General features: G+C 37.2%; 4 protein-coding genes across 4 annotated transcripts in view; 3 read left to right on the top strand and 1 right to left on the bottom strand.

The window, feature by feature from the left end:
- The first annotated feature begins 4907 nt into the window (after positions 1-4907).
- Positions 4908-9293, top strand: LOC106169590 (uncharacterized). The gene is made up of 4 exons (XM_087016557.1): positions 4908-5062; positions 7556-7667; positions 8736-8846; positions 9081-9293. The coding sequence occupies exons 1-4, from the start codon at positions 4997-4999 to the stop codon at positions 9176-9178; spliced, it is 387 nt and encodes a 128-aa protein (XP_086872683.1). The 5' UTR covers positions 4908-4996; the 3' UTR covers positions 9179-9293.
- Positions 9294-15407: 6114 nt separating this feature from the next.
- LOC106154020 (proprotein convertase subtilisin/kexin type 7-like) lies at positions 15408-56331 on the top strand. The gene is made up of 16 exons (XM_087017128.1): positions 15408-15593; positions 18832-21260; positions 22783-22879; positions 23864-23965; positions 24182-24277; positions 26510-26600; positions 45809-46002; positions 46599-46699; positions 47257-47424; positions 48669-48776; positions 49161-49263; positions 50047-50203; positions 50668-50762; positions 52964-53057; positions 53546-53660; positions 53886-56331. The coding sequence occupies exons 2-16, from the start codon at positions 20307-20309 to the stop codon at positions 54486-54488; spliced, it is 3078 nt and encodes a 1025-aa protein (XP_086873254.1). The 5' UTR covers positions 15408-15593; positions 18832-20306; the 3' UTR covers positions 54489-56331.
- Positions 30079-43061, bottom strand: LOC147760724 (uncharacterized). The gene is made up of 2 exons (XM_087017129.1): positions 42445-43061; positions 30079-33789 (listed from the first exon to the last, which is right to left on the bottom strand). Exons 1-2 carry the CDS (start codon positions 42511-42513, stop codon positions 31177-31179), a joined length of 2682 nt encoding a protein of 893 aa, XP_086873255.1. The 5' UTR covers positions 42514-43061; the 3' UTR covers positions 30079-31176.
- An 11561-nt stretch (positions 56332-67892) lies between the features above and the next one.
- The window catches only part of LOC106169566 (uncharacterized), a 15602-nt gene continuing 11405 nt past the window's right edge, over positions 67893-72089 (top strand). The window contains exon 1 of the mRNA XM_013549056.3: positions 67893-68709. Coding sequence (XP_013404510.2) covers positions 68634-68709 — 76 coding nt within the window. The 5' untranslated portion in view covers positions 67893-68633. The remainder of the gene's footprint in view (positions 68710-72089) is intronic.

Raw genomic sequence — 72089 nt, 5'->3', positions numbered from 1 at the left:
AATACTTAGAAAAGTATAAGAGGAGTATTGTTACTCTCCAGCAATGTGTATTTTAACGCTTATTGATTTACCGAAAAGCTTCTGTTTTGTAACTACCAAAAAAAAAAAAAAACAAACTGATATTTCATAATTAATGTCATGGGGTCGCAAGTAGGAAAATGCTGCAGAATATGCTGGTATGATGAGGGATATGTAACTGTGCTGAGATTTGGAAGACTGTTAGACCCACCCCAGAAATCAATAGTAATAAAAGGGACATAATACAGGGTATGCAAATATTACACAAATTCTCCGGACTTGACCCTCCCCCAGATTTTTTCTGTGGAGGTATCTCAAGGATAAAGTGTACCAGAACAACCCTCCCCAGCAAAAATCAGGGAAATCTCTAAGGAGGTATGTGTTTGAGAAATTGACAATTTTCACGAAGTGTGCATCCAATGTCTCGGAGGCCATTTGGAGCATATTTTTAAAAAGAACATAACCTTTATGCTAAGTGACTAAGAAAAGTGAAACTTTGGGGAATGATTATGCACGTACGGATTTTAAGTCCAGCAAATTTCTTGAAATTTGATGGATCTTTGTAGGATTTATTAAATTTTTTATGGGTTCTGTGTTTTTGGGTCACCATTTATTATCGTCAACATTCGGAGGACTGTTTCGTTAAAGGAGTAAAATGAGCCATCTTTGCCAAAGAACTTTAAAAAAAAAATCAATTATCAATATGTGTAAAGATACAAAACCAGCACCTGTGTTTATCTTCAACAACGTGTGCAACGATACCAGACATTTAAAAACTGTGGACATTCACAGCAAAATCTGAGCTTAGGTATGTTCGCCGTGTCATATCTTATTAATATATCACAACAGAGAAAATCATAGCTATTATTCCATAAGCGACCAAGGGATCCCTAGCTCCGGAAAGCGATGATATCAGAATTCACTGATGGCATTACAGTTATATTTTCCCAAGAAGAGTTTACTTGATTGCGGTGGAAAAGTATACAGTACTGACATTAAGTTAACGGAATATGTTTGAGATCCTGTTTGTCTTTGAAACCTTCAGGGTTCTGCTTAAAACCCATGTGTCTGTCGCTTGCAAACGATCCTCCACCTCCATCTGTTTGCTGATTATCCAGCTCTGACATGAATAGAGCAGTGAGAAACAAACATCGTATTTCAGTAATCGCAGATGAATATCCACCAACATACTTGTTGATGTAAGAACCGTTTCCATGTCCTTGTATATGTATGGTTACATCGATTTACATATATTTATCGATCTTCATGTCTGACCCGGCGTTACATATACCTGTTGCCCGTACCATGTCGCTAAGGTACACAAATTAATCAATCTTCTTTAAAACATTGCCTTTCACCGAGATTTGCAAGATAGTTCTGATATATGCATCTTTTTCTAGGAAGCCATAGGAGTAATTTTTATATCGATATCAAGCCCTAACAATTCACTCTCTTCCGCGACTACTAGTACATTTTCCAGCATTTGAAGCTTATCGTTGTCGTCTGATATCAACGCCTTGTCATCTGCACACCCAAACATTTTTAGGTTATCTTTCAACTTTAACTCCGTCCAACACTTTGTTGTTAAGCAAGGTCATCTTTTTGTATAGAGAAAATAAACCAGTACAAAGAATGCAACGTTGTGTTATCATCTCTCGCAATTTGTCCGGTGCAACCCGACCAGGTGGTTCCAATAGATGGTGTTAAGTACTCAATATTATTGTGTCATACGGGCTAAATTTAAAGCGCTGTTTTAAAATTTCTTTGTATGGCCTTGTTTTTTAACTACTCCGAGTATCGAAACTGGTCTTTTTAAGCCGCTTTCAGATGTCTGATGATAAATAAATGTACCTTGTCAACACATTTCAATGAAAGCAGTAGTTTACAGTAACTGTGCAAAAATTGCACCTTCCTCTTTACATAGCAGAATTATCGTAAATTCGATAATCACGACAGTAACACAAAGAAGACAAATGTTAAGATGTGAAGGCAATAAATGACACTTAAATATCAGGTGTATTTTGGTTTCTCCCTTAATCACACAGTTTAGATATCCTGGCAGATAAATTATACACTTCCATTGATTAACACTGCACGATTGTCATCCCGCCTTAATATGTCCCAACACCTTGACCTACCCATTAATTGCTGCGTCTCTACCAATACTAGGATCACCGATTGATTTTCCACTGGATATTCACAGATATGCCTCTGGCTATTCTCTGCTGAAAAAAAATGCATATAATTAACCTGCGGCCCTGGTAGAGGGTATACTGCGGCTCTATTAGGAGGCTATCTTAATCAGTCAATAGACAAATTAGATGTCATTTGCTTGCCTTCCGGTTTAATATTAATCTTCTCATTAAACCAATTTAGAAAATAATTTATCCCACAATATGACAGAAGAAGACGTTTCCGAAATTAAATATTTTGACAAAACTTTCAAAAATTGTCTCGATGCTTTTCGCCGTAGTTTGTCACTGTAGAAAAGGGTGGTTATAGGCTTATCAAATGCAGAAGACTAGATGTGAGTCTTTTAGAAATTCAAAGGGTGAATTCTCTGGTATCTGTAACAGGGAAGTTCGCCACCAGAAAAAAACAATAACATTTAAGAAAATGATCCTATCAAGCTGGTTTTCCAACTCGACCTGTATCTAAATCAAATTCATCTATCTTGTAAGTTCGAAGACAACAGGCCAAACAGTTTTCCATGAAATGTGTTATATATATTGCATACAGTCTAATATATACTCGGCCCAAAAGTTCGGAAACATTTTTCTTGAATAATTATAAAATAACCACATTTTAAATATTTTAACCAAATATTGATGGGAAATGCACGCACCATTCGTTACTTTTTGAAATTTTACCGGGAAAAGAATGAATTTTGTGGGAATTACAGCGACATTTCTAAATGTGGGGTCAAATTTCATTTTCACAAATCATGCAAATGGAGTGACGAAGTTTGAAGGTTCAGCAAGTCTTGACAAAAAAGTTAAAAATCTTTATTTTTGGCACACAGTATGTAGGCTGCAGTTTTAAAAAATACATTTAGTCTTGAGGTTGCTCAGCATCAGTATCGTGTGAACTTGCTCAAACCAAGAAGTTATAAAGAGAAGGCCTTCTCTTTATAACTTCTTGCTCAAACTTTGTCACTTCATTTGCATTTCAATGACAAAGTTTAGCTAGCCATTGCCTGTTTTCTCGTCCATCAAAAGTTTCTTAGTTTTCTGTCAGCGTTTAAATACATATCAAAAGTGGTACAAATAACCCACATGTACCGGTGTACGCAGGCCTAATAAACAAAATTGCCCTTTCTGACGTGAAGCCGCGGATTTGTGATTACAATCGAAAATGAAAATGTAAAGAGGATCATTTCTTCACCAAACAGATAGTATGATGGTCTAATCTATATTTGAAAATGTTTTAAGGTCAAATAACGGTTTCCAGTCCGAATTGCTAAAATGATAAAACAAGCACACTGCTTAAATCATATAGTTGCATGACTACACAAAGTCGACACTGCAACATTGTCCTTTATACATTAAAATTATTGGCCAACAACAAACGTATAAGAATACATAAGTGGGATCCTGTCACCACTGCAGGTACCGGGGTAGGTCTCATTTTTACCCCCCCCTCCCCCCCCAAAAAAAAATTAATAAAATAAAAAGAAAAGAAAAGAAGAAAAACTGTATACACTTTGGTACATGGCCGAGTTTCCATCTTTCAACAGGGCTTTGCGGACTTTTTACCACCGGGATATACAGCGTATAAGAGATTTCCAAGTATTTACATCCTTGGTGGCCATTTTTCTGTCTGCATCTATAATTATAAACCAGCTTGAGTCTCAGAGGTTACCAGAAACCAGTAACTTTCTGGACCCAGCAGAGTCAGTATGCTTCCATTCACCTGTGAAACTCCGGGTGGACTTCATCGCCGCTAAAACCCACTGAAGCACAAGGTAATTTTCGTTATTGTCGGAAAATTGTCGGGAAATTGGTTGTAGTTATGCCTCGGTAGGGAATATTACAAAATTATTTGTGCATGCTTCATTGCATGAAGGAAATTGTGGTTATTTCCATGTTTTTAGGACTATTGTTATTTGTGCTACACACACTGGACAATAGAAGTGTCACCCCTACTTAACCAATACTTTGGGGGAGATAATTGACTGTGGAATGATATGCTCCTGGTATCATTTTATTAACATCAAATTTCACAAAAAAACCAACAATACAATTCCATGGTGAAGCGGTTTTATACTCATTAGTCACTTTATAAGTAAACCAGGCATTATAACTTTGATTACTCAGATTCAGGGGGTAACACTTCTATTGTCCAGTGTGTGTATGTAGCGATTGTGATGCAGTTACCTATCACTAAGCCATATAGATAAGCGTTACACCATGAGCCAAAATTGTTAAAAACTAACAAAAACGAGAGCCTTCTATTCTGTATAGGTTCGTATAAAGGTCCGTCTGTGCACGTATATAAGCATTGCCTAAAACTTTTGCTAGCAGTTCTTCCCTTGTAATTCTAGCAGTAAATGTATAGTCCGATCTGTAGGTTTTATTATGAATATTTCCACATTCAGACACTAGGAATATAATCTAGTATTACTTGATTTTGTTATTTATCGTTATAATTAGCCAAATTTCAGATGTGCACAAAATTATGCGTCATCTATCATTATATTCATGGTAAAAATTAGAACACGTTTATTTTATAATTAGGCTTTTGTTATATTAAGGATAATTATAAAAACATTAACCCCATTTGAACTATTACCAATGGTGTTGAGATAATTGAAATTAACTCATCATAGCTATTATTCCATAAGCGACCAGGGAGTTTATTCATCATTTATTTCATTATTACAAGACTATTATTTGGCCGAAGTCTATATATATAATATACGGAGTTTTCTTGCAAAGATCAGTTTCAGTTCACTCTTATGCTGATCATATAAGTTGTTATGGCCGGAAAGATCATTTCTGTATTTGTTCTGGTTGGTGCAGTTGCTGTTATACAGGCAAGAGAGGTATGCCACACATGATTTTCTTTTTATGCATTCAGGTCATCAATTTTTACTGTACAGAAAAGACAAAATAATGAAGCATTCCAATCTTATTAGACCAACGAAATTAGGTGTTCATTTTTGGAAATCATGATAGAGATCAGAATAGAAATAGGAAAGCCTAAACTGTCTACGATGCTTAACGTCATAAGAGACTGGAAAACGTGTGAGAATCCGCGTGAGGTAGGTCGAGTCTTGTTCTTTGTCGATAAGGGAGAAACTCTATGCGCCGGGAATGCCATCTTAAAAACTGACCCCACTCTCTTTCAAATCCAAATTTAGCTTCACTTTACGGCAAGTCTCGCGACTTTTGGCTATCAGTTTCTGAAATTGTGCACTTGACTTTTTTGAGTGATTTCCAAGTATTCGAATAAACTACAAAACATTTTAGTATCCATTCTATTTAATATTTTTCATTCAACCATCACACTAGGCACATCAAAATGTTTGGCATTGTACGCCATTGTTTCGCGAAATGTTTGTTGATATAGTTGAAAGACTGCAAATGTACTTCATTATATTCGGAACTAACGATATTGCTCTGACATCCACGGAGCGTAATTATTACGGTATCATTCTGTAAAAGTAATCCATGTAAAATTTTTCATCAATCTGAAAATGAAAAGGACTGCTGGGATTGCAGGAACAGCTGAAGAATCTTTTCTAGTGACTTATTATAGTTTGGACTTCGCATATCGCTCATATTGCTTGTATCGATGGGAATTATTTGTATGGGATTCTTGTCGTTTAAGGTTTCTGAAGGCGCCTAAACGGCAAACTTAAACTCCGCAGGTAAGAGCTTAATGACAGGCGGCAAATTAATCAAATAATTAAATCCCCTTCCTTCACAAATTATTATGATGTTCATAATATTGGCATGTATTCGTGTCACACCTTTCGCACAATAAGGTGTAGATTAATTGCAGTCGTTTTGCGGTATTTGCGGCTTTGCGGTATTTGTTGAATATTTCATGGCACTTCCACGCCTGGTCATTAGTATTTAATGAGGAACCCCATACAGAGGCATATTTTGTTGTGGTGTAAATAGTTGGATGCAAAGGCACTTCTACCCAAATATACACACAGGAAAGCGCCTGTGTGAAAATAGATGTTAAAAACATGTAACTGTAAAAAAAAAAAATGGACTCGGGACACAGCCCTTTAGGTAGTTCTAAATTTACAATTTTATAGTCCTCGAAATCTATCATGGTTTTGTTAGGTCTAATGTGTTTTCAGCCACGGTCACAACCGCACAGATTTTAGGATCGTAGGTCCCCTGGGAATTTTGCGTGCAGTAGAAGCCGTGGAGGTCGTAGAGGTAGACGAAAGTCTGCCTTGCGAGTTGCAAGGGCCAAATGAGATGTCCTTTCAAGCAGGAACGTTAATTGCAAGGTGCAGGGGCCGTGGAAATTGTACTCATTTCTTGAGTTTGTCTTGCTACCTGCGTACGTGACCGGGGGGGGGGGGGGGGGGGGAGAGAGAGACTAGGACCCCATTTCCAGAGATTAGATCGATCTACTTTAGATCGACCTAACTCCCTGGGGGTTCACGCTAAATAGCTGTCAGCCGGGCGGACACGAAAGTTAATTACCCTCTTACAGCTTGTAGTAGGCGGGACGGACATTTAAGTCGGCTTATCTGAAAGTAATCTAGTGAGACTCCCCGCGGGGATAGATCGATCTAAAATCTATGGGAATAGAGTCTAGGGGAAGTGAACACCTAGGGAGACTGGGCGATGTTAACAACTTTGGAGACTGAGAGAAGAAGGGAGACTGGAGGAAGTTAATACCTAGGGAGACTGGGAGATGTTACAGTCTACCTAGATGTTACAGTTTGTAACATCTAGGTAGACTGGGAGAAGAAGGGAGACTGGAGGAAGATAATACCTAGGGAGACTGGGAGATGTTACAGTTTGTAACATCTAGGGAGACTGGGAGAAGAAGGGAGGCTTGGGGAAATTAACTCCTAGATACAGTTGGAGATAGAAAACTTAAGAAGACTGAGGGATATTAACACCTGGGTGACTGGGAGATGTTAACACTTTGGGAGATTGGTAGATGTTTGCGTCCTTAATAGATAGATAAAATAAAGATATGTAGGCATCACAGCTGCTGACAAACGTGTTTTTACCAAGGGTGTATCTTGACAGCATATACGTTGTGTTGTATTGGCGTTAACCTCGAGGTAACAAGCGTATTCCATATGCACATAAAGTAACAAAATTTTGTCGAAATATGGGTATATATTGATCTACACATCCATATGTGGTCGCTTAAATCCCCAGGTTTATATTTCAATAGCTCAAAAGTGATTGGTTGACATTCAATGAAATTTGAAATAAAGCTTGCCATACCTGTAACATAGGTACATGTAAATTAACGCCAATTGGTAAAATAACCGTTCATAAACAGAATGTGAGATGAAGATATGGATAGATACATAATGTATTTTTTTCAGAGTTGCAGAACTTCAATGGACTGTAGAGACCACAGTGGCCGCACTGTGTGCTGGAGTAAGATGTGCTACAAGAATATCCCTTGTAACAAAGATAACGACTGCTATTTTTACGGTAAGAAAATGTTTTCATATTTTCATCCACTCTCTGTTGATAATATTGAGGTATCTCTTTAGATAATATCTGATTTGATAATATCTGCTTAGTTAAGCAATAAATGTTTTGTTCATCAGTCGTATATTCGTAAAAATAAAGAAGGGAAAATCGAGTCACATGAGAGATTCCATTAGAGAACTCTTTTCGATGAACTAAATAAGACAATCAAGTCACTACTCAGTAGGTATGAGCACTCGAGGCATGCATCTCACGCATGTCTCACATGTCTCACGCACCCCCAAACAATCAGATATGGTTATTAGCAAAAATAGCTGTGGATAATGGCTTGCCTTTCTGCGATGTACAAGTATAAAATGACATTGCTTGCGTCAACATGATGCCTGTCTTTGGGGGAAGCGTGATATTATAAAGCAGAGGATCGTATGTTAGATGATGGCAATGCATACACCATTTTCTAGGAGACCGTTGATTGGATAACAGTGATATGTAAAAGACGGGGTTTTCTTTACTGATGTCTCTATAACTATCTGCTGTTCTCTCTCTGGTGACACAGCCCTGAACTGTTCATGTCGTAACTGGGTCGTGCAGAAAGTGTATTCCACGCTCAGTCATCACCTTGATTGGTCAATGAACATAAATACCACATAGAACAAATTCAGAATACCAATAAAGCTTACATGTGAAAAACGATCAAAATCGATTTAGTATTTTTAACGAATTTTATGAAATCGCCCCATACCGTAGATATAGAGTCCACACGAACTAAATAATGTCCTTGTGTTGTCGACTGTACGGGGAATACATTCATTAAAAACTTAAAAGTCAATTTGAATGGTGTTTTTTTTAATGGTAGACTAGTTTGGTAAATCCTTTTATGTATTTCATGTCGTTTTATTTGGTTTTTAGGTTCATGCAGCAATGGTGACAGCCGTGTCGTATGCCTACATCTCTCTCTCTCTCTCTCTCTCTCTCTCTCTGTGTGTGTGTGTGTGTGTGTATGTTTGTGTGTGTTCGAGTACACAGAATACAGTAATTATAAGATATATGCTTAAATGTCGTTTGTAGCTGCCGCTGACGTAGCGGAGGGGCACCCACACCCTCTCTGTTTTGACGACACAGACTCCGTTCGGAAACTGCCCAGCGGCTACGGCACGTGCATGATGGCAGAAATTGTTGGTAGGCGGATACGTCTTTAGTATTTAAATTCATCTTAAGATCTGTATAAGACATGTATAATGAGAACCCCCCCCCCCAACTTAGGCTGTTTGAAAATTCTGCGACTCCCACGAATAAATAATTATGGGTTTCATTATTCTTATCAAATTAATAATCAATTGAACTTCAATCTATTGGGAAAGTTTGGAGAAATATTTTAGAATTTAACCAATTTATTGATTCTGATTTTTTCAGGAAACAAGTACGAGCTTCTTAAAGGAGCTCGCCCTAACGCGGCACTTTCCAAACAGCATAAGCCGGACGTAGGGCCGCTAGCTTTCCAGGGGGAATAAGTGGTCTAGTGGACCAATACCTATATTACATCATACAACAAGTTTGGCCCTCTTTATTGGAGATTTTTCAGTACAAAATTTAATATGATGAAAATAAACAATGATGCAAACCCTTTGTGCTGCTTCTTTTTATATTTTGAGAAAATTATTAGAAAATGCTTTATTATATCGGTTCGATTTGTAGTGATACAAGTGTGTGGCACCCATGACGCAAATACCAGGGGATGTTAATCGATGGCAAGGTAGAGATAAAACTTACATATTATATATTTAGAGATATAATTTATGAATTTTGGACTTAAATGATCCCCGTAAAGACCTAGGATCCATAATTACATTGGTGACCAACGGCCTGAAGTTGCATTTTAACAGGGAATTACAGCGTAGTCGTCGATATAATTCCCTGGTTGTATTAACGCGGAGGTCGCTAGTCATGGGGACACGGCTCTTAGTAGGCAAGAGAGATGGCAAAACAGTTTTAAAAATTCTGAAAACAAAATCAAAAATTTTCATCTCAACAATAGGTATGGCCAGTTTAGAAGTAGCAAAAGTTTTCACTGCCCCTTATGTCTTTTGGTTTTCTGTTCAACCATCAATACACAATATCAAACGAACACAACAGTTCATTGAATGCTGAAAAGATTCTGTATAAGTAAACCATGAACAAACTTTTATAAAACTGATAAAGCTTGTAAATAACTTATTTAGTGAGAGAAAGAGATAATCTACCTATACTTTTAGACAAGCAATTATAACTGAATTATTAAAATAATAATAACGGCCTGGAAAGAAAGAATGCATATATGTATATGTAATTATAAATCACAATTCCCGTCATAAACGATCTCTAAAATTAGTTGTAGATAAAAACATCTATGAATAGTCAATCAGTGAAAAGGATATATTTCACGAAATAATACTGCTAGGATGAGCATGATAATTCAAGCCCCTGACAAATCAAAATATCAATACAAAAATATACACAGAGCAATGCTCTCACCGACGGATGCTTCATAATATTGTTAATTTTCTCTTTCTTTAACCGTCTCAATGGACTCCTCTATTGACCACTCTGGACGAACCTGTTGGTGATCTTTTTATTGTACTCTTCTTCTTCCCCCTTTCTCTTAGGACAAATCAATTGTACAGATGAATTATGTTTTATCTAATTGTTTTCATATGAAGTTGTGTGGTTCTTCATAATGATCACGTTGGTGCTAAATTAATAAAACTATAATAATGAACGCTCAGTTTCTACAACGTGTCAATCAGCAAAGAAGCTGCACGAAGGGTGTACGGTAATTGCACCGAGTCTGAAGGGGCTACGTATGACCACTGTGTAATCAACAGACCGATTCTCCTGACCTGATCCAATATTTAAATAATATTTTAATAATGTTGCCTAGGCTTTAGTAAAACAGATTGCTGCACCTGATATTTTCATTTTCCGCCGATTTCATTTATTTTCAAAAATGGAATCTTGAATTTAAAAAAATTGATTTGTGCTTCTAACAATGATTATAAAAATTTCTGCAATAAATGATCTCCGAAGTAAGTCTTAGAATTACATAAAGATTAAATTTGTGTGTAATACAATCGACTGTCAATCTGTTCCCTATGTTGATTAAATTAATGTTTTTTTTTTTACAAAGTTTCGGCCAAACCTATTTCACTCTTATTGTTCTTTAACTCTTTTTCTTCCTACCTTTTTCTCTCTTGTGCACGTTATTTTTATGCCCCAACATATGTTCTCTGCCTCTTTCGAATGAACAATCTCTGTTAATAAGGGAAATGTGTCATATAGGCTGCGGTGTTTTGATTTTGATGCTGTCTCAACCTTGATTGTGACGGCCTCCACAAATATCACCGTATTGTGTTAGTGAAGACAGAAGGTCAGACGGGAGCTGGGGGATGGGGGCGGGGGATAAATATTTTCTTAAAGAAATGACCTTATAAGTGCTGGTAAATGATAATATGTTTAACTTAAAATCAAATATCGTCAAGGCAACCTATAATCCTCAGCTACCATCTCAATGGACTCCTCTATTGACCACTCTGGGCGAACCTGTTGTTGATCTTTTTATTGTCCTTTATATCTTCCCCTTTCTCTTAGGAGACACATTAATTGTTAAAATGTTTAGACTTTAGTCTTATCCAATTGTTTATATATGAGGTTGTGTGTTTCTTCTTAATGATCACATGGGTACTAAAATAATAAAGATATAAAAATGAACGCTCAGTTTCTACAACGTGTCAATCAGCAAAGAAGCTGCACGAAGGGTGTACGGTAATTGCACTGAGTCTGAAGGGGCTCCGTATGACCACTGTGTAATCAACAGACCGATTCTCCTGACCTGATCCAAATATAGCCAGTATATATCCAGTATATTAAAAAATTAAATAATGTTACCTAGGCCTAAGAAAAACAGATTTCTGCACCTGATAATTTCATTTTCCGCCGTTTTCATATATTTTTACAAGTGAAAGCTTGATTTTTTTCAAAATGTATCAATACTTCTAACAGTGATTCTAATAAATTTGCCATAAACGATCTCCGAATTAGTTCTAGAATTATATAGATATGATATCTGTGTGTAATACAATCGTCTGTGAGGCTGTTCCCGATGATGATTGAATAAACGCCAAATGTTTTTATCAAAATTTCGGATAAATCTATTTCACTCTTATTGTTCTTTAACTCTTTTTCTCCCTATCTTTCTCTCGCGTGTGCGCAAGTTTTTTTCTTTTATTATTATTATTTTTAATGACCCAACATAGGTTGTCTGTGTCATACAAACGTACTAACTATGAGCACATTCAGAACAGCGGACTACCAGAACTGCGGATCAAATATGGCCGACCCATTAAAATGTCACTGCGTAATCCCCGCGAGGAACTTATTCAGTGCCTGATCGGGAATTAAGCGCGGCAAGCTTTTTAGTAGGTCGCCATATTTGATCCGCGGATCTGTTAGTCCGCTGTCCTGAATGCGCTCTATGTGAGTAAAACCTCGGTCACAACCGCAGGGCCGTAGCCTCCGGGGGGGGAGGGGGGGGGCAGGGGGGGCAGCTGCCCCCCTGGAAATTGGGGTGCAAAAAAAAAAAAAATCGCCAAGGTAAAAAAAATAATTGCAAAGTTGGTATCAATTCTGTGAGAAAAGGCACTCATGGCCACTAGACAATCATTCAACAATCTGTTTTCAAAGGTGCACTGTTTTTAGCCAACTCAGTTCATGCCAAAAAGCTCACCCTCCCTGGGGGAGCTATCCCCCAGGCCACTTGGCGTGTTGTGTTGAAAAAATGACTGTAGGGCTACTTATGGCAAAATGAACCCACAATTTCTGACTTCTGATTGACCAATAAAATACAGTTAAAATGCACCAGAATGCAGTAGGGGAGACCGGGGCTAGTTGGCCCAGTAAGACACTTTTGGCCTTGTAGAGCCAACTAGGAATGGGTTAGAGTCACAAAACCGGTTTCAAAGTAAGCCCCGTGGACTAAGCTACGTATGCAACGCCATTATTTTTCAAATATAATGCCAGACGGCTCACAATTTGACAAAAAACGCAGTTGACGTCAAGGGGGCCAACTTGCCCCGCCAGGGGGCAAGTTGGCCCCAGGGTCGGGGCAAGTTGGCCCCCCTATACGAAAATGAAATATATATCCCATGTAAACTCCTTGAAATACATTTTTATACATTTTTAATTTATTAAATTGATTTTTGAGAGTCTTTGATGAATAAATAGTTCAAATGAGGCAGATTTATTGTGGTTTCCGTACGTCACGTTGTGTGTGTATGTGTGTGTGTGTGGGGGGGGGTATGTGTTGCAAGAACCAAAAAAATCTATCAATAAAATTTGTTTTGTTTTAATTAAGAATAAATTAATAATGTTATAAAGCAGGTTTTTAATGAATGAAAACGAATTATGAACTTACGTTTTAAAAGAAAGTAACAGATTCAGTTTTAAACCATCGAGTTTGTTTCAACAATGGTCTCTATCTAGGGAGGGGTGGAAAATCCCCTTGGGGCCACATATAACACTATAAATACAATAAAATCACCTTACAATGAATTAAGGTAAAATAAATGTTTTTTCCAAGGAATGTCCAATGGATTTGCTTTCTAATACATACAATCAACAGAACATTTCTACTATAAATTTTCGAAAAGACACCAGAGAGCAAATTTAAAAAAATCAATCAGACGGTAAACACCGGCAAGCTTTGTCAATTTCACCAACTTGTTTATTTCAAGAAGTTACAACTTCTTGTTTATTTCAAACAGCGTTGCGCGCAAAGGATTGTGGGTAATATGAGGGTCCAACTTGCCCCGAGTCAAGGGGGCCAACTAGCCCCGGGTGCACATTATTTATTTTAAGGGATGGCAGCCATTTATGGTGCTAGAATGATCAAAGATGATACATTTCTGTGAAACTTGAAACAATGAGCTTCAGTTTGATCCCCTATACTTATATAATATTTGATCAAAAGCCTATGAAAATAGATTTTTAAATCTCTTCAACAAAATTACTTTTAGGTGCAAAAATCGTTTATTTGGACTCACCGCTTAATTAAAACTTTTTAACGGCCGACACTTCCTTAGCATTGTAGGCTACGGTCACTTTACAACAGTATGTGGCCAATTATTTACCTAGTAGTTACTTTTTCAGAAAATGACGGGGGGCCAACTTACCCCGGGGTCCAACTAGCCCCGGTCTCCCCTATTATACATACAGTTTTTAAAAATTTTCCACACCGTGCGAGGGGGACACCCCCTCCCACACCCTCCCCCCTCGGGACCCTCCCCCCTCGGGGGCTTCGCCCCCTCGTGTCCGCTTACTGCCCCCCCCCCTGGCATTTTGCTCAGGCTACGGCCCTGCAACAGGACGAACGAATTTTAGGATCGCACGTCCGCTACGAATTTCAGTGGAAAGGCGCAAGTCTGTCTTGCTAGTCGCGATGCCACGTAAGAATTATTTTTAAAAGGGACGCTATTTGCAGGGCGCGATGGCCGTGGAAATTGTACTCACTCATTGAGTTTGTTTTGCGGTCGCGTATGTGGCACGCACTCACCACTTAGGAAGAGAATGCAACGCACGGCGAAAGTAGTTCCCTTTTCCGTCAGTTTTGCTTCACACTTGCCTCACACCGTCACACGTTTGTGATGACATAGTGGCGGCGTACGTCAATTTCAAATTATTTTGCATCCTGTTCTTCCCTTCTTTCTTCTTTATTATCCTTTCTTTTCCGCTCTCTAAGTTTCTTTCTCTTGCCGTTTGAAGGCATATTAAAAGCTGAACTGAGAAAACTTTCAAATTGCTGAAATTTATTGTACACGTTGCTCAGTCGACGTTCATTGTCCAGTCACGAGCGTGCGTCGTGAGCACACCTTTTATACCCCAGGCGTGGGGGTGACGCACGTGCGACGCAACCCAGGTGTACTTTCGACTTTTTGTTCGTTAGTTGTGAGAGCGTGCGCCGTACTCAACACAAGAAAGGCACTTGCTCCTTCTTTGTTTGCAACGTGAGTCTTGGCCCACGCGCGTCTCACTTGCGAACTCCTTGTATACTCCTTGCGAGGTGAGCAAGTCACGCTTGCGGCCTAGCTGTTCGCAGATTATTCGTAAAATCATTTGGACATGTCCAATATTCTTCATATGTGCTTACGGGCTGTCTGCGAACTCGAAATTGTGAAAGAAGGACTTGCGTGGGACGTGAGATGCTGCGGCAAATTTGGACGCGAACAGCCCGTAAGAGCCCGTACGGCCGGTTGTGACAGAGGCTTTGGGATAGGTGCCATAGGCCACAGCGATTTGGTTTTGATGGCGTCTCAACCATGATTGTGACGGCCTCCACAGATATCACCTTGTTGTGTTAGTGAAGACAGGGCGTGCTGCGAAGAGAGGGGGGGGGGGGGGGGGGGGGGGTAAAATGTTCTTAAAGAAATGTCCTAATAAGTACTGGTTAGTAATAATATGTTTAACCAAGAAGTTGGAGTCGCTTTTTTCTTCTTCTTCGCCTTTTTTCTTAGTGTGGTACATCACATAGACTAGTGCTGCTTTTATCAAGTTCTTGGTTCATTGAGCGAAAAAGAGTTTGTTGGAACTCCTTTATTCTATCAACTGAATAACTAGATATATATAATGTCCAAGATGCAATCTTTCTGCTGCACTTTTGCACTAGTCTATTTTTATCTTTTGTGCTGTGAATTTCTAGATATTTTCAAGGAAAATGACTTAATCAACGTACAGTCTCCTCGCGAAGGAAATAAACAAATGCACGTGACCTTATCAAACCGGAAGTGGAGGATGGTGTTAGCAAATGGGTCAAATCGGACTTGGAGAGCAACTAAATCGACTCATGAAACATGTTGGTCTTTGTCCATATGTTAATATTGAGAAAACAAAAAGACGAAGGTAAACAATAAATTTCTCTAAGTCTTTCATTTGAGACATAGTGCTGACTTTGAGTATGCCTGTGCATACGAGGAAGGCGAAGGGAGCCGGTGGTAGTGCTCCATTATAAATTGATGCAAAATCGTTTAAGCTGGGGGCCACACGTTTTTATTTCTAGAGTTTTTTAATTTGGACCACAGATAGTCACTTGTTGAGAATTATATGCTTATTACATGATACTTCGAGGGAAGCAGTTGAGAGGAAATGGTTGACATCTTGGGTATATTAATAAGATAATAGGATCATTAAAGGTGTGGAAAAACTCAGGTACTGCAGCTAGGGAAAATATCAGTTAGGTATGGAAAATTCAGGAAAAAAAAAAAAAAACAGGTAAAGGAAAGTGGTTGTGATCTCAGCCATAAATAAGATAACTGATCAGTCAATTGTGTAATTACTTGTTTGTCAAATCCTACCTGTCACCAGTTTTCCATTGATGCTAAAATGCTGTTATTAAATCTTTTTTGTTTACTGTCAAATATGGGGTATTAACTAAACCATGACTGCCGAAATAAGGATTTCTGGCCCTGGTTGATTGAAGATCACAAACATTTTTCCAGAACTAATTTACCTGAATTTTCCACACCTAACTGATCCGTTATCATACACAGTATCAAAACCCTTTTAATAGCACATAAGATCACAATTATTTTGCCTTAACTGTTATACCTGATTGTTCATGTATGTAAAGAAACACAAAATTGTCCACTCTATATAACACAATATATCTATGTAGCCCTTTTAGGGAGTTCGTGTAGTTTGCTCGGGAGGGGTACGTACATGTATTACATCTACAGAGAGGCTCTTCCAAGGGTGGCTTGCTCTGTATTGGTCTTCACTGGTACCCAGTTCTCACCTATGGGTCCTAGAAGCTGCCAGTATGTGGCAGTGCCCACCCCGGGCAATCGTTTTTAGAGGGTGGCTAAACTAGGTGAGGGAAGCAGATGGATGTCAAGTCCTTGGTAAACTTCTTAGTGTTTGCCGACTCAATCATGTGAAAACTGAATCTGGCAGACTGGAAGAAACTGTCGTGATTCAATGGAGAAGAAGGTGGTTGCAACAGAGCACTGGAGTGCTGAGAGCAGAATGAGGCATATAGTACATCCTGGTCATCCACTGCACATGTTTTTTGTCTCTAGACCTCTTGACCTCATCTTGCTACTGGAAACAGATGGTCTTGAACAAGAATGTGAGGTTGACGCTGCACAACTCTTTTTTTACAATTTACAAAGTCTTTGCGCAAGTCATCAGTAATCTTACATCCTATCATCACCTTTCTGCAAGTCCTGTGGTGACAGGTGAGCAACAAGTGTGGGTACACTGGAAGTTGTAGGAGCAGATCTGCACACGGTTGATTTCTCATTCACTGGAGTCTGGTGGAGTCTGGTATCCCCCTGAGTGACTAAGCAGTCCTTTTCAGGACATCACTGCTCATCTCCCATGGCAGGATGAAGGAGCTAGACAAGATACCCTCAACACTGCCTGCTCCACACCACCGTAGTTAGCAAATAAAAAAACAAGTAACAAGGATCACCCCATTGACTATGAGCAAATGGAATGTGCATATACCGTATGCTTCTGGACATAGATGACTCAGACAGAACTGAGACACTCATTGGGAGTGTATTCACCAGATACAACATTGACATTGCTGCCTTATGTGAGACCAGATAGGCAGGGTAAGGCTAGCTTAGTAAGTAAGATGCAGGTTATATGTTCTTTTGGAGGAGTTGCAGCCCTGAGGCAAGACAGGAGGCTCGAGTTGGATTTGCTGTGTAAAACCCTCATTGGCAAGCAGGCTGGCACACCAAAGGAGAAAATGATCACCTGATGACCCTGAAACTCCCCTTACGTGCATGTCCACCATGACAAACCCAAATGAGATCAAGGATAAGTTCTGTGAGGACCTAATTGCTATCATCACAATTGTTCCCAACAGAGACAAGCTCATCATTCTTGGTGACTTAAATATGAGAGTTGCCTGAGATGGCACAGTATGAGAAAAAGTGATTGGGAAGCATGGGATAGGTAACAGTAACAGCATGGGTCTACTGCTTCTCCAGATGTGCTGAACACAACCTTCTGATCACAAGTACCATCTTCTGACTCGGCACCAACAACAGGAAGTCATAGAAGCACTTTGCTCAGAGCATTGGTTTCTCATAAATTTTCTCATCTTCAGGAAGAGGGACGGCAGGACGTACGAGGCACGAGGGATGTGTGCCGTGCTGAATGCTGGACAAACCACGACCCTGTCATCTTTAAACTTTCCTAAAAGGCGGACTTGAGGCTTATATATTAGGATAATGAATATTTTGATCACATAATTATGAGATCTTTGAAATCAAAATTAAACTGTTTTGACATACTTTTGAATGAATGTCATTGATTCTATGACTGTCTTTGTTTAATGCCTGCATACTAGTACGTGTATTATGTGTTGTCTTGGATATCTTTGTATTAGGGCTGTGTACCTAAACGTAACATCAGGTACAGGTACCGGTACAGAGGTTTAGATATAGGTCCGGACCTGTACCTGAACCAGTGTTCGGGTGTCCCATGGAGGACCGAAGGCCTGATCTTCCTGGGGGGTCTGGGAAATTTTGAAATTTTTGACCGTGCATTTCCTGCATTTTGAGAGGCAAATAATTTTTGATAAAGGTAAGTTTAATACGACGTGAACAATTTAACAAATTAACTCTGCGCAGCCCAGGGCCTTACGTGGCAAAAATGGAAAAGTGACTGACCTCTTACCTGCTTTTGAGTTTGTTGACCAAGCACATACTTGGTGTAAATTTATATCGGTACAGTACCGGTACTTCATGATCCAGTATTTTGGACCTGTACCTAATCGATTTTTATGGTACTGTACTGGTACAGAGTACCTTCTATGTATAGTTCAGTATCAAAATATCATACATTAAACACTACTGGTATAAATTGTGATTTGCCTTGTGCAAGCACAATGGTAAAATATATCAATCAAATTATAGTTACTTGTAAATGATATTAAAAAAAACATCAAAGAATGTGCCTCTGAAAAATTATGATTTTGACTGTCTTCAAGTAAATGTGTGCATGGTGTTTAGCATCATAGACAGTGTGTTATTTTCACTTATTAAGCAGTTGTAAAATTCTGTTTTGTACTTGGGATTTGAGCATCCACTCGATGTGTGACAAAATTTATTTTGTATCCTTTCAGATTTGCCCTTCAGAACATATAGTTCAGGAATACAAGCCAAATGACCTCCAAGGATGCTCCAGGACAGAGAGAACAAAATGACTTCTGTTATTGTCCATGAAACACGATTGGTTCATGTCCCATACTTGTTCACTTAGGAAGAAGAGATATATGACATATTTTCTGAAGGCTCATTCTTGTAACGTCAGTAAATTATATATGAGGAAATTGGTGCTTTGTCTATTTGATGAAGTCACTTGCAGTTACATCTGTTGCCTACCAATGAATTATTTATTTAAATGGTGGAATCATAAGGTTGAGGATTCGGTGCAGCTGAAGCATGTTGAGTTGGAGATGCAGCTATGTGCTGTCTATTTAACATTACAGCATTTCTTTTTTGTTAGTTCAATCAGTGCCAAAAAGTTTAAACCTTGTAACCGTGTGAGACCCAAAGCAGAACCTGTGGACAGTGAGTAATGTAACAGATTATAATCCTGTCTTCATTTTTCCTGGCAATTGATGTGGGCCCAGTGTTGATGACGCGGACTAATAGTTGCATACAAATCCTGCAGGATCAAGCTGTTGTAAATAGCAACAATTGCAGAGAAAGGTGGTATAACACTAGCTTTCAGACATCTATATCTATGGGAATATTGGACAGTGATGTACTTTCATCATTGGGTAGGCAATACTGAAGTTGACCTATCCAAGCTTTGCCAATAGTGTCATAATTGTATTTGACAGATTTTGTGTCATTAAGTAACTTACTCTGCTGCACAATCATTGGGCATCTTTATTACCCTAGATAGATGTGGCACTTTTAACCTGATTCATAAGATATTGTTGTGATGTGATACTTCGCATGCTGACGCTGACCTACAAATCTGGCTCTACGTTTGGCAAGAACACTTGTTGAATTCAATAATATTTCATCAATAATGTTTTAACTTTTCTACAATTCCCTCTATTAACAGACATGAAGGACTATTCAACGGGTCTTGAAGATCTCTTGGCAAGAATTGTGCAATAAAATAGCAGCAACTGTGATTTCAGGAGATAAGTTATGATAATATTCATGGATTGATTTTAAAGATTAAAAGTAAATATTTTGGATCATAGGTCAGAAACATTGAAGCATGTGAAAAGGACTCTGTAATATTGGGTTTAGTAATCTAGTCATTCATGAACTCTCAATCAGGGACACTGAAATATTTATGCATTGGATTTTTTGCTGTTATTTATAAACATGTTACCACATCTGCAACTTTATGAAACTTGACAGGATCCACAATATATGTTAACTGTGAAAACAAAAGATAAGATCTTTATTATATTTTTACATGTATATGGTATATTATATCTGCAGCTTATTCTACTGTTGACAGTATTTATTAAAGTGTCTTTATTTATTTGCTATCTTTATATGCCAATACAAATTGTCAGTTGTAAAAACCAAAGAACTGAATCTTTTTTGAAGTGGTTGCTGACCTTAGTTCATGGATTGTGAACTTCAAGGGATAAAGGCAATTATGAAAATGCTTATTATAAAGTCAAATAATATGCAAGTCAGGTCAAAGGGTGCTTTGTATGCGTGGCTATGTATTTTCACATTGCTTCAGCATACCATGAATGCAGATGCTATGGAAAAGCATGTTAAACACCACATTGATACCAAGTATCACAGTGCCAAGATACATAGTTGGGCAGTCAAATTACAAGACACTGAGCACTTTTACTACTATTCTAGTCGGTGTGAACACATCAAAAACATTGCCAGTTCAGTATCCAGAGCTATTGCTGATAGGTTAAATGGTGGGTTGTTATCTAATTCTAAGATTAGGGCTTCCGTTATGTTTTATCCAATGGAATATTTACAACATTTTGATATTTATATGTTGGAACTCAGGTTAAACAACATTCCAGTCTCTAATGTGAAGGAAACAAGAGGTGCTTCTGATGCAGAAACCAAGCCAAGATTAGGAAAAATATCCAGGTCTCAAAATGCCAAAGTCAGTCAATTCGATTCAAGTCAAAACCCACTTCAAACAGAGACTTTTTTGTACCCCAAATCTGTGATAAAATTGACCAAACATGATAGTCAAGGTGTGTTTCCAGAAAGTAGCCAAAAATCTTATATTGAAAACACTTTTCTGTTCTTTCATTCCAAGACATTCAAGAAACAAACTATGGATATGGATTCTAAGTCTCACAAAACCCAGTTAACTGGTGATAATATAAGAACTGAAAACGAAGACATTTTGAATAAACCTGGATGCAGAGATGGTTTGTACTTGAATTCTTCAACATATATGAGAGAAGTTATACAAACTGTTCACCATATAATGGATGTCTCTCCAGAAGTATTGTGGTATAGTCAGCAGGTTATTCGACCTAGAGTGAAACGCAGTTGGAACTTCAAGGACCCTGCCTATCCCAGACAGTGGCATTTGGTATGTGAACTATATATCTACTAAGACCGCATTCACAACGATTTGAGCCAGGCTTTACAAATCCTGAGACTAAATATGGCGGACGTACATGAAAAGAAAACCGCCTAATCTTTTAATAGTCTCTCCGCCTCTCACACGCCTCCCCACACGTCGTACCTGCGGGGTACAGTCATTAAATCTCGGCTCCGTTCGCCATGTGGAAGCTACCTGAGAAAAAGAAATGAATTGGCCCGTAGAGCAGCTATGAATCGGGATCAAAATAGTGAACCCCCCCCCTTCCAGTTCGATCAGGCATAGGGAACAAGCCAAACATTTGCATCAGAACGAACTGCGCCCTCTGACGAGAGACTGCATATGCAAAAATTCTGCCCTCCTCATCCTCCGTCTACTGGGGCTGGGTATCTCCGTGAATATCTCTGGTGACATTATATCCGTAGATAGCCGATTCATTGCTGCTCTACGGGCCAATTCATTTCTTTTTCGTCTCTGTTTTGAGAGATAATAGAACAGAAAAGCTTTTTTTCCTTCGATCGCCTCCAGCCGCCATGCTTTCTTCACCTTGAGTTTTTGTGCAATTAATATTTCTCAGGTAGCTTCCGCATGGCGAACGGAGCCGAGATTTAATGACTGTACCCCGCAGGGACGACATGTGGGGAGGCGTGTGAGAGGCGGAGAGACTATTAAAAGATTAGGCGGTTTTCCTTTCATGTACGTCCGCCATATTTAGTCTCAGGATTTGTAAAGCCTGGCTTAATTCATTGAGAATGCAGCCTAAGAGTGCATTGAGAACAGGTGATCTGCGGACTAACTGAACCGCCATCTAAATATGGCTAACATCACTTCAAAACTGATGCTGCAAATCCCTGATGGTCTCCCTGCCTCCACAGTGCCATTAAACGGATTAAATGTCGGTTTCGAGATTTAATTGCTTGGCCCTAGGCCTGCAGCGATGGTGCGTGCGGGGAGACTACTAGGAATATTAGCTGCATCGCTTTTGAAGTGGGGTTGGCCACATTCAGTCAGCAGATCAGTTAGTCCATGGATCATCTGTTCTGAATGCACATTAAGTAAAAGCTTTCTACATGTGTGCAATTACATGCCCACACACACAGACAAATACAGTGAACAGAGTTCTTGGCTGTTGTCGTCCAAAATTACCATGTGTGCACATATATAGTGTGATACGTTAAGAACCAACATGTAAACACAAATGTTTTACTTACTGTAATCGTACTGGATAATATTTTATGTGTTTATAATGCCCAAAACAAGTGCAACTTGCTCAGTTTTGTTTTGGTACAGGTTTTTGAAGAACCTTTGTCTTGGGTCCAGATTTTCTTAGGAAATGCAGGCCTTGCCTTTTACAACTATATTGTGTGTGCTTACTGTTGCTTGAGTCATTTGAGCTCTCTAAGTGTGTTAAATAATAGATAATGCATACATTTATCAATCTTTTAACTGTTCTGCAGTGCCATTTGCGTACATATAATTGTCTGAACATGTTTGCCTTCTCTATTCCTAGCACAATGAGGTTAACCCCCAGATGGATATCAATGTCCAGGAGGTGTGGTCCAGGAACATCTCTGGACGAGGAGTGACAGTCGTGGTGGTTGATGATGGTAAGGTCAAGGTCATCTTGTGGTTACCAAGAGCTTTAAACCAGATATGTACTAATACTTATTTAAAGGCACTCTGCTCCCATTTGAAAATTTTCCCACAGGCATATTTATTCTGCAAAGCAGGGATTGATTTAAATTGTGAGTAGTAGAAAATTGCTCCCCCCTCCCAAAAAGAAAGCTATTTTAGCTGGTAAATCCTTTATAGAGAGCCATTAAAATATTTATGTATGCTTTGTTTAATTGCTGGACCATACCTGTCTACTCTCTACCCTAAAAAACATTCATATGATAAAATATCTGTTTGAAATATATGTTTATCTGTTTACCCACCTTTACTCAGAGGATAGTTGAATATACCTTTATCAGATTTTAATAAGATTTTATATACTTGTACTTCACAAAGATGACATTGGGATAAAATAATTTGGTTACTGATGTTAATGTTCCATATCCACAATTAAAAATATTTATAAAATGGATGAAAAGATTTGAATTTTGCAATCTTTACTTCATATTTGTATGTTTATGTATATATTCTTTGGAGGGAATTGTTTAGGGAGGGGGTTGGGTTGTCTAGGGGAAGGGAATTGTTGGGGGGGGGGGGTTGTTCTAGAATCCCAGGGTATTACATACAATCAAGTAATTGCTCAGACAATGAACTGTGAGCATATCAGGTTAGATACAATCATTGCTGTAAATGTAGGTTCTCATTTAATGAGAACCCTTTAAAATGTTCCTAGATTAATTCAGAAATTGACTCTCTCTCTGAGAACTGATTTGAACAGAGCTTGAAGATATATATACGTATTATAAAACAGGTGACAGATGCTATATTGTTTTGAATATATCATAAAATATACATGATATCTATAAAATGATTAATTAAAAAAATTTGGGTTAAGGCCAAAGGAGTATGTGACTTGGAAAATAAATGTGAAAGCACTGCTACTGTTATGTTTGTTACTTGTACAATTGTTGTTGTAGGTCTAGAGTGGACAAACCCAGACATTCAAGACAATTACAGTCCTCAAGGAAGTTGGGATCTGAATTCTCATGACAGTGATCCTATGCCTGCAATTAATAAAGGTAACTTCCTGCTAACCAATATTTCACTAAAGGATTAAATACTATGACCCAAGATGTTATTTGTCCCAAAATAAATAAAAAAATAGTCAAGTTAAATTAGAACACTACACTTAAATGTCAGAAAGGGCCTTTTACTTTACTGCCTTGCATTTTAACTGCTATTGGAATAGTATCATTAAAAGAAGTTATTTTGTGTATAAGTTGATTTTCCTCCAGATAAAAATCATCATGGCACACGCTGTGCAGGGGAGATAGGGGCAGTTGCTAACTCCGTATGTGCAGTGGGAGTGGCATTTCAAGCCAAGGTTGCTGGTGAGTGAAACAATTAAACCTGAAGTTTCATAGACTAGGTTCCCATGCCTAGATCGATCCATCTGGATCGGTCTAACTTCCTGGAGAGTCTCACTAAATTGCTATCAACTTAACCAGCTTAAATGTCTGTCACGCCTACCGAATCAGCTAGGGGGTGAAGATAATTACCCCTTAACGGCATGACAGAAATTTAAGCCGGTTAAGTTAGTGAGACTCCCCAGGGAGATAGATCGATCTAAATATCTGTGGGAATAGTTCCATATAGTTAAAGTTACACACATTTGAAAATCCTCTGCAGTCATATTTATATCCTGCAAAACTTCTTGAATTTCTCTGTTCAGACAGTAAAGATAATACATGCTACACCCTGAATAAATGTTTATATGAAGCATACCTGATGTTGTAGTTACATGCATCTTCCCAGGATCTATGGAAGCTTGCGTACAGAAATTGCACTTTACCTCGGGAAAATTCATTTTGGCAGGTAGATTCTGTAGAAAATCACTTTAACCTTTAGTAAGAGAGCTTATACAATTGAAATTATGTGCCCTGTAGTTTGAGCATCAGTCCCATCAAATGTCCACAATTATAGTAGTCTGTAGTACATTATGACAATTTGCTATTTATCATGATGTTATTTTGAAGAACTATACTTTGTGCACTGGCACTGTTAATGTGCACTAGTTAAGGAAACTCTGTAACTCAAAATCCCTTTTTGGGAATTTCAAAGTGTGTTCCTGTTTGTTTATTTGCATGATTTTATATGACTGTCTATTAGCACTTTCTGGCTCACAGTTCGGGAGGTATTGTTCTGATTCTTTTTGTGAGATACTGTACTTTATGCGGACCTGACCACCAAATTTTGGTGATGGCACAGATTACCACTTGTACCTATTTATACCAGTAAAATGCAGTAAATGGCAAGCCCTGTGCAGCATGCACCATGACCTCAGCTCTTGACCTTTTTTAATGCTAATGGTACATGTTTTGAAGTACTGGATTAGTACCTGGGTGCCACAGCTCAACAGGTAGCATATAGCATCTTTGTGTGCAGGTGTTTTGAGTTCTACTAGCACGAGAGTTTTTTGTCATTTTTGATGATTATTAAGAGCAAAACCTTTTCTTGATTCTATTTCTATGATTTGATTAATAAAAAAATTAATATTTGAATTTATAGTTAATTTTTGAAAAGCAGCACTTAGAACTATGGAATTCTTTCTTTCAGAACATTAAGAATGAAAAGGTATAAGTTAAGTTCTCTTTTTACTACCAGATTTTACAGAAAGTTATGATATAGCAACCAATCCAAATTTTTACTGAGTGCCATAAATTAAGACTGAAAGATTCTAAAACACTTTTATCCCATTTTCTTTAACTAGCTTTTAGAGGTCTGTGTTTATTTTGAACTTAATATGATCTTAATATTAATCTTCTGTTTTCAATTTTTATTTGAACTCATATTTGTTAACAACTTCAACCTTTTGGTTGCTATGATTTTAAATAAACTAATCATTGTTATTATATTAATTATTATTATATCTATTTTTTGCAATATGTTTTTATATATGTTAAAAATATTGTTATGTAGCCCACAAGTTTTTGGGCTATTGAGCAATTTTATTCTCTGATTGGTAGGTGTGGTCCACGAACTTAAATAGTGCTCAAGTTTTTCACAAATTGGCAAATAGCTGTGGTTTAAAGTCCAGTGCTTACTACATTTTCTAAATGTCTACAGTAATTAATGTGAGTAGATTATTAAAAACTGATCATGATGATTAAAAATGTTGGTCATGCTGCTATAAAGCATTAGTTTACATCTATTGCATCTGCATTGACACAAAACATTCCGTGCACTTTTGTTAGACTGTTTCATCATTTTTAGAAGTTTTCATCTCAGTGCTTCCATCACATGTGTTATTTATGTCTGCTGCCTAGTTGATATTTTAGCCTTAAATTTAGCAAAATGTGATTAATATTTATAAGTGATTCAAATATAGATATACAAGTTCAATTTAAATTTTCATCTTTTTCTCTGTCATGTCTTCAAATTATTTTATGAAGAAAAAGATGGTGGTGCCTCTGATCCTATAGATAAAGTGTTTTAGATATATAAAAGACTGATTATGGCATTGATATTACAAGAAAAATATGTAAATATTATATTAAATAACAGTCTGTATTTAAAGTGCATAGTATTATCTTCTACATGTCACAACACAGTAATTGTTTCAGGTATCAGAGTATTGGATGGTCCCATGACAGACAGCTTAGAAGCAACAGCATTCAACAAGAACATGGAAGTCAATGACATCTACAGTTGCAGGTGAGCAGACCTTTTTTATTATGTAGTTCATGGAGTTTTATTGCCATAAAATTTCCTATTTTTTATATTGGCTTTAGTGTTGCAAGATTTGTGTGATTGTGCTTTGATTGATGGAATCCTCCTGAAAATTACATTAATTTTTCTTGAATCACACACACACATGTAAAGCCTCTCTTCTGGTCCTCAAATCAAGTTCGGTCCCTTGGTTCTAAACTGTTTACCAGAGGCTCTGTTATGGTCCTACACCTGTTGATGTCCATCATGACGTGTTCTAACGTGTTCCCCAAACGTGTCCTTGGCTGACTCTCTTTTGGGCCCCAAACTTTTTCTGCGGTATAGTCTTCATTTGGAAACCTGCCAGTATGACGTTCGGGGGAGGGGAGGGGATTGATTACTTGCACTTAAGCAACTCAACTAACGGTCATTTGGTTGATTCGCGAGATCAACGGACTACCTGGCTATTATTTCACAGCATAAATGGAAAGATATAAATTGCAGAGTAACCTTGTGTCGCAAGGATACTACTTATAATTATTTATTCCCTTCATGCTCCCTCTTCCCCCCCCCCCTCCCCGGGCACTTGTAATTGATACTCCGTATCTTGATTAATGTGGAAGAATTGAAAGATGAAAAGAGCGCCCAGACGTGCTTTTGACAGGTCAGGTCACGAAGTAACGGATACAGCATCTCAGGCCACAAAATATGGCTTCACAGGGCAGTGAACAAACTCGAGAAATTTCCCTCTCCGACAAAATTCCGGGCATATATTGACGAAATGAAATTATAACTACCAGGTTCATTAATAGATGTAACATCTGCTGTGATACTGGAGCTACTGTCATTGCCGCTGGGTGTGCTAAAATTTAATGCCTGAAGTGAAATATAGTGGTGTTCTGCGAGATGTCCTAGAATAATCATGTTCGGTTGACTGACATCACCATTTTCAGTCGTGGAATGCAAAAACTGAGTTGCTTCTTCGCCTAAGCTAGACACCACCATTATATCTACACCGTACAATGTCGAAGCTGCCTGCAGCACAATATGGTCACCTTCCTACATGTCATTATACTGAATTCTATTACTGTTCTATAACTAATGTTGTATTCAACCATTTAATAAAATTTAATATTTGAAGAATATCACTATTTTGCACCATTGCTATTATATGGCCCAGAGTACAGGTTCCAAACAGGTATACCTGCAAACAGTAAAATTGTTTGATATTAATAAAAATATAAACAATAATGTTTATCATAATAAGTAAACCAATCAGCAGTCTTACTGGCTACGGGTTATTGCCAAGATGTGTTTAGTTTATAACACTCTCCCCTAGTTGGGGACATTTACTGAATGTCTTGACCTCTCTCTCCCTCGTCATAAATCTGACATTTAAAATTAGTATTTCAATTCAGGATATTTACAGAAATGTGTGAACATCATATTAATTTGAGAAAGGGTATTTTACAGTGTTCGTAAATGTTACAAAGGAAATTACCAAAAATATATAGATTTCCATATTGAGAAGACATGTTCCTCTATTCCCCCTCTCCGAGGAGCAATATGTTTGTCCTAAGCTCTGAAGCTCTGAACGCGCTAGATAGAAACCAGATGTGGAGATAGTAAGATTTTATTGCCCGAGCCAGACTACCGACATTCCAGTCTTACAGGTTGAAATAAGTGTGGGCAGGGGGGGGGGGGGTATATATCTTCTTAACCGAACCATGATAAAGTATATGAGTAGAAAGGTTCAACTTGACCTTTTTTAAATTTCAAATCGTTATTTCATAACATAATTTAGTTGCTATGCCCTTATGCCCCCCTCCCACCCTGAACTCTTGTAATAAATATTCATTTTTTTTTTCATATGAAAAATGAGAGCGTAAATTAACTTATCCCAACTGCTCACGTTTTGCATAAAGTTTTTATGAATGTGTCACATTACTTTAAATAACTGCTGACGGCTTTCCCTATTAGAGGGTACAGTGACATAAACCAGTGAAAATTAATGGAACGTGTCATATTTTTATTCCGATATTTATCTTAATATATGTGGCTCACATTATCCCTTTTTGTTGAAAGTTTTCTCACATCGAACTTAATTGGGTTGGGGTGTCTACATCTGTAGCGGTGTTTTAAAGGGTCATAAAGTGACCAAATTTTTTAGATAGCGTTATGCGGGACTTAGGTAACTTTTGTATAAACTGAAAATAATATACTGTAGATTGATTCACAACTCTGCCTCCGGTCGAATGCAAGCCCGTAAGGGCCAACCAAAATTAAATGCCCGTGTCTGGTGCGAGTGCTCTGTTTTCGTGGTTCTCATACATAATCTGGCAACTAATGTCGCTACAGATGAGATGCAAATAAAACCGTATAATGATCGACTCGAAAATGCCTTTTAGTCTGTTTTGATGCTTTCCATGTACGCAGATTTACTATAATGTATAGGATTCGAAATTATCAACATCGGATTATTTAAAATAACCATCCAAAGATCATGCTCATTACGGCGCGTACACACAATTCGTTTGATTTGTGGTTTTTAATGAACTTAAATATAGATGCTGCGATAAAGACCATTCAACTGAATAAGATTTATAGGGCGAAAAGGAAATTGAGGCGTCCCTGTAGTCGAGACAAAAAATCTATGTTAAAGAATCCCGATTCTGTAGTAACAGCCAGGTTTGTCTCTTTTAAATTTATTTGAATTGTGCTCTATAACAAGAGAGGCAGTCAATGTGAGGGTCGGTGGCACTTTTAATGGTGGGGATCGAGTATTTAAAGCAATAATAACTCTTCGTTTCGGCCAAAAAATGAATTTTTCTGGAGTAAACAACAATTTTCCCATACTTACCAATGGTTAATGAATCCATTTTTACATTCAAAGTTAGTCCCTGGTTTTTTTCTAAAAAGTTTGTTTTTTTGTTAAAATCTCTTAAGAGATTTTAACAGAGTATAGACATCAATGGAGGTCACGTGGTCTAAAGACAAGTTCAAATATCAGAATAAAAGCTATAACTGCTGTTTTTGTGGTAAAACAGAATATATTATATTTCTATGAGTTATTCACAAGGTTTTTATTGTGAAATATAGGTCTCATACGAAGAGTTATTATCCCTTTAAATTCACAGATTTTGGGCATGAAAGAAAATTTTGTGGTTTCCAGGGGTCAGTTTGTAAGTTTGATCAAAATTCAGGCCAGGGACTCATATCATTTAGCAAGTTAGTCAATTTCTCTTGGCTAATCGTTTTGTTTCATACTCGCATATTTTCATTTTACTGACTCCGCAGCGTTGACAACTAGTATTAAGTTTGACACAAAGATAGCAACGGGAAAAAAACGTGCAAAAACTTACTGTAGTTGAACCCACAGTGCGGAAAACGATATATTGGGTTGGGGCGATGTAAAAAGTTTTTTTTTTTTACTACTGTATAACATTAAAAGTGCTTTAAATTAATTCAGATGAGCAGTGCTAGTAGAAAAATATATTACTAAAGTGGAAAGAGAAGGGATTTATTCATTATCATGTTCAGTTGAAGACAACATTTGGAAGAAACGAAAACATCATCAAATCTTATAAGACGAAAACAGACATAGCGGCATATCGTTTATTCTATATTCCTACAGTACTACATACATGTATCATGTACAGCACAGGTGTATGACGCGAATTAATAACTCTGGGGGTTTTAGTAGCAATTCTTATATTCTTGCGTATTCATGTTCACCTTATATATTCTTGACATAAAACTGGTCTGGTCCCAGGTCTGAATTACAATGCAATTCGTTATGATAACGGATAGGTGCACTTGAGGGTCCTTGAGGCAAAGTGATGTCATTGAACAATACAATATACATGTAGCAATAGACAAGTGAACTATGTAATATAAATAACATGCCTTATACACGTTTATGAAAACACCACAATCCTACTTCTAATAACACTAATTCATGTCATTAAAGACTAACACCCTCAACTCACAAAGATTAAATTGAAAGTATAATAAAAGATTACACAAGTACTCTTGAGAAAATGTCGTTACCGTTTCTACTTCTACTAATCACGATGTAGCGCATGTCGTAAAATCAGTAAGGATATGATCCCAAATGTACAATAACCATGTGTAAAATAAAATGTTATGCATTCATCTGACGCAAATGTCAACTTTCTAAATATGATGTAATCGACATTAATACTGTTCAAAGTAAAAGTGAACTAAAGGCGTACTGGTGACATTGCTATGAAAATTAATGATTTCTAACTTTAACAAACACTTAAAATTAAGAACAATATTCTAATTATATACTTCTAGTTATATAATTACATAGCCTAAGTTTCTTTATCGTAAAAAATTACATTCTACGTAAAACTATACATCCAAAAACTGATCTCTCAGTGGAACGTTGTTGCTGCAGTTTTCGCGAACATTGCATGTTGTATAACAAGAAAGCATTTAAAGACATTCTCTGACATCCACATAGACATCCACATACAGACACTTCATACAACGATATTATCAAAAATTGCATGGGTTATGTGTAAAAATACACTTAAATGACTTAAATTATAAGCAATTAAATGGATTTAAAACCATATTCATAGCAAACTTCTCCCTTCACTGAAGTTAACCATTCGTCATATTCAGAAGCTTGCATTTGAGTCATACTGACTGTACCATCATCGTCTATTCTAATTCCTTGTCTGTCACCTTTGTATACATAATACAACCAGTACTGAAAGCATACATCATTTAACCTTGTGCTAATAGAGGAGTCCATATATAGAGATGTATCGTCAAAAATAAGCATATCTTCGTCCGGTACGAGCAAAAACTCACTTCCACCACCTGACGCACCCAAAATCATCTGTCGCTTGAATGTTTTACCCCTTTTCTCCATGTACTTCACGAATTTGACAACACGAGCATTATTTCTATGAAGGGGTACCCCATTCTCTCCAACATTTTCATCCGGGCTGTGACTGTTAGCATTATTGAAAGGCATATCTATTTCGTTTTTTGATTCTAATTCTAAACACAAATATTCCTTGACATCGTTATAACTAACATCAAATTCAGTTTTTGACGAAGTGAAATTATAACTACCAGGTTCATTAATAGATGTAACATCTGCTGTGATACTGGAGCTACTGTCATTGCCGCTGGGTGTGCTAAAATTTAATGCCTGAAGTGAAATATAGTGGTGTTCTGCGAGATGTCCGAGAATAATTATGTTCGGTTGACTGACATCACCATTTTCAGTCGTGGAATGCAAAAACTGAGTTGCTTCTTCGCCTAAGCTAGACACCACCATTATATCTACACCGTACAATGTCGAAGCTGCCTGCAGCACAATATGGTCACCCCAGGATGTACCTGCCATACCCTGGAGGTAACCATCCCAATCATTACCGGGAACGAAATTACTGTAATGCACCCCGTGTGCATTAGTGGGATATTTGACTAAAAAATTAACAATTTGTTCCCTCACATCCCTGTGGGTGTATTTTGTCTTTTTCATTAAATTGAGTTGGTGGGCTAAACAATGGAAAAGACAATTACCATCTTTAGGAGTTTCAGTTACTTCAACTAACCCCATACTCAGAGCATTCCGTATTAGACAGTCATATATACTTTGCGATACGGCGTCTTCGTGTTGTTCTAAAGCCCTCAGTTGACCCCAAATGTCTTTGGTGTGGTAGTGACATTTATCAAGTCCATGTTTTGGACAGCATCTATCGCACATTTTATTTTTACAATTTCGGTTTTTTTGAGCACGGCAGTTTCTGTATAGACACACGAGAGATCCTAGCTTGGCTTTTTTCTGTCGCTGTTGCTCGACATCCCTACTTAATGATGTTATCCGGTCCACTCGGTACCAAATTGGTTTTTCGTTTTCTACTTTAATTTTGTAACGGTGTGTTTCATAGTCGGTGATAATTACAGTACCTTGTGCCACCCTCGGTTTACAGATGCCATGCCCTCCTCTCTGCACCCTTTTGTCTTTCCGATCAACAGAAACAAGAACATTATCCCCTATGTGGTATTTAGAAGGCGGGTTTTTTCTTAGGTTTCTTTTTATCATCTGTTCTGCTGCTTTTTCGGTACTTTTTTGGGCTTGGCTTCTTATCTTTTGGACAGCATCCTCATGAGTTACAAGGTCGTCCACACTAGAATGGAAATCCTCCTTCTCCTCACATTTACAGTATTCTTCAGCGTCTTTGTTAGAAACCCGATTACTGGTTCTGCCGTAAAAAACCTCAAATGGGGATCTGCCACCGAGAGCCAAATGGGGACCTTCATTATAAAGGCGTTCGTACTCTTGATATTCTCTGGCCCAGTTTACCCCCGTCTCACCATATATCAGATCATATCGAAGTTTTTCTTTCCATGTGCGGTGTGATCTTTCAATCTGTCCTTGCGACTGTGGATAATACGCCGAAGAGTGGATAATTTTGACATCTAGTGATTTGCAAAGTTTTGTTACAGCTCCTTTGAACTCCCCACCTTGGTCAGACTGTAATATTCTCGGGGGCCCAAATATATTATATATATCCCTTAAGGTGTCAGCAACTTCATCAGATGATTTGGACCTTAAGGGCCGAAGCCAAATATATCTACTAAAAATGTCCATTAAGGAAAGAATCCACTTGTATGTTTCCTCGCCATCTTTTACTTCAATGGACGACAAGTCTACCAAATCCACCTGGTGGCGATCCATAACCATATTTGATTTGATTGGTCGAAGAGGTGCCTTATTCATAAATTTAGGATTCCTTTGCTGCTGCCGGTTGTCAGCATTAAGGACTTCTTGGATTTTTCTCTTTCCCACCCCTGTCACCACGGAGCCAATCCTAAACTTCAGCTTTCTAGCCCCTTCGCCTTTGGAGAGCGCAGATGCTTTCTGCACAACTGCTTTCACCTCTGATGCCCTGAGGACAATGGTGCCATTTTTTTCCAGTAGTATCCGCTGCTCCTCACGAGATGTGATGGGATCGGGCACACTTCCAAGCTTGAACTTTTTGCTGGCTAGTTGTCTGTATGCCTTCCTGTCATTACTTGAACGAGTAGCTTTGGGTATATTCGCAAAGGACAATTTTCCTTGCAATACTTTCAACATGATTTCATACACTGTGTCATCAATTGGTCTTTGTCCAACCTTTCTTGGTCTCTTTCTCCAGTCATTTTCCTACAAAAAATTAAATGTTGAAATTAATTTTCTTTTCATTTTTTTCAACCAAATTTTATAATTATAATTATAATTACTTAGACCCTCCTGTCCGGTCGGTATAGTCCTTTCAGATATTTCAGATATATTTCTATGGACTAAAAATGGTCTTTGTCATTGATATATAAACTCATAATTAGGGATGTGCACGGGTCCATCATTTTACTATTTAAAAAAAAAAAATTAAACTTTTGGTATGGCCGTCCTGGGGATGGTTGATTCGATATTTTACATCGTAATTTCTGCTTCATACCCTGGAAAACATCCAGGATTCATAAACCTATCGTTACAGATGTGCTTGTATCCAAACATGTTTCAGTTCTGGTTGGATGTGGAAATTAGGCGTAAAGCTCGATATGATGTTTCATTCTAGACCATGATTTCGAGAGTGACGCGTGTATTTGCAATGGAGTGGGGGGGTGGGGGTGGAGTAACATTACTCACTCACATGATAGTGTGTATTTTATCTCGTTGGAGTTTAATGAAGCTGTTATTTGCAGATGTTCTCGAAGATACCCGTGAGATTAACTTCTATAAATATCTCAAGAGCTCCGTGACGGAAAGCAAACAGCTTTTATTTTTTATTTATTTATTTTTTATTATTATTATTATTTTTTTTTTTTTGCTACCCATTTTGTTTTGAGATTTTTCAGATTTCAGGACGATTAAAAACTGACAATATTTGGGCGTTGAATCATGGCGGGTCTAAGGCACTACATGTATAAGACAAACGAAGTCTATAAATAAACACATCGCCTGCCTTTAAACTAGGACATAAAGCTGACCATTTGTGATTTGATTGACGGCGCAGGTTTATAGATGTGGCTAGTACACAGTAGTATGTCTTTCCACGAGAACTCTACTAGGCAGAGAGGTTTTAATTTCGCTGCACATTAGGTGTACATTACTTTAACAAACAGTCTATTCCATTATTCGTGATATAGAAGTATTTATTATGTAACTATGACATAAATGTCATGACTTGCAATAACAGCTGTCGAAATAAGCTATTGCTTGATATGCAACATAATATTTCGAGAATATCTCGGTCGTTTAAAAATGTAGACCCGCTGTCCTATATATTGAAAAAGTTTAAGGTTTAAAGTTTAAGTTAAAGGTTTAAGGTTTAAGGAAAGTCTGAAATCTGAATGATTTGAAACGGTCAACTGTTCAGATAGATGTCGGGGAGAATGAAATACTGGGGATTCATAAAACTGGTGAAGAGCCGGTTGTACAGGCTTACAAATAGGGCCGGATTTTTGCAGATGAACGCATTTTGCAACCAGAATTTTTTCTTGGTCAATAATTAACAATTAAAATACATGCATAATCTATTTCACATTGTTACTTCCTAAACCATCATAGTTAGGAACTTATGCTAGGAACATGAAACGTGGCTACATACCATTTTGGATGTGGAAGGGCACTTCGAATTTTTTTTGGAGGGGGGGGGGGGGGCGGTTGAGTCTAATTGACATTGTAATTCCTGCTATCCATCCTTAGATCAATGAAGTTTGGAACGTAATGCTATGGGGATTGAAAAAACAGTCTTTGGGGATGTGTATGGGTCCTTCTGGATTTTTGTGACATTGGGTATGGCCGTCCCTGGGGAGGTTGATTTTAAATTTTACATCGTTATTCGTGCTTCTACCCTTAAGCCATTACAGTTAGGAACATGAAACCTCCCGGGCTCATAAGCCTACCGTTGAGCATATGCATAGGTTTCCGGGAATGTTTATGATATGTCAGGTGTGGCTATCCCGGGGGGTGAATGATTCACATCGTTATTTCTGCCATCTATACCCTTAAAAATTAAGGAACATGAAACGGATATTGATGAACCAGTCATTTTTAATGAATGTGCATGGGTCCTTAAGAAATGTAGAGAACAGCAGATGCACATACAGAACTAATTGGACTTCCAGCCATATGCGTAAATATAGGTCAGGGAATCCAATTAAAAATTAATTCAAGGCCCCACACACTAGATCAGAAATCCTAGCGTTGAACTGCTGTTGTGTCTTAACACAAAACACACATGTTTATTACCTAAGAGCAGTAATTAACATGTGTGTTTTATGTTAAAGAATAACGGGACTTGGACTCTAGGATTCCTGCGAGTATGGTGTCTTGAATGGGTTTTAATTAACTTGGCCTATATTGAAGAATACGACTTATATTAAGGTCTGTAAAATTATTAAGTACTATCTGCTGCTTTCTCTGCATTTCCCCTTCCTTCCTAACTAACGCCTTCAGATTCACACATCGTACTGGCTGGCTCGGTCCAACTCTGAAAGGAATCTGACTTAAGTGCAATCCATGGAAACAGCTTCATTGTTTTACTAACCATTAATCACCCCACCCCCTAGGGACAGTCACACTAAAATTCCCATGTAGCCCACTCATGCACCAAAGACTCATGTTCCTAATTCGAATGGTCTAGGAGGAGATGAAATAAATTACGGTAATATATTAGTCAACCATCCCCAGGGATAGCCACACCCCAGGTCACAATAAAAAAAATTGCCGATGCACACCCAGACATTTTAGTTTCCTCAACCCAAATATCTATATGGGTATATAGCAGAAAATAATAAAGATAATAATCAACCACCCCTAGGGAAGGCAACACCCATAGTCACCAAAAATCCGAAGGACACGTGCATATCCCTAATGGCAAGTTTAAATATCCCCGGCGCCTCATGTTCCTCACTATAATGGATAGAGGATAACAGTAATAAATATTTAAAAAAAAATACCCCCCAAAGGTCGTCACGGTACTACAGCTCTACGGGTACATAGCAGAAATTACGATGTAAAAATTTCAACCAACCACCCTATGGGACAACCACGCCCCGTACTTCAAACTGTTTAAGGTGCCTACAAAATATCCTGGTTGCAAAATGCATTGCAGTTCCAAAACTCATTTTTACGACTTTCCTTGGGTGCAAAATGCGTTGCATTTAAAAGATGCGGCTCTACAACTGTCATTATGATTGTGAATGGACTCTTAAGTAATTTGAAAAAGAAAAGGACACCACACAGCACTGGACAGCTGAGTGCCTGAATGTAGGTTAAGGGATCCAATAAAAAACTGATTGTTGTGTGCTTGGGGAAGATGACAGAAATTGTGATATGAATAAAATATAAATCATCCACCCCGGGGGCAGGCACCATATTCAGCCCATGGTGTCAAGGTAACCCCGTTCACATCCCGATTCTATCTCTAAATTATTTCAAATAGTTCCAGTTACTTTAAAGAAATTGGTTGCTAAATGCGTTACAGTTGCAGATTGCGTTTTCACGTACTTCCTTGGTTGCAAAATGCGGCTTTACAACTATGTTAAGGAATGACCCCCAGGCTGTAGTGTACTGTAGTTAATTTACGCTCTTATCTTTCACATTAAAACCAAGTAACAGGGTATCAATTACAAGTGCTCGGGTGAGGTGTAAGCACAAAAGAAATAAGCAATCCTAAGCAATATACTTGAGACACAAGGTTACTTAGCAGCTTAACTTTTCAATTCAGTTCATCAATTTATTATGAATAAATATCAATCTACAAGGCTGTTGATCTCACAGAACAACTGCTTTAATTAGGCTGCTAAACAACAAGTAGGCCTACCCCCCCCCCCTCCGAACCCCTTATTAACAGGTTTCCAAATGCAGACTGTGCCGCAAATAATACTTTCGGGTCAAATGAGTGCCAGCCAAGGGCACATTTGGGGAACACGTTTGATCACGTCATGATGGACATTCACAGGTGTAGGACCAGAACAGATCCTCTCGGAAACCAAAGGGACATAACTAAAGCATTACACCTGCGTGTCTTTCCTCATGGAAAAAAGAAGTCTTTTCAGAGTGGGACGCGATTTGAACAAGACGATTGTAGTGCACAATTATATTTATGTACCTTCTCTGCTTCTTTTTCAACACTATTATCTATTTATATATCTTTAATAATTGATTCCAATTTGTTTATTAATCAATCTTATAATCCAGTAAGCTACGCGTAAATTATGTTTTCATAGCCTGGTTTACCTGATCCATTAGTTTTATGTATCAAGCGGATCTGGGAAGTGAGGGCCCAGGGCCAAGGGGTCTGAACCTCCTTTTCTTCAAAGCTGACCATAATCTCCCATAATGTACTGATTTTTATAAATACTGGATCCTCACCTACATATGCCTGTGTATTTTAAAATTGCTCAAAACATGCATCCAATACCACTAAAGAAACCATATTCAGTCATGCAAGTAAATTAAAACGTACATTTTACCTATTTTGGATAATATTTACAGTACATGTAAAAATACCTTATTTTTCAAAAACGTTCTCTCTCATAACGTGGACCAACAACATGTACTTTTTCACCATTATCCCATGTAGGCGCACGCGCACGCAGGTGATATCTTATGTGAAGATGAAGTCGCATTTTATCCTATAAAGTCGATTTGACAGTAAAATCAGAGCATTTATCCCATGAAGTGGTAATATACCATGAAGTATGTTGAAACACACGTACCCGAAAAAAGCTTTTCACACAAATGCGAATAAGTGATCAAGATCTAGAATTTGAAAGAGGGCGACATAAAAACAACAAAACACAACTATCCGACCGAAATTGCCCCTACTGTGACAAGGCAGAGGATAAAATTAATTTCTTCTTAGAATGCAATCATCACGAAATCGAAAAAAATCACTAGGTTAACTTGCAGGGTCTAACACACAACGTCAGAACAGCCTAAACCCACCCTCTGCGCAGGGTGCAACTGCAGTAGGGAAATTTATAAGTAAGGTTATGAAAAAACGCAAATGATTAATTAGACATACACAAAGTCGCTCATCCATCGAACTTGTATATTCTTTATAATGTATATTGTATAAAGTTATATCTTCGGTTATATTTTCGGTTTGTAATATCTATCATACATATCTTTTTGAACTTCCCAAATAAAACCTCCCAAAATACCAAGTTTTTGATCCCACATTATTACAGACACCCCACTTATTGTACCACCAGCGTTAGCGCTGGCGGTACACATGGTTTTAGTCCAGTCCGGTCCGTTCCGCCGGCTCCTGCGGCTCCGCCGGCTCCGCCGGCTCCGCCGCCATGTTACCGTTACCGCTTCTCCTCCTAGACGGTAAGGGCCCCCATACCCATCTCTTGGATTTAGGTCACCTATAATCTCAACTCGTTCCACGTAAAATTTGGGCTTTGTCGGTATTGGGGTCTAGGTGTGGCACTCATTGCAATGCACCCTTGTCCAAAAATGGCAAAATTAAATGCTAATTATCTACCCTACGGAAGGAATTATGGGAAAAATTTCTACAGACGGCTTTCCAAAAGTCATATGTGTAGATTTCAAATATGCCCTTGGATTTGACCTTTGACCTTTATTTCAAGGTCAAACGGGCAAAAATTTTCAAAAAAATGAATTTTTTTTCGAAAAAAAATTTATTTGCGCTGTTATTCAGACACCACACAGACTTAACCAATAATATTATTGGAAAATGTTACCCTTCAGGTCATCTTTCACCTTTGTGAATTTGGGGTCAATCGGTGCATTTTCACGGGTGAAGCGGCCATAAGATACCGAAACTGAAAACTGTCTCTAATTCGGGAACCGTTAATGCTAGAGACCCATTCTTTTTTGCATTTTGTAGAGCATGTAAAGCCCAACACTGGAGGTGGTCTCGGTTTTTTTGTATTCCATACGGTTTTCGAGTTACGCTGTATCAAAAAGTACATATTGGTGGTGAAAGCAAAATGTGCAGTACGGTAATGGATAATAAATTTTGAACTCCGGAAAAATAAAACATAAGACTTGGCAAAGCAGACAACTTGTGGTCAAAAATGACATTATTTCATCAAATTTGAACTTCTGGAACTTCAGAGCACCTCCCATTTCAAGAATTTTGACCAAAATGACCTTTTCTTTATTTTAATTAATTTTTTCTGTAGGAAATTTATGGCACATTAAGGTAACTCCGAAATTATAACATTTAGTCCCTTATATCTCCAAAACTGGCAGAGATAGGTCCATAGTTACTATTGAAGTTGAATAGGAAGTCATATACTGGCAATCTTACTGTGACCTTGAAATTGACCTTTGACCTACTTTTCACCATAAATTGAACTTTGCAAATTTTGGTTCCCTTTTATCTCCAAACCTGGCAGAGATAGGTCTATAGTTACTATTGAACTTGAATAGGAAGTCATATACTGGCAATCTAAATGTGACCTTTAAATTGACCTTTGACCTACTTTTCACCATGAACTGAACTCTGCTAATTTCTTTCTCTTTTAACTCCAAACCTGGCAGAGATAGGTCCATAGTTACTATTGAAGTTGAATAGGAAGTCATATACTGGCAATCTTACTGTGACCTTGAAATTGACCTTTGACCTACTTTACACCATGAATTGAACTTTGCAAATTTTGCTTTCCTTTTATCTCCAAACCTGGCAGAGATAGGTCCATAGTTACTATTGAACTTGAATAGGAAGTCATATACTGGCAATCTAAATGTGACCTTGAAATTGACCTTTGACCTACTCTTTATCATGAATTGAACTTTGCAAATTTTGGTTCCCTTTTATTTCCAAAACTAGCGAGATAGGTCCATAGTTACTATTGAACTTGAATAGGAAGTCATATACTGGCAATCTAAATGTGACCTTGAAATTGGCCTTTGACCTACTTATAATCATGAACTGAACTCTGCTAATTTCTTTCTCTTTTAACTCCAAACCTGGCAGAGATAGGTCCATAGTTACTATTGAAGTTGAATAGGAAGTCATATACTGGAAATTTACTGTGACCTTGAAATTGACCTTTGACCTACCTTACAATGAACTTAACTTTGATTGTACCATTTTAAGTTTTATATATTTTTTGCGTATTTTGAAAATTCTTGTTGATTGCATTTTTACAGCTTGTCAAGCATAAGACTGGTGGCTGTGTCCCTTATTTTGCGTATGTGGGGGTCTATACGAATGCGCTTGCTCCAGCTGGTGGTACAATATTCGGAGGCGGTATCGCCTCTCTGATCCTCTAGTTATGTATGTGTTTTCAATCACTCAGCAGATGTCATACAGTTTTTACAATATATTTTTCATGACACAACCGTTGTTAATTGTGTAAGAGAACTTCAGAGGCCGATTGCATCCCGAGATCTTAATCTTATTTTCTATGTTTTAATTAGCAAATTATACAGGTCTCTCCGTCGCCTCAATAATCCTCAGTCACAGCCGTTTGAACACGAAGCTGATGCACATGTCGAATGTTTTTCATTAGCTTGCAAGCGCGTGTTGGAACGTGATATTTTTCGCAATTCAAGCGAGCGTTTTTTTTCCTGGAATTAGTGTATAAGAGAGTCTTCATCTTCATTGAGCAACAAACGTGTGATGATAAGATGTACGCATCGTTGCAGCAATTTATCGATATTAATCTGGCAATAAATTAAATAGGCTAGTATTGGTTTTCGGTCTGTATTTTTTTTTTTTTTTTGTGTGTGTGTGGCCGTAGTCTAACTAAAATGTTGCGGCTTTTTGACAAGTTCTTCAAAAATATTAACATCTGTCAGGATGGTCTTTGTTTTAATAATTGGTAATTCTTAAGCCGTTCTTATTCTAAGCTGAAAGCTTTTAACCATAAACTTTGTCTGAATTATTCATAAAAGTCAAACCGACTTTTTAAGACATCCACTTACTAAAACGTGATGCCCGTGTTTTCACATCACATTGCAGGCGTCTCATATAATGTTTACATGATACAAGTACATCAGAGTACATCACTTATAAATTTCCCTCTAGAATCAGCCTATTTTGTTGGGTATGACCCTGTTTACTTGTGACTGGACTCGTTTTTTCAAAATGTATTGTGCTGTGTTGCGCTGAATTGCTGTAAATTATCAAAAACCAGGGCGGGGTTAAATAATTTCCATTTGCACTGATTACGAGTGATTGAATTTTATGCTAGAGGATATTCCCAATTTTTAATGCTGTGGTACTTTTGGAACCACAGTTATTTTAGAATTGGGCGTGTTAAGGATATTTCTCGTGTCTGTAATGGTCCTTTAAATATGAATACAATTACACCAATTTGCTCCAAATACATGTATCAATAACAGCAAACTCATATCCAACTAACTAAATTGTTAAGGAAATTATTCTCTCTCGTTAATAACTGCATTCATTCCTTAACAAGTATAACACAGCGTAGGTACACTCCATGTCTTTGAAAATTCCCCAAAAACGCTTAATTTTGCCATCCATAGTTTCTAACAAATCTTACACACAGTGATTTAATCTCTTTTGTTTTTCTCTTGACCCGTACCTGATGTTGACATTTCTCTTGGAAATGGGGAAGTGGGCGCTGCTTTAATGACTGGCCATTCCTTTAAAGGTGAAAACCAATCCTTATAAATTTGATCAAATCGAATCCAAGTGCAGAGAAGGAAAGATTAATAATTCGGGAGTACGAGCAAATCGTTTATTTTCCTGGAAATCCCCTTTGTCGGTTAAATGTCATGGAGTGTACCTTTTACATTTGAATCAATTTTTTTTCATTTGTCAAAACTTACAGTGTAGGTAAGTCACGAAAAGAAACTTACCTCGTCTGCTGACTCAACAGCTATGCATAGGATACAAAGAAATGTCAACAGTCCTAGAACTGCATTCATCTTGGCGTTTGTAATTCGTAGTACCAGCTTTTTCTTTCTCCGTCTATCGTTTCCTGCACTGTTATTCTTTCTGAAGACTGGCTCACGTCAGAAGAATTTTTGCTGCGTTGGTTATAAATCAAATCGCTATCAGATCATATATATGGTGTGGTCAGTGTTTGCCACATATGTCCAGTCCATTTGCAAGTCGTGTAAATAATTACAGTTGACAGAGCTACTGCATTTATTTGTATGTCCATTTTGTTAAATCCAAACTGGTATAACGAGATTCGGTTTAGTTCTACTTTTACGTCAAGCCAATTTGCACCATAGATTTTTATAATAAAAACAATAAGTTTATTGAGCACTGAATGATATGAATACATTTGTAGGCTCACTAGACGACATTATTTACACAATTATTTATTGTTGCATCACACATTCATTTATATTTTTGTACCCTTTTCAAAATAACCAGCTGACGCTCTGTGAACCCAAGATCAGGTATTCAGAATTTGTCCGTAAAATCAGACTTGTTTTCAAGGACAGCACTTTTTCAGGTTAAGAAGGGGAGGGGGGGTAGCAGATCTGTGGAGGCGTATGTTACCGGTATCTTCTTAACCGAACGTGATATTCTAAAAAAAAAGCTTATTTTAACAGCTTTTTCATTTTAAAATCGTTATTTGAAAATTTTAGTTACATTAGAGAATTAACGCGTATAGGCTTCTTAGGCCTCGTCTCTTTAACCTTAGAACAAAATAAAACTAAAAGTTTCCCACAAACACACAAGTTTAGAATCCATAATTCGTAAGCTATCTTTGGCAGCAACAAAAATGCGTCTAAAATTCTTAATCTGTATTAAATCTAACTAATTTTACTTAATTTCATTCATCAGTTCCCAACCTACGTTCAATAGGGTGACTCCCGTTTTCGCCCACGTCCTCACACATAATTATAAAACTTAGCAAATTATTTATTCCATAAGTCTTGGTTATAAAATTATCAAAGGCATTCCAATTATAATCGACACATAAATTGTATTCATATTGTCATTTTCATCCACACAAGTGGATGCATATGTTACAGTGAAATAAACTAAACTAAACTAAACATAAACCATAACCCCAACCAAAAATTAATCCCTGACAAAGCTTAGATGTAACGAATTAACACAATCTTCCAACAATCTGCTTAAAAGCTCTAATTAGTATTGGCGCTGCTCTAAATCTTTCCCTTGAAGTGGTAAATTGAAACGGGGATGTTAGCCTTTAATTTTGCCCAAGGGAGTACGGCGTTGTGTAACAGTAAATTGCATTGGTATGCATACTTATACTACCTAGTTATACTGGATCTGTCCTCTACCATTAGTCCCTCAAATCTCCACAATGTATTTGGTCAGATCACTGGGATTTCATGATATTCCCTTCACTGTACGCTCCTAAAGCAATACAATTGGGATGCTACATGTAAGTTGTCATCCAGTAGCAAAACATCACTTAAACATTATGCGAATGATATGGGACATATAGCTTGTGAAAGCCTAGGTATAAATACCAACAAGGTATGCAGCTCATCTCTAAACCAGCCCCGTCAATCAAACACTCATTATGTTCACTTGCGTCTTAGTTTAAATGCAGTCAAACAGGCTATAATTACGAATATATTGCACGCTTATTAATAAACATTGTTTATTTTAGATCCGCTGATTCGAAAATAATATAATCCATTTCTACTACTTGCACAAAACGCCTACATTTTGGTATTTTTATAGTGACCATACCTAAACCCTAAATCCTGAAAATCGAAAAAAAATCTGAAACAAAATGCGTAAATGAATAAAGTAGCTAGACTATCCTTCATAAGGAGCTCTTTACATAAATTGCAGTATTAATAGATTTATAAAACGTATGCAGTAAAAATCCATTATACTGTGCCTATATAAGGGACTAAGTTCTGATTTAAGCTCTGACTCACTTTAGTTCTTGACAGTCCAGTGGACATTTAGGAAATTCACGGGAATAAACGCGTCCATATGAAAATAAGAGCTTATAATAACTTGAAACGGAATAAAGTTTGCACGATCATGACAGTGAGTGAGTAGCCCCCCCCCCCCACATGCACACAAATACCCACGAATGTAGGCCTAACAAGAAGCAAACAAGAAGCAGAGAACGCCATAAATGTTGTAGTAGTATTAAGCATCCTAAAGGTAGTCACGCAGCAAAACTTTTGTGTTCTTTAAAAAATCTGAGAAAATATTATAGCAAATATAATACAATTTAAATAATTGAAATGCATTTCTTTCCAACATTCAGTTTACGTACGTTTTTTGGTAGCCTCTCAAAGTTTTAAACCTCAAATATTGGAGACCATAATAGAGTCAGCCAAGGACACGTTTGGGGAACACGTTAGAACACGTCATGATGGACATTAACAGGTGTAGGACCATAACAGAGCCTCTGGTAAACAGTTTAAACCAAGGGACCGAACTTGATTTGAGGACCAGAAGAGAGGCTTTACACACACACACACACACACACACACACACACACACACATGCACACACACACACTTGACCTAGAGTTAAAAGGATATTATAGTGCCTGTGGGATCTTAAAATTTTATAATGAAAAATCTTTGGTCTCAATATGCTGTTGATGCTTAAATATCAATTGCCCACCTTGTAAAATTAATGCTATTTTTAAATAAAATACATAGGCAACGTCTGTCTTTAACACCTGGGGTAAAAACATGAATGACCAGGGTCCATTTTCAAAATTTGGAAATGTTCTTACATGAGAATAATGACAGCTGGATCTGACAGCTCCCTGACCTCTGAGACAGCATCAACTACTAGCATTTCACAGCCCATGTGACCGTATACTACCACCAACTAACCTAGCTAAGACTGGGTTCCCATAACTAGATCGATCTAACAGGATCTAACAGGATCAATCAATCTCACGCCTACTGAAGCTGCTAAATGATCATTAATTACCCCCTAGCAGCTTCAGTAGGCGTGACAGACATCCAAGCCGCTTAAGTTGATTGCAATTTATTAAGAATCCTCGGAGATAGATTGATCCACAGTTAGTACGATAGGGTCTGGGAATGGTCTTGAAAAGGGTGCACTTTTTACATTGCTAACACCCACTTTATCTTACTTTTGGTATGTAAAGTGATAGTTTGATAAGTTTTGAAAAATAAGCCACTGTTCAAACTACATTGTATGCCCAACTACACCCCCTTAAGACATACCCTTTGTTTATATCTGTCAAATTTAGTTCTTATGCCTTTTTGTGTTTATTCCTTATAGCTGGGGTCCAGATGATGATGGCAAAACAGTAGATGGCCCCCACATCTTGGCACAAACTGCTATGGAAAAAGGTGTCAACTTTGGTCGTCAAGGCTATGGGAGTATCTATGTGGTTGCCAGTGGCAATGGTGGTTTCCATGGAGACAACTGCAACTTTGATGGCTATGCAAATTCAGTTTATACTGTTACTATTGGTAGGTTGGGAACTATTAGGCAGAAAAAAGTACAGGTATTTCTAAACAGCCTTGTTGCCCATTACTTATGTTCAGAAATACATGATTTCTTATTTGAGGCAGAAATATTGCATTTCAAATCCATTTACTTGCAGACTTAAGGACATATACCCATAAATATAAGGTACTTAGTTTGTAGAATGATGCACAAAATGCAAGTCTTAGATTTCTTATTTGGGTGAAGTTATTTGGTGACTTATTATTAGTGTATGCTAAGGGTATTAAGTATGTTTAAAGGTATCCTTAGGCGGGTTTTCTTGCCAAATCAAATTTTCCTTAAAATGTTTTTCTTCTTCTCTTGAAATGTTAAGTCGACCTGTCCCTGCAGTTGAATATAGATGAAAACCAGTATTATATAAAGGCATGTTTTAGCCTGTTTTTTTTTTTTGTTGTTTTTTTTTGCAAACTGGGTATGTGACATTAAGGAGTTTTAATGAAAACAATATTATTATTCCATACTTTATGTAATATGAGAATCTTAGTATGATCTGCTTTTAACCTTGAAGAAACAAATTTATAGAAAATTGGAAGTTTAACATCTCCTTGTTGTAATCTAGGGGCTGTTGATGAATTGGGGAACATGCCTTATTATGCAGAAGAATGTGCTTCTATGTTAGCAGTCACTTTCAGCAGTGGAGGGCCTGGCTTGAGAAATGTGGTGAGATACACAATATGAGTCAGAAACATCTTCGGGTGAAGATAAAACTAAATATTATGACAAGTAATATGTTCCATCTATTGTAATTGATATTTAACTGGATTTAAAGCCACATATAAATTACAGACCTTTGATCAAACTAAGCTCAATAAGTAAGCTTGAAGGTATTCTAACAAGGGTATTCCTGCCAAGTTGGATATTTTATATGAAAAGAAATTTTTCCTTCCCCTCATATGTTGCTTAACCTGCCCCTGCCCTTGAATTTGGATATTTTATATTTAGTGCACACAGTGCTGCACAGTCAATCAGACCAGCATGTCTTCCTGTACATGTCAGGAGGAAATATTGATGTCATCTACCTTCATTTGAGGGGGTTTATTGCTTTTAAGGTCTGATTTGTTTTGCAGGGTATGTAGACATAGAGGATATGATGTTGAGACTTTTTTAAATGCAGATAATATACCTTGAGGACAAATGACTAGGTTAAGTTACAGGATATTAAGATATTGTAAAAAAAGTAATAAAATTTGAACTAACTTTGATGCAAAATATTGTAGGTGACAACAGATTGGATGGTGCGTGGAGGCACTGGTTGCACTGATGAACATTCCGGGACCTCAGCTGCTGCCCCACTGGCTGCTGGGATGATTGCGCTGATGCTTCAGGCACGCAGCTGCTTGACATGGAGAGATGTGCAGCACATTATTGTAATGACTGCTGTAAAGGTATGCGTAGTTTTGAGTTTGAAAATGAAATTCTGGTAATAATCATATACATAGTTCTGAACATGACACTCCTCATTAACATTCAATTTTTAAAAAAATGTATATTGTTGCAAAAGGGTCTTAGCCGCCTTTAAGGCGAATATTATCCAACAAAAACTAACATCATGGTCTCACCCACGTGAACACATGAAGACTGCCACGTTCCACACAATCCAATAACTACTACGGTCCGTACTCACTCATAATTTTGCTCACAATTGCGTTGTCACCTCCAACACAATACAATTCTTGACATATATTCTTTGCAGCAATTTCTTCAGAGGGATACTGCAAACTAAGGTCTGAATAACTTTTCATTGATTGTGATCATGTCAGTTGAGTTGTTGTATGCCATCTTTGGTAAAATGTAATTTTAATTATAAATAAAATTCAAAGTCATATTAAAATTGTGTAGAGTTCACTAGTGTAATTCAGTACTCTGAGTAGTCAACAGAGAGATTGGGCCTCAATTGAATAAATTCCTTGGCTTAAATATTTAGAATCAATTATCTACTTACAAAAGTGTTTTTAAAAAAGATAATAACTGATATTCTTAAATGAAAATTATCTAACACTAGCCAGAAAACTTTCATACTGTTAGCTTACAGCCAACCTGGACGTAGGCCTGCATCAGGCTATATACTGGGTTACTTCTACCCTGCTCATAAATTTATATCTTTATCTTTATGTTATTTAATTTTTTTTATTTTATTCTGATCAGTTTTTCACTTAGCAATTTTTTGAGTGATTTACTATTTTGGATAATATCCAAGATGTGAGGAGAGTATATTAGAAAAAAGACATAGAAAAAAAAGAAAAAAATATACCATTAAGTTATTTTCAAAAATTTTCCTAAAGAGGCCATACATTTTATTGGAACCCAAAGAATAGTTTTGCTGGTGAAGCTAAAGAATCATATCCTGGCCAAGAATACAAAAGCCAGCAGTTCTTTGAATGAAGGGTGCAAATGGAAAGCAGTGTTGTAACCCATATTTTGTGCATATTGATTTAAGCATATTGAACTTAAATGTATGAAGAAATTCAGCTATTAATGTTCACTTGATTTGGAAATGTACCAGTAGCTAGAGGCTGCAACTTAACAACTTTTGCCCATGCATATATTTTTGTTTGTTTAGTTACTAGACAGTGTTTCTGCTTTGAACCATTAGATCCTTAGTTATGGGCCCATACCCTTATCACTCCAGGTAGATGAACAGGCCGGCCACTTCACCACCAACCAGGCAGGCCTCCACCACAGCCACAAACATGGCTTTGGACTCCTGGACGCTTGGAGACTTGTCAACGCAGCAAAGGCATGGACTAGTCGTTTTTGAACTTAAACATCACTATAGAGTTGACTGAAAATAATTATATTTCCATCCATACACTGTGTAAATCCAAAGCTACATGTATTTATCTGGTTCAGAATCAGTGGGACATATCCAAATTACTATAAATATTTATCGCAGAATTTATGACAAGCAATGAACAACATGCAACTATTAGTTTATAAGAGCAAGCCAGGCATTACAGAGTTCAATATACTGCTACTTGTATGCATCTCAACTTTTAAAATTGCTATAACAATGAGTTTTAATTGATAATGTTAAACCACCAAAAATTGAATACGTATTATTGTGTGTTGAATAAAAATTAGAAGTATGTATTCTTTAAAGTACATATATGAACAAATTAAGGTGTGGGATCCAGTGCCATGGATGTCAACATATTCATCACAAGAGGTCACTGTACATACTAAAATACCAAGACATCCCCAAGTTTTAGAACTGAATATGACAGGTATGTTACATTTTTTGTATACAATTCAGAGTGCAGTGTTGATGATAATTTTAGTAAATGAATGTTTAATTATTAAAAAATTAAGAGAAAAACATATACCCTTTAAATTAAAAGATTTAACATAAAATTGTTTTGAAGGAAATTTACTGACTTACGGTAATGATGGGATCTTTTCATTGGGAAAAAATTATCAAATTTTCAGATGCATAATTTTATAATCACAAAAATTATATTTTTGTATAGCATTTGTGGTGCTTTTACTGTGTAGAATGGAACTATATATAGATTAGCCTTTTTAAAAATTTTGTTGCTACCACTCAATAGGGATGATCTAATGTAAATAGTAATTACTGTAGTTTTATTTTATATTATATAGTTTTCGTGTAGGAAAAATTTACAAGACCTGGTATAGTCCATGAAAGTATTTAAGACCTTTTTTTGCAATGAGCAGTTTACTAAACTGGACCGGTCCACTGTGACAGATTGCTAGCCTGACGTAATTTCTGCATCCTTTGTGCCACCATGAAACTGGCATTGGTCTGGTCATAGACAGGAGGCACAAGCATCGCTTTGATTGCAAAATGAATACTGAATGATCATCCAGTTGTCGGCATTTAAAGTATTTTTTTTCTCTCAAACAGGGCTGTACTTCAGGACGCAGAAAGGACATTGTCCAGTGTAAAGGGGGCTTAACAGAATTATTTTGTCTTATGTTAAGCAGCTTTTCATTGTAATGTTGAAAAATTGATTTATTACATTTTATTTATTTTGATTTTTTTCTAGTTTCAGAAGAAGTCCTAGCAGGATATAACCTATTTCTACTTGAGCATGTGCAGGTGACAGTGACCTTGAGTCACCCCCACAGAGGCAGTCTTGACATTCATGTGACATGTCCTAGTGGGACTGATTCTGTTATAGCTACACCAAGACCTAAAGACAGGTACAAAGTGTACTCACCACAGATAGCTATATATTCTTAGATAACCTTCTAACAATTCTGGATGGGAAAAAATCAAACTTTGTTTTTAAGAACATTGTAATTACTTATAGATATTTAAGTTATAGTTTCAAATATTTTGTCTCAAAGTAAGTGATTATTATCACTAAAATATCAGCTAAGTACAATTCCTTGGAACCATGAATAATCGTATTGATAACACCTTACTTGTTCTATATTTGTACGTGCCACTTGAAACCTAAATGAACTCTCATTATTGGCTCCCTGTTCTCCCCCCCTCCCTCATCTATCTCTGTCTCCATTGTTAAAAACAATTATTGTGTCACAGTGGTAATTTGGATTTTCGTATTTTAAGCTTGGATTTTTGGTACTAGAAAATAGCATTTTAAACCTCATTTAAATGCATGTATATGTAGTATAATTGATTCATTTTTCTTTTTATTCAGTTCATCAGATGGTTTCCAAGGTTGGACATTCAGCACAGTGAGATGTTGGAGTGAGAACCCAGTAGGAATTTGGAAACTGAAGGTCACAGATAGAGGTCAGCACCATATACATGTACAGTACAAAGTAAGGTATCAAACATCCTGGCCTGTTAACCTTGCTTTCTGTTGCCAGGACCACGTTTTGTATGTCAGCCTGCATCATTTACTGCAAGGTTAACCCCATATGGACCATGGCCACATGTATGCAGTTTAATATTCTCACTTACCCCATGGGCCAAATGCCCAGAACTGCAAATTTCTCTGATTAAATTGCTGAACTGACAAGCGCTAGAAAAATTGCGGTCTCCGGGCCATCCCATCCTCCAAGTACGTGATGATTTTGTGTCCCTTCGACCTGATGTATTTGACAAGATGCCTTATAAGTTTAGAAAATATGAATCTAGAAGTAGCTAGACTGAATGGAAGTGAATTATAAACAAATGATCTTTCTTTCCCATCTATGATCCAAGTAAATCCTAAAAAGGTGCGTTGATCGGGAAAAACAAAAATGTGGAAATAAGCAGATTTCAAATTGTATGAAAACACGTATTCCCCTTTCTTAAATATATCTCTGGCTACGCTGAAATCTTTGTACTTAAATTTGAATTTGAATAAGTGGGGATCGATGTACCTGCAATCTAATACCAATCGAGGTTTACCGGACCTACTGTAAGCAACGGATAAAGGGTTGGTAACGTGGGGCAGAAAATGTACCTCTGAAATGCAACATTTGTTCAACAAAGCTGTAATTTCGCTGGATATAAAAGTAGCGTTTTCCAAGGCTGATTTGTTTTTTCTGAGAAAGACCTCAGGCGTATCTTTAAAAGGAATTTTGTAACCTGATTCAATAACTTCCAATAAGTGGGAACAAGCCACTGTTTCAACCCATTTTGAAATGTATGACTTAAATCTACCTACGGGTAACAAAAATCAATTTTGTTATGCAAAACATTCTGTTTGGGATAACTGCTCAAAGTCACATTCTAATCATTTACTTTCACTTTTGTTTGAACATTTATTGTCACAAGATAAACATGCATTTGTGAGTATAACAGTGTCTACTTATCGTTTCATTCTTGCTCTGTCTGGCATCAATGTGCTTTTTAAGGATGCGCTTTTTGTCCTCTGAGCCATCTGCAACGGGCTTTGAACTGTTCTCTTCAACAACAAGCTAACCTTGAGAGCTGGAATCTGCTATCTTTATAAGCTTCTGTCTGGCTAATAAGACCGTATACCTTCCCAGATTTTCTCCCAGGCCTTCTCCAACATGTTGTTTGCAGCCTTTTTGCATCTTAGGATTTCGTCAGCGCCATTTAGCTTCCTTAAGACTTGATCGTTCACCTTGTACTATTGTTTGTTGCCCTTTCTTCTATACATGTAAGAAGAGGATACTTTGTCCTCTATGTTAGGGATATGCTTTTGTGTTAAGTCCATGGACTCGGAAAATTGTTTAAGATTGGCGGCTATCATGCTCTGTAGGTTGTATATATCTACTGTTTGGGAGGCGACGACCTGGGTTTTAACTTTCTGGGTTATGATGTCGTTTAGGGACTTTCTCCTCTGTTAGGAACCAACTCACCATCTTGAGACATCTTGAAAATTTTAGTGTGTCCTGACTGCTATAAGTTGTTGGGCTAGAACTGAAGTGCTACTATAAAGTACACCTAATAGTCACACCTCATTTTTCATTTTTCACTATGTGCTGTACCGTGAAAAATATTCATTAGTGGGCATCGGTGCATTTTTATTGTTGCATCAGCCGACTCTGAACACTTAATAACTTAACAACTATCTCTGTTGGTTGTGATACCCTTGGACCACACCCTGTGGGCGGTACATGGTCAAGAGGCAGTTCATCTGATCTATTAGTTTTATTGGCCTTAACCTCCTCAACTCTCCAATTGCTGTGATAAGCATGGTATTGTGTTATTATAAAGTTGTTGGTTTATCTTTTGGAAAGTTTTACTTCAAATATATAATCTAATTTAAGATGAAGTTATAAGTCTAAATCCATATTGAAATACTGATTTCAACTTAATAAAGAATTACATACATCGATATTTAGTTGAATATTGTCTGTAATATTTGTGGGTTAAGATTATTAAGAAGTATATTAGTGTTTCTCTTTATTGAAATGCTGATTTTGACTTACAAACATTGATATTAAATTAAATAATTATGTATGGGTAAAGAGTCTTAAGAAAATTCTAATTGATCTTACATTTCTTCCATATCTGAAACTTTACTTTTTGACCAGGAAACCACATCTTTCCATTTGGCATCTTTGAGAAATGGCAGTTGGTATTGTTTGGATCTCAGATGAACCGTGGAAATTTTGAGGCAAGAAAGAGGTAATGTATACAGTCTCTATGACATGAATAATAGTGGATTTCACAGTTATCATGGAAGTTTTAAACATTAATTAGCTGAGTTATTGTAAAATAAAGTGTTTGAACAATTAAAATACCATGTGAAAGCTGATATTTCATTTTTTCCATTTTTTTGTGTAATAAAAGGAGGAGAGATAGTATTACGCTACACTTATTATCTCTCTCTCTCTCTCTTTCTCTCTCTCTCTCAGTATCTTGTCCTTGCTGGACATTGACTATTATATTGACCTCCACAACTCCTTTTGTTCAGATGAACCTCAGATTTGTTTTACTGGACACACCCATCCATAAACCTAAACTCTTGACAAAGCCAACACGCAGTCTTCCTCTGCTTCTCTTTCCTCTGATTTTCCCTGTGATCGCTAAACACTCCCACCCTCCTTTCCTCACCATGTGTCCTGAAAAACCCGCCAAATAAGTTTTGATCATATATTTTATTGTTTTCTAAGACTAATATCAGATGCTGTGTCTGGGAGGTATCTTTATGACAACTTCACAAAGCCTTGTCCACCCCCTCCTGCCAACCAAGGTCCTGAAGCCAGCATTCCACCCAAAACTCTTAAGGTAAATGCCTTGTCTCCAGTTTACATTGTAATGTGGTATTGCAGTCAACAACATTTTATAGTATTATTTGAAGTGTTTTTTAACCTTGAGATTTTTACTTGAGTTACTTCATAAAATGTCAGCTCATTCTTTACTTTGGCTGATGATGAAAATTCATTTGTTAGTTGGAATGGACTTTTTTGATTTTGATAGAAATGTGTAATATTTTTTCAAATTCTGTTTTAGATTATTTTGCTGATAGGTGTGTTCTGCTTTCTGGTGGCACTATATGACACATTTGAATACATGTTTTGTTACAATGATGAAAAGAAAGCTGCCTTGGTGCAGCCAGGGAGTGCAGGATCCATGGCAACCAGTGGTAGTCATGTCAACAATTCCCATGTTAATAACCCTGGCAACAGGGGTTCAGAATATGCAAGACTCCTCAGCAATATTGAGGAAAATATCCCCATGGTAGAAATGCCAAGAAATATACCTGACAGGACCTCAGCAGACCGTCAAAGTAGTTTCCATGACAACAGTTCCTATGACAGCACAAGAGAGGCAGATAGTGGCCAAAACTCACACCATAATTTTAGTCAATATCAACACAATTCAAATGCAGACTCTTCTGTATTGTATGACAGTGAAGTGGATGGAGATTTAGGTTTGGGATCCACAGGACAAAACACAAAGAGTGTAGGAGCATTCAGTCAGGCTGCTAATATTGAGAGAAGTGGCAAAGAAACTGGAATCCAAAAATGGAAAAAGACAATGTCAAAACTTAGCATGGGGAAATTTGAGGAAGTCTCTCTTCTAAGTAGTCCAGATGGAGATGTGTCTGAGTAAAATTTCACACCATCTATCATCTTATATAAGTTTGTGAGGAAGAATAATTCCTGCAGATTTTCTCAGACCAGAGCAGTGACATTGGAGCCTTTAGAATGACAGAGCTGGAGAAAAATAAGCTGTGAATTTAAATTGTCTCTTTAATTTTCAAGACTAACAAGTAGTTTTAAATATGTTACCATAGATGTGTACTAATATCGGTCTGTGTTTCATCATTGTTCAAATTACTAGTTTTTGGTGCATTGTGTGTTTAAAGGTTCTTCCATTGTTTTATACTACTACTCAAGCTGCTAGATATAATTAACAGTAGTCAATTACCTCATTGTAACTCAATGGGGTGTACCAGACAATTAAGCTGATTACACTGAAAGCACTTTCAGGCCTACCCAACTACCAGACTCGGCACCGAATGATCCAGAATTCACCGGTAGATCAGACCACACTACCCGTTTTCAAGGTGTGTGTCAGATCGCATTACACAGTATCATACCCTGAACAAATTTTGAGTGGTGATGCAATGCTTTTCAACCCCGCTGAGAATCGTCCCTATCACATCACGTACTAGGCAAAAGCGGTGTCGCGTCTGATACTGTGTAATGCGATCTGATACACACCTTGAAAACGGGTAGTGTGGTCCGATTTACCGGTGAATTCTGGATCATTCGGTGCCGAGTCTGGTAGGCCTGACTTTAGTGAGTAACCCTGCAGAGTTAGATCAATCTAGCTAGTATGATGGGTTTATGGGAACGCAGCCTGTGGTTGCTCTATACCATCTAAATTCTTTCAAGTGAATGTTATCTCTATTTGCATCTTAAGTGTTTTGCATCTCATCTGCTATCAATCGATATATATACTGACAGTCAATGAAAACGCATCATTTATTTATCAAATAATATTTTAAGTTCCTTTAGCACATTAAGAAAATAACAGTTTTCGTGTGAAATATGTGAAATATGAAATAGTGGTCAGTCCACTCTCCAAACAAGTGCATTTGTACTCCTTTGTATGGTTTGAATCGATTCTGGGTAAAAAAGTACAAGAAAGTTTTCTGATGCGTTTTCATTGACTGTCAGTGTATATAAAACATATTTCTGATATACCAAAGATCACTTTGTATTTTAAATTTGACTTTAAGATTTAATATGTGGTTTACAATTTTAAATATAATTTCCTTGTCCTGTGATTGTTCAATTTTAGTTTCAGCCATTGGCTTATTCATAAGTAAGTTTTTTTTAAATTGAAATACATTATTTTATGTAATAATGAGGCGCTTACTGGATTAAAATTACTTTGCAGTATAAGTTGGGCTTATCAGACAAAGATAATGGTGTTTAGATATTTTATTTTATTTCTTCTGATTTGCATTTAAGAAGGTTAATGTTTAAAGGTACACTCCATGGGTTTGAAAATGTTCTAAATGCTTATTTTTGCTAACCACAGCTTCCTATAAACCTTCCATACACCTTAAAATGATTTAATCCCTAAAATAGTTTTTTCTTCTTTTTTTATACCTAATGTTGACATTTCCATCAAAGGTAAGGAAGATTCTTGTTGGTTATAATGACTGACCAGTCATTTTAAACTAAATCAACCTTTATTAATTCAATTAAAGTTCGAATCCAAGTGCAGAGAGAGATAGGTGAGAAATTCCTGAGTACATGAAAATTGCTTATTTTTGTGGGAAAATCCTTTTGGTGGTTACATCCCATGGAGTTTCCCTTTAAACGCTTATTCATGTATACATGTTGGTTAGATACACTACATGTAGTTCTTCCAGGTTTGGAATGTTTATAGTGAATGCTTTAAAAGAAAATCCTGTGGTGCAATAAACAATCGCCTTAAACATTTGAGTGATTTTGTTCACATTTCGTAAGTAGCTTTGAAAGTCATGGAAATCATAAGTAACATCAACATTATTAGTCCGGTTGCTTAGGGCAAAAAAATGGCTAAATCGTGACACAGCGGATAAAAGCACCAAATTTTGCATGTGGGTACCTTTTGACATACTAAATCAAATTAGAGCCGTAGCCCACGGAAAAAATTTACCGTTTGGCCAAAAAAATCCAAAATGGCCGCCAATTTGTGAAATTTTGTAGAAATATATACATATCTATGTTGATTTTTATCAAATTAAGTATTTTCTCAATGTTTTCCACATCCTTATTACCCATATTATGCATATTTGTCAGATAACAAACTAGTGTCCTTGGACTTATTGAAAAATCCAAGATGGCCGCCGTATGGCATAGGAATACTAGAACATGTACAAGGGTTTTCAACTAACTAATGCCAACTAGGAAGATGCTTTGCCCACTATCTAATTAATTTGGTTTCTTATTACACAAATAATAAATTTGTGGTGAGTAACTAACCTTTATTCACAGGCAATTCGAGAAAAATCCAAGATGGCCCCCATATCAAAGGAATACTAGTATACTGTACACATAGGGCTTCTTCTGCCATGGAGATATAATATTAATTGATAAATTAGGTTTGTTTCTGAGTATTTTCCACATCTTTTTAATTCACATAATACATATGTGATGAGAATGTTATGTGTATCCTTTTTGAAAACAAAACAAAACAGAATGGCTGCCATTAGCCATAGAAGGTAGAGTTCAGTTAATACCTGCGAGAGATAGGCTTACAATTAAATGAAGCTTAATTCAGTTGTTATTCTGTTTTTTTTTTTTGTATTATTATCCCATGATACATATCTGTGTGGTAATTAATGTCCATATTTTATCATTTTGGGGAAATCCAAGATGGCCGTCTTTTCCCCATAGGAAAACTGGTGCATTAGATTTTATAGGCACTTCTAAGGCAAATGAGGGTAATCATGATTTTTTTCAAAATACTTAAGGGTATACACTTGTTACCTACCAGATAGATATCTAAAAGTCCAAAAAGAATGTGGGAAATACCGAGAAACAAAATTCATTTTATATTGAACCCAGTGTTTCTCTGGCAGTAGTTGCATGACTGTACTATTCCTATTGTGAATTGCAGCAATCTTGAATTTTCTCAAATACGCAAGATGCACACTTGCTACACACCAGATTTATAAAGAGTAAGGTTAATAAGGATGTCAACGTGTTTAAACATCAAATGGCTTTATTTCATGTTGGAATCAATGTCTGAACTGTTCTATTAATTGACACCTACCTGTATGTGCATTTGAATGATATATTCCTATGACAACTGGCAGCTATCTTGGGTTTTCTCCGAATAATACTCAAGGATACATACACTTTCAAAACACACAGAGTCTTTCATAAGGATAAATAGGATATGAAAAACATTTTAAAAACGACCCAAAGTTAACTACATTTAAATCGTACTCAGTGTATCTCTAGCATTATTTGATTATGTGTTCGAATATTCTAATGACAAAAGGCAGACATCTTGAATTTTTTCAGAATACCCAAAGATACACACATGCTACAGACCAGGTATACATCATAGGGGTAATAATAAATGGAATGAAAAACATAAATTATTTTTAAAACAAACCCATGGAAATATAATTGTATAATGAACCATATGCCTCTCTAGCAGCAATTGAAACCTACCTATTAGTATTCCTATGTTAAATTGTAGGTATCTTTTTCTCAGAATATCCAAGGATGCACACTATTTACCCACCAGATATATATCATAGGACTAATAAGGATGCGATGGGCAAAACTTGATAAGCAAACACAAATTCACCCTGGTAGTAGATGAAAAGCCATGGATGTGCAGTTGTAATTCCAGTAGTATTCCTATGGCCAGTGACGGCCATCTTGGGTTTTCTCAAAATGATCAAATATACACATTTATTACCTGCTAGATATGTATCACTGTGTAATAATAATGTGTAAAACACTAAAAAATAAACTGAATTTGATGGTGAATTAGCTGGCATTAGTTCCAACCCTTTGTAATACCAGAAGTATTCCTATTACGTATGACGGCCATCTTGGATTTTCTCAAAATGGCCAAGAATACTGTTAGTTACTCACCACATACATATTGTGTGGGTAGAGAGGATGTGGAAAACACTCAGAAACCAGCTTAATTTGATAGTGAAAAATTAATCTTTCCAGTTGCCATTAGTTGAATCCCCCGTATACTAGAATTCCTGTGGCACATGGCAGCCATCTTGCATTTTCCAAAATGCCCAAGAACACTTCGTAGTTACTCACCACAAACATATTATGTGGGTAACAAAGATCTGAGAAACAGACTTAATTTGATAGTGGACAACGTATCGTTCTAGCTGGAAATAGTTGTGCACTAGTATTCCTATGGCTGTTTCTATGGCAAATGACAGCCATCTTGGATTTTTTCAAAAAGTCTATATAACGTATTCCAAAATAGTCTTTTGTGAGACATTGTTACCAGCAAGAAAAGAGTAGTGACCTGGAAATGGTGAACACTTTCTATGAAATCCCGCTTTCCACGGCCGTGCGTTAGGGGAGACGCTACCAGCACATATATCGCACGGCTTTTACAACTGAAGCTGACTTTTATCAGTGTCATTTTTTTTTTTTGGAAGGGGGGGGGGGGGGGGGTGCTTCCCTATATTGATTGAAAAGTATTGGATGCATTTTTAAAAATGTTTTTTTTACACAGATTATTGATGATTGATGGCAGTGGCGGATTTCTGAAAAATATCACACCAATGGTTCCCTCTTGAAATTAGCATTTTGACTTGCTGAATAATAGTTCTGTACCTTATCAAATGACGCCGCTCTCCCTCTAAATATCAAATTTTTGGGGGCCCTTCAGTGGGTCCCAAACCCCTTCAAACAATCCTGGATGGGTAAAATTACTCTGAAATTTAGGGAACTGGATTTTTTGAAACGCAGACGCATTGGTTTTTGTTTCTGTTGTTGATGAATGAAAAAAGTTGTACACTGATATTTCACTCTGGGAACGTGCACTACAGTGTAGCAAAAGCTAGGCTGACACTCAGACAGTACACTTAGCAGGCCTGGACCCCGGGGAGAGGGGGGGTTCGAAAGAACCGCCCTTTTTGCCGGAAAAAGGTCTCCTCTGGGTAAAATTTTATCTATGTACACCAAGGTTTCATGGTAAAAGGTCCACTTTTTCAGAAAAAAAAACCCCATTTTGAAATTGCTGGTTAAGGCCTGCTAAGATATATTACTATACGTAATAATTATTTATTTTACATTGTACATCGACATAATCAGTATGAAGAACTCATGGCGGAATTGTTGTCCCTATATTTGGAATTAGAAAGTGCATCTCTTGCTTCACGAAAGAATCTAATTTAGTGACTTAACAACCGTCTTTGAAAATGTGCATTTTTAATAAGATGAAATAAAAGAAAGAACCCGTTTTTTTTCAATATTTGGGTCAGGCCACTTTTTTCTGTCACACTAATTTTTTTATCATCGCCCTGTTTTTCTCAAAATTGAATCTCCTTTTCACGTGAACATCAATAAATAAAATCAACTTTCCGAGGACGTACGCTACTGTACAATTATTTATATTTCACATCAAGAGCTTGTATTTTCTTTCCCCCTCTCTCACCTCTCCTAGGGTCATATACATGGCGCACTTCGGTCTGCTGAAGGTTAAAAAGGTAAACAACTGTTCACGCTGAGATTTAAAGTAGAAATGGCATCTTGCGGAAGGGACCGTGGGGTGCACGACAGCAAATGAACCATTCTAGATCCGTTCATCTCTTCTCGATAACAAGTGATAGGGGAAAGGTGAAAGCGGCCTATCGGAGCCCCCTTCCCCTTGCCAGAGAGGTATTATGATTATGTTTTGATGGTGTTCATTCTAAGAACAAGCCATAAGCATGGTTCATGCAACCGTGTCTCTCAACACCTCGGCAGATTTGAGTGAATGATGTGCGTCTTTACCCCGTTTTCAGTCACGCTTCAGCTTCTCAGGTTATATTTACTTAGTACAGAAAATGCCAATTCCGGTTAAATATTCACCATCTTTAACCATAACTCCCAGGTTTGTGGCATCTGTTGTTTTCTCTCTTCGACCTTCCTTCTTTTTCATCTCTTTCAGATATTGGTGGCGAATTTTGCTTCAAAATAACGGATGTTCTGTGAATGAAAACCTTATGACTTAGATACATGCACCCGGTACACCTCTACTGACACTTAGGCTGTATTCCCAGAGCTTTTAGATCGATCTATCCCCGCGGGGAGTCTCACTAGATTACTGTCAGATAATCCGGCTTAAATGTCCGTCCCGCCTACTACAAGCTGTAAGGGGGTAATTAACTTTCGTGTCCGCCCGGCTGACAGCTATTTAGCTTGAACCCCCAGGGAGTTAGGTCGATCTAAAGTAGATCGATCTAATCCCTGGAAATGGGGTCTTAAACTCACACGCTTGTAAATAAAATAAAATAACGTTCAGGATAGTGCAATACAGATGTATATTACAATGATGAAAGATAGTAAAAACTTTAAAAACTGTATTGGATACAGAATATGCTTAACGGATTAGTTTCGAAAACAAGACGAAACTCCATTTGATGTAGGATTCAGCGCCATCCCTTTGTAATTACTTAAGGACAACATTCGCCGGGTCCTTAATATCTTTATCAAATAAAATATCATCTAACTTAGGATAAGATGACGACTAGTATCTAAATTTTATTAAATATGTAAACTACAAGTATTAAAAAATATTAACTATATTTTGATTTTGAAGCGCTTGTAAAGAAGAAAAAATATCTACGTTGTTGGAGATAAATCACACAAAGTATATATAATCATATGCTATAATTTTATTGTATATTGGAACTATATTTTTTACACAAAAGTAAAGAAATAGAAATTTCGCAGCAAAAGTCGCACAGAGATAAAAAGATATTCAAACTATTTACATGAAAATGTAATTTTTTTGGTTTAAGAATCAAGAAAGGCTACTAGTTTGTATCTTCAAGCAGGCTTGGAGGCTTGGCTAGAGACAGGGTCGTCAGAAAAAATTATCTGCGGGCAGGGAAAACGTCGAGACTACTAAAATAAATTGCATACGTTTGTTCGTTGTGTCTGTGCTTCACATAAGACACAGCATTGTGCTGGGGTGTGGTCTGCGGTTCACCCAATTTTCACAGCACTATAATACCAATATAACCGGGAATAAGTATTGGATTTTATGTTGAAGTGGAATGGGTTACATTGTTCATTTGTGACCAGTTGACTTCTATTCTTTATCAATGTAACCCCATCACACAAGATTAAACATCAGTTATTCGGCTGTGGTGTATCTTTGATAATCCTAAGGTTTGTAGAGAGCAAAATTACACTTACAAATTACTGCTGCCTTTCACGAACTGCTAAAAAAATGAAATAAAAAAATGTGCCGTTTTACTCTGCATCAGAGATCAGTGGCCCCGCCACAGGGGGGATTTTTGAAACCAGAAGAGCAGAATGTCGAACATACGAATTAATCCTCCTGCACATGGTTAAGGTCTTGTCGTCCAGATGGAAAAAACATTGACTCATTCGCGGCAGGAAAGATCTACTAGTCTACAAGTGCAATGTAGAGGAAAGCAGTGTGGGATTGCCGCTGAAAATGAAAATTAAAACACTTTTTAAATGGCTATGACAAAAGGTGTACGGTTTCAAGTTGAAGTTAAGGCTAGTGGGGTGACCAAGTAAAAAACTAAATGGGGATATCTGGGGTCAAAAAATGTTTACTACACCTTTTTATCATTTATTGCATTTACATGTATGTAGCCATATACTGTAATATGACATATCATTATTATTACTATTTATTTGATCAGAGATTTTGAAAGTGAAGGTTAGATTTGCTTTCGTGAAAGAGAAAATAGCAGAAAATATTTGAACAATTATCTTCTTTCACTCATTTTCGTTATGTGTCCCCCATCCCAAATTACCACAAACCTTCACACCATCATCCATACCTAGTAAGTAAACAATGCAGGGAATTGGTTGTCCGAGATTTGGCCAATCATGGCCGATTTTATTATTTAACCCCAAGAAAAAATTTTCTTCAAAAATTAATTCAATATTGTAAATAATCACATTGCCAGTATTAAGTGAATCACATTAGAAATCAAAATTGATATCAAATATATTGTTAAACTAATCTTTCAAAATATAATAATTCTGTAATCAGTCAACACAAATAAGGTTGTAAGGAGGGCTTAGAAGGCCATTCCTTGCAATCAAAATTTCTTTGTGTGAGTGATGTTTTCCTTTAACTGGATGGCGCTGCTTCGTATTTTGAAGACATTGCTGCATAGGGCCTACATTTTCTACTGTATTTTGTTAAATATTTGTTTCATAGAAAGTAAATTTCGTAATAAATTGTTTTTTCACACTGTATTCAAAGAGGCCGATAATGTGAGGTGACAACCAATAGATGCAGGTTACATGGATCTCTCTGGGGAAACCCAAGGAGGCTATGTAACAATCTAATCAGGCAAAATTTGATGAACTAAACATACCGAAATTCTTCAAGAAATTTGCTGAAAATCGTGACATTTCCGAGGGAGTTGAAGACAGTATTAAAACTTTATCCCTCACCTACTCTGTGAATATTACGAATGTGATGGGCTGGCTTACAGTAATATAAAACATAACGAACCTTTTTAAACTGTAATACCAATATACTTTTGTTCATGGACATGAAAAGTCACGGCTATCTATGCATACAAAGTGGCAATCATTAACCTAGCACTGCAGATATTATTTCCTAAGGATGACAAAAGTTTCAGCTAAAAAGTTTTTAAGCGAACACGGTATGTTTGTTAGAAGAATTAAAACTTCTATAGGACAGTTGAGTATTGGATTGCTTGAAGCCTTTCATAATAAATCCTCTGCGAATTGCTTTGATTTCTGCCAAGAGATTTGAGACATCGTTTGAAGATTTGTAACAGTCTGTAATCAATTTGTAATCATATAAAACTGGTGAGGGGAGGGGGCGTGGGACCATCTTGTTTGAAAATAATTTTTTATCTAACAACGAAGAGCAAAAACTGAATATATCAAATGCAAATATTTCAAAGAAAAACATACCCTTTTGTGCTTGTTCACAGTCATGTGTTATTTAAAACTGAACATGGGTAACTGAATAAAAAAATTATGAAGCGTAGGCCGAGGAAGTTATTTGTGTGTTTTTTATTTGCATGAAGTTCCTTCTTCTTAGAAAACAAATCAGCTACATATTTGTATTACTAAGCGAATCCTACCTCCACCTCGGTCTTCTTGTCATCTGTTCTGAGAATAGCGCGACTTTACGCCCTCTTTCGGAAAGCAACCCTTTGATTACAACCCCCGTGTTATTGGTTAATGGGATTAGGGGTCAATGGAACGAACGATTGCCGAGATTGCAGTCAAGATTTTGCATGAGCTTGGGTTAAATTTCAGCGATAATGGTGTTCTATGTGCTTGGAATATCGTTTTAAAAAGCAATACAAAAGTAACAGCAAAACATGGTGAATTGCTATTTTTGTACAATAACCTGTAATTCTGCAGAACGTTAGCGAAAATAACTAAAAATATCCATGGATAAATGCTTTCAGCTCTTATTCTCGCTCCCTAGTCTTCCATTATTTCTGACCACACTATCACTTTATTATTTTCACTTTATTTTACGTGGAAAGACCTTGGGCTATCTCTGATGATTCCCATGAAAGCAAAGGACGTGTCGGACATATGTGTTAGCATTCCAACATAACAGTAAAGTGTCAGGGAAACATTGAAGACGGGTTTTAAAAGTCAATGGGTCAGTCGCGTTAACAGAATAGCTTGGGAAAGACTTCCCTCGGTTCAAATAACGAAGGGAAAGGATCGAGGTAAGTTTTACAGATTTAGATATATTGATGTACACCCAGCGGCGCTATTTTCATGGTTTCCAAACGCAAATCTACCATGATGCGATCTAACACTTCATTGCCTAGAATCGGTAGGAGTGAAGGATGGTTTCAAATCTCGTCTGCGGGTTGGGGGGGGGGGGGGGGGGGGCTATTCTCTTAAAAACTGCGCCCCGTTGTCTGATTCTAGAACACAGAATTTATACTTCTTTATCAATTTGATCAAGCGAATCTTAATTATAATTTACTTTTCGTCTTGCAGGTAAAACTTTTAATTAAAACAAGACATTTACTTGCATTAATTTGCCATTTCCCAAATGCAATTTACCCAGTCCTGGCCACCACGATATATACATATCAGCAACTTAAATTATACTTTTACCGATTATCTGGGGTAGACTGAACTTTCAGCCTAAAGTCGTTGTGAAACAGGCCTCTGTCATCATTGGTGACGACAGCTGGTGATGCAGGGCCATTCACCTCCCATTATCTAACACAATACGTGTTACTGTAATGAGAGAAACAAACAACAAAAAAAAAAGATCTTTTCTATTTTGCCAAATTATTAATTTGTTCGGCTTAGAATAAAAATTTAATTCATCACACATGCTGGTGTCTTAGGAATACAATTCATGCCCACTTTAATATAACCACACACGACAAGTTATGCTTCCTCTTATTAACTAGCATTGACGTTTTTCAAATTAAGAATAATGATTCAAACGAACTTGCAACTGAAGCATTTTTATCGCTGTAATTCGAACCCACATAACGATCATAAACTGCACTTTAAGCTCTCTACATCAAGTGTCGTTCATATTGATACAGATTTTTTATTCCTGAAAAGTTCCCAAATAGCAACCTCCAAATCACGCGCGAGAGGGCGAGGGACTATATCCGCCTAGGTGCGGACATATAACATGCAACACTATAGGGAATGGTGAGTTTAAATCCCACTAATATTCCATTCCATAGCCAACTACTGGCGCAAAAAGAAAGAAAACGGCGGAACATAAACTTAGGGAAAGATGAAAGGAAGATCGAGATGGATGCTGCCTAGCGACAGACAACCAAGAGAGAGAGAGAGAGAGCTAGAGAGACAACGAAAGTGAATTCAATTACCACAGACAGACTATTTTATGTCAATAGCTATTATGAATACATAGCCCAACATATCTGCTAAAATAAAATTATCATCACATTTAAGCGGGTGAAATTTCCCAGTTTTCTCAACTATTCTGCTACCGGGTACAGTGCATAAACTGGGCTCTTCGTCTGCGACTAAAGAAGCTCCAGACATGTAACCAGTTGGTGCACTAGGCTTCGTTTAACGCACGCCCAATAAATGCAATGTAATACTGTGTGTGTGTGTGTGTGTGAAGAGGGGTCTTTTTCTAATTTTTTTTTCAAATTCCGCTTATAACTTCCTCAGTTCGGTTTTATACTGACAAACCAACCGAGGAAAAAACTCCTTGAAGAAATAACTTCGTTAATAAAAGACTGGCGACTAACATATACACTGTATGTAAATGCATACCTCTCGATTATTATTTAAGAATAGACAAATAAATAGGAATTATGAGATCTCAACAGGCAGCAAATTTATATGTAGGCTTGGCATTGTGTTGGGAGTTTTGGTAAAGTTCGTCTTTACCATAAGACAAAAATTCTATATCGTCACGTATATACCTTACTTCCAAAATAAACTCTGGAAAATCCTACCTGTAAAATATTTGATGAAAGGGATGAGCCTTAAGACTCCAATTTTGAGTCCTATTTAGTGTGCTTTTCTAGTTTTTTTTTAAATCTAGGGATGCTAATACCCTCTACCAGATTGATTTTTCTCAGATATTCACAGATATGTCTCTGGATAAATAGACAGTCATTTGGCTCTGGATTTTTCCGTTTTTCCCTATATAATCTGCCACCCTGGTAGAGGGTAGGATGCTAACACGTTTCTCACGCACCGATCACACTACAAAAATGTATCTATTTTGAGGCCGTTTGCCATGATTGGATTGACAATGTTAGTTTGCGAAGACGAAGGAACAAGTGTTCTACACTCACATGTTGATTTTTAATACGAGGTTTTGCCCACTGTCAGTAGCGAGAGGTGGTTTTCAAACATAAACGCAGTAATGACATTTGAAAAGGGGCGAGAAAGTTATATAGTCTCTTGCAAAGACCAATTGATGTAAAGCAGACAGATCCCAAACTCTATCAGAGTTAAAAGGCATGGAGTTGCTTTGAAATGAAATCAATATGTTTTTGAGGTTATATCTGTCAGAAGTGGGTTTATTTAAATGGAGTTGTATTCAAGTCAACCTAGCCTTGTTTTCTTTCATGTTCATGTGATGTTGTATAAACTGTGTGTGTTGGATGGGAGAGGGGCAGATAATATTGTAGTTAGTATAATGATAGTGGTTCTCGCTATTCAACCAGTTTGCAAACATTCCAAACACAGCTTAATTTTTCTTTTGTCATTTTTCTCATATCAAAATTATACTTTATTCATAATTTTGAAACTTATTTCTTAAGACATGTTTTGCATTTCTGAAGGCAGGTTTAGGGTAGGTTTGCTAGTTATCATTCTGTATTGGGTGAAAAAAGAAAAAATTTACTACAACTCCGCGCTTTTTTCTCTCGTCTGCAAGGAGATTGACAGGCTCTCAGCGGGACACACTGGCGTGGCCTGCTCTACAGTGGGTACAACTACTGTGTTGTGTTTAATCAAACTTGATTTTTCTCTCTGAAGCAATGCTGCTAATCACGAATTAAGTGTTAAATTACAATCGAAACTGACGTGTGTGTAGTGTTGCAAAACGCATTTTTTCTCCATTTACCTCTTTTTCCAAGGACGCATTTAGTCTATTTTGCGCAGATTTTGATATTTGTAGATCGAGCTAGAGACATTATGATATGTTTACTTTGCAAAAGATGTGTCTTTAATGAAGCAGGACCAAGGTTCCGGCTGAGTGTACACAGCCTGCACAGAACAAACAAGTTTATTGTATCCGCTCAAAACCAACGTTGCAGTTTAAAATCAATACGAGGTGTGAGTGAGGTGAACGGAGCCAGTGTCTTCCGGTCCTGTGTATATGTTTGAATTTTGTGTGTTTGTTTTTCTTTTTCTTATGTTGAATGTCATTGCTCTGTGTCTTCGTCCCTATGCCCTTTGGATAAGCTGTGGAACACTTTGCAGATATTTTAAAGATTCATTGACACGTTTCTAAAAAGAGAGCATGTTATTTTGCACGTTTTGGTGAAACAGACTTTACATTTCATAGCATCGGGCAATTTTGAAAAAGAGCTATTAAAGTATCACAAAATTGCGCAAAAAAGATATTTTAACTCGCACGGTCAAATGAACTTTGAGTGTTTGTTTTTTTATTATTATTACTTCATGATCTCGCCAGGAAGGCAGACAAAACAATCGGGTCAGTCAGTCATAAATGTGTTTAAGTTAGATGTCGAAGAAAAGTGCAAAATAATTTCTAATAATAAACGGGGCACTCATTGCGACCAGGACGTCGCCGCGTGGTGACAGTGACGCAGCGCGTTTTCCTTCATTTATCAGACACACCGAGTTCGTGGAATTTCCTAGGCTGCATCGGGACCCTCACGCGCGTCTGTCACTTGTCAGAGAGGTGGCTATTAAGAATCATTAAGAAACCTGCGCACTGCTGCCTGTATATCTTGCCAACGTGAGCTGTCGTCAACACAATCAAGTGTAACTTTTGTCGATAACACTGGGGAAAGCTTTAAGCAGTGGCGCTCACTCACCGAAAGGAAAGAAAAAGGGAGCGGCGCATGTATATTATCAAAGACTGCGTTCTGTGTTGTTTTAATCTTGACATAAACTATTATCAGCGCAATCACTGAATTGTCTGTGTAGTTTATCGACGTGCACACAACACGACAGAAAGGCAAGTCAAGAGTTACATTGGCAGTTCTAGCGTTATCGAACTAGTTGCAGAAAGTAAAGAAAAAAGCCTGGGCATCGGTGTAAAAGTAATCGTGCTTAGCATTGCAAGCATTTCCCAACTCTTTTGGTAAGAAAACGGATACAGAGAGCTCACAGCGGAGGAAAAATTCATTACATTCTCTTTGGCACCTTGAGCGTGCTTTAGTTAGCTATCTCGACGTAGTCCACACCTGGTGAACCCTTCTGCAGAGGAGGGTGAAAGTGGAACTTCTTCCGAACTGAACTACAACCAGTGGCCTTGTTGCTGATGTTAGTGTAGAACTGTTTAAGCTTCTTAGGAACTCCGCACAGACCAGGTGACCAAAACAAGACACATTATCTGGAAAACTGGATCTCAATGACCGGCGCACACATTCTGAAGATGCTGTTGACTGCATCTATTATTCTTGCGGTTCAGGTGGCAAAGACATCAGGTACGTTCCCGGACTGTAATGTTTGAGTAGAAATACTCTTGATTGCCTTTATTATTCTTGCGGCGCAGGTGGTGAGGGTATTTCGTTCCATTGTCCATATTCACTGAATGTAATACACTAGACATACTGTATGTATTTGAGTGTCAGATCTGACAGAGGTGGCACGTTAAAGTCTTTCACTCTAAAAGTACCGATACTTATTTCTGTCATGTTCATTTAAGTGTCGAAATTTGTCAACTGACACATATGATCTGGTGATGGATTTACGTAGACAAATGATAGAATGGTGATGGTTTGGTGCTTTTATAGAAAAAGGGCGAATTAATTTATTTGACCAAATCGAATTTGGCAATCGATTCCAATGTATGACCAGACTACCTCGTCCAAATTTTCCAATATCCTTCAGTCACATTAAAGTAAACGATACTGTTTAGAAAATTGAAACGTTTGCTACAGTATGTTTGATAGAAGAACATTTCTCTTTCCTTTTTTTGTGACATTGAAAAATCTCTATACATGCTTATAGTTCATTCGTTTGCATCCAGAAAAAATACTTAAATTGGCATATAAGTAATTTCTATCAGCAACCTCATTACTCAGTGGAAGTGTGTGTGAATTTGTAGGCGACGAGAAAAATGTGAAATCAATTTATATCAAAGAAGAGCCAATTCAACGATGCGTTTTTCGCTTTGTCATGGTTTATGTAAAGTTGCGCGTCAAATGCATTTTATCAGTTATGCAACTTGGGTGTGCTTTGTTTAAACTGAATTGAATACTCCAATTTGATATGGAATAAGTACAGCGGCCCCAATTCGAAATTTGTTTTCACATAAAAATGCCTTTGGGGGGCTTACGATAAGTAAACTTGAAAGTGAGGTGAGAATTATGTACACGTCAGTAATTATTAGGGAAAAAGTTGGAATTCGAATTCAAATAACTCTTCTCACAAACTGAACAGTGGTAGCACACAAGAACAAATTGTGCAGAAAAGAATTGCACTCGACCTTTCTACGGGCATTTTTGTGCAAAGCGATAGGATGGCAGGCGTGCATGTAACTTTAGGAACACTTTAGTTCTCTCCCATTTTCTCTTATTTGTTGAAATGAGTAATGACTATCAGACGAACAAGAGGAAATACATGATAGATTGAATTAATACGGGGTGCAGTTAGATAAGCCATCAGGGCAATAATCTCATTTCTTTACAGTTTGAAAAGTTAATCACAAGGTAGTCAATCTAAGATCTTATTATTATCTTCGTACGCTTCTTTAGATTCGACTTTGTTATCAGGTGGTCTGATGAGAGAACGCACTAAGCTAAGTTGTCGCGACTTGCCTGGAAATACAACCTACATGTAGAGTGCATTTTGATAGTTTGGCCTTTATTTAATGAGCCCCATGTCTTTTCACCACCATCCCTGTCTCTATCATTAGGCTTAAGCTCTTCCAGCGGTTTTTTTTTAGAATGCAGTATCGAAAATAGGAGTGAAAATAAGATTCTAAAAAGCTGCCATCTCAAGAAGACAAGCATCTATGATCAGTTACACAATAACGAATGATAAAACTATGACAGCTTGTAGATATTAAAACCTAAAACACCTAGGGGTGATTTTGTTCTAAGAATTATACGATTTCTGTGATTTAATGCTATTACAGTGGGTCACAGGACAGCGGTTATATCCACGCAATATTCACGTTATCGTGCTCCAGAGACGACCACCGGCCGGCCACAGTACGGCCACAGTGCGGCAACCGTCTGATATCACGGGCTTCTAAAAATGCATACAAAATTAAAGTATCAGCGATACAATTATTTTGTAACAGACTACTAGCTTACCCTGTGGTCAGACAGTACTGTACGGCCACTGCTCGGCCACGGGGTCTGAACCTATGTGCTCTGCAAGGATTCTTTCATCGCAGACACAATAAGAACCAATTTGAACATGTACAATTGAATTATTCAGCTTTTACGCACTTTCATGCCGACTGCTTGACCATTGAACCTCAGAAAATTCTGTTTTGAATTAAACCTTTTATAAAACAGAGTGTTTTGGCACTGTGTTTCACGGAGACGCGTTGTATACATATTGTTTTAAAATGCATCGCATGTAATATTATTTTTGAAAGTGAAGCTATAATCATATTAGTTGCGGAGACAATCGGCATTTTCAAGGCCAACAGTTTTAAATGAGTTCGCCAGAAAACCTAAAAAAAAAAAAAAAAAAAAAAAAATATATATATATATATATATATATATATATATATATATATAAATATATATATATATATATATAAGCCGTCAATTAAAGGTAATATCAAGGTCCGCTTTCTCAGTTTTTAAGTTAACGCACGGTGGGAGCCAGCTCCCCGAATTGTTGCCAATCTTTCATAGACCGCTGTGGGGTCAACTTGGTGAGGTCAGCGTCCCTGTTGTATGGCAGCCGACTGTCAGCAATCTTAGCCAAGATAAAAAATTAATTTTTTTCACACGCCCCTGGAAAATCAGCAACTGATGTGTGTGGTATTAAGAATACATTGATAACAACATTTATAACAACGCTTATAACATTCCTCATGCAGTAACACTATTTTTTTGCCTTAAACAATAAATGAAATTAATACCAAGACATGGTTTTAGGGGGAAATGGTGGCCGTAGCAATAGTCCGAAGGTTCAATAGTCCGAAGGTTCATTGGTCCGAATGTGCGCTATAGAACCTTCGGACCAATGAACCCTTGATTAAAAAAACCGATGAAAGAGTTACCATTTTTCGGACCAATGAACCTTCGGACCAATGAACCTTCGGACTATCGAGACGCCCCCTATTTGATCACAATGAATGCATAGATCTGTTAACTTTACATTAATAACAGCTGGTTCAAATGTCCAAAAAAATCTAGGCTAACGTTCTACTTATATATTAACAGTTTTATATATTGTTAAGAAATTAAAAACGCACCTATAAAGATCAGATAAAACAAGGTATAAAACGCTCGAGATTTCGGTTTATGTGCATTCGTCAGGGACTAAGAAAAATGATGAAACTGTACATGTATGTCATTTAATATCATGTCTTACTTGAACTTAAAACAAATAATGAAGCGCTTATTTTTTCTGATCTTTAAAAATTAGAAAGAAAATGAAAATGTTGAATTTTCAACATTTCATCATTGGGACCAAAATATACTTTGAATATTTCTAACATACCCAGCTTTCATAATTACGTCGGCCATATGAGTAATAAGTGAGTGAATAAAGGGTTGCCTGTACACTTTTTATAAGGAAGCATATGGGAGGTCAAATTCCAATCTCGACTATAAAATGCTCTAAAAATTAACTGATTAAAATATTCATTTTTGGCCTTGAAATACCGGTATATTAG

Source organism: Lingula anatina, chromosome 7, assembly GCF_051362555.1.
Source record: "Lingula anatina isolate TDL-2025a chromosome 7, LinAna3.0, whole genome shotgun sequence".
Classification (NCBI taxonomy): Eukaryota; Metazoa; Brachiopoda; class Lingulata; order Lingulida; family Lingulidae; genus Lingula; species Lingula anatina.
This window is presented reverse-complemented; position numbering and strand designations above follow the sequence as displayed.

Coding starts and splice junctions, on each gene's coding strand:
- LOC106169590 (XM_087016557.1), top strand. CDS start 4,997: ATGGCCGGAAAGATCATTTCTGTATTTGTTCTGGTTGGTGCAGTTGCT. Junction 5,063..7,555: donor CTGTTATACAGGCAAGAGAG/GTATGCCACACA, acceptor TATTTTTTTCAG/AGTTGCAGAACTTCAATGGA. Junction 7,668..8,735: donor TAACGACTGCTATTTTTACG/GTAAGAAAATGT, acceptor TGTCGTTTGTAG/CTGCCGCTGACGTAGCGGAG.
- LOC106154020 (XM_087017128.1), top strand. CDS start 20,307: ATGGATTGTGAACTTCAAGGGATAAAGGCAATTATGAAAATGCTTATT. Junction 46,003..46,598: donor AGTTTATACTGTTACTATTG/GTAGGTTGGGAA, acceptor GTTGTAATCTAG/GGGCTGTTGATGAATTGGGG. Junction 50,763..52,963: donor ACTGAAGGTCACAGATAGAG/GTCAGCACCATA, acceptor CTTTTTGACCAG/GAAACCACATCTTTCCATTT.
- LOC147760724 (XM_087017129.1), bottom strand. CDS start 42,513: ATGAATGCAGTTCTAGGACTGTTGACATTTCTTTGTATCCTATGCATA. Junction 33,790..42,444: donor CTGTTGAGTCAGCAGACGAG/GTAAGTTTCTTT, acceptor AATTTTTTGTAG/GAAAATGACTGGAGAAAGAG.